Below are 72089 nucleotides of genomic sequence, written 5' to 3' on the forward strand. Positions count from 1 at the left end.
TTCTCTATCCTTTAATATTTTGCATCTCTTAGAGTATAAGGATGTGAGCTTTTCCTTTTGTTCAATCGAGGTGAAAAGTCCTCCCTGATTGTTTTCGAAGTCAGCAATCTCTGCTTCAGTATCCCTTAGGGTTTGGTCATCCTGTACTCTCTTGTTGTGTGCCCATATTTTAGAGAGTCAATTCCAGAAATCTGTGACCATGCAGGAATCAGGGGGGTGGGCCTTTCAGAAATATGTGACCATGCAGGCATAAGATGCATCCTTTAGCTAGGAAGAGCTGAATTTGAAAGGACCCTTAGGCTTATCAATCCCCCCTCTTATTTCAAAGTCTATAGGCAGATGATTTGATATTCCTCTCAATCCCACCCATTGTCTATAATTAAGACCCATGTTCAGAAGGCCTTCCTTGATAAGGAAATGGTCAAGTCTTCTGGCTAGGTTGTCTTCCCCAACTCTGTTGTTCCTCTAGGTGGGCTGCAACTTTGCTGAAGGGATGTCCAAAAGGCTGTGGGTTTCCAAGATGTTCTCAAAATATGCTGATAGGGGATCGATTTGAGCGCGATGTCCCCAAGATTCAGAGAGGCCTATGAAGAAGTTTAGATCCCCTCCAAGGATTAAGAGATCCTTTTGCAGTATATCAGAGCTCAGAAAATGATCCCAGAAATCTGGTCGATGATGGCAAGGCCCATACACATTAATAAGCCTGATCTCTATGCCCAGATCGGCTGAGTAGATGTTTGCCCCAATATGCCCAATGCCTCCCCAGCTATTACAAAGGTTGATGGATCGGGTGTTATACCCCAGTGCAATGCCACCCGATCGTCCATTTGCATCAAGTGCTAGAAAGGACCAACCCAGGAGCATCGATTCAAGCAGATGGGAGATGGATTCAACAGTACCCAAGGTTTCTTGTAGAAAGATAACATCGACTGATTCAGCAGAGATCAGTCTTCAAAGTGCTAGTTTTTTGTCAGGCCTAGATAGTCCTCTGTAATTGAATGAGAACAACTTCATGGAGGGGGGTTGGCCAGGGTGTTCAAAGCTCTAAGTGCCCTGTGGATGGTGTTTTGTTTCCCTGAAGCAATCTCTTCTTCGGCCTGCAACTTTGCTTTGGAGAGGGAGGAAGGACGTCCTCAGGGAGGTTTTGGTGGAATGGGGGTTGTATCCAGGTCGATACCAATATGGTCGAGGGCTTGAATTTTCACCTTGGATCGAGTCGGGTATTTGGGGGAAGGTGGTCCAGCCTCAAGAACATGAATTATGCTAGGGGGGAGTCCGGGAGGGAAGGTGGGGTGATAGAGAAAGTGGGGGGGGGGTATGGAGGGGGTAAGCTAGAGAAATGGGGGGCTGAGTGATGTAGACTGTGTCCTTATTAATAACAGAAGAAGAAAGAACGATACTTTCAGACGGAGCAAAATTATGAATAGAGCAAGGTAAAGAAGTATTCATACCCGAAGATAACGCAGCCCCGACAACCGCCCTTGCCCTGGTGAGTGGAGGAGAGGGAGGTCGATGAGGTGTTTTGTTGCGCTTATTTGGGGCCATCTTTGCAGGTGTCTCCTTATTTGCTTCAGGGTCAGCATGAATCTCTGCATCTCCAGAGGGGGGATGCTCCCCTTGTGCTTGTGGTTCCCTTGTCGGAATTGCCTTGCCGGACTCCCCTGCTCTTGCTTTGCTGTTAAGTGGGCAGTCCCGAAAGAGATGACCAACCTTATGGCATCTCCTGCACCTGAAGGGCACCCCTTCATAATCCAATATCTGCTACCTTGAGAAATTTCTCCATTGGAGGGTAATGTGCTCCTGTAAGCCCTCCCTGGTATCTAAGTGTACCAGTATCCTTGCGTAAGCCATCATGCCGGTCGAAAGGAAGGATTTGTCATGTTCCAGATATATACCTAAGGCATTCCTGATGTACCGAAAGATGTCTTCAGACCAGAACTATAGGGGTATTCCTGGTAGGTGGACCCAAAGGGGGCCAGCCCCAAGTTTCTCTCTCTGTGGATCAAAGAGGGGATTTCACCGATGCAGGAGGACCAGAACCTATTCAATATGGCAAATTGAAGACATGACCCAGTTTGTATGCTTGACTCTTGCAAATCTTAACGCGAACCAGCCCCTGACGAAGGTTTGGACAAAGGGAAGCTCGGCCAGGTGATGTCCCCATACTTCGGTCGTTCATTGTTTCAGTCGGGCCGCAATATAATTCTGTCCCTGTACTCTTCCAACCAGAACTTTGTCCGTAGTATCCATGGTGTCTCCCCACTATATATCCTCGCCCAAACTGAGTATGACGTCCTGTGCTTTAGATCTTACGCACCTTTGCTTCTTACTTGGCCTATGCCTTGCATTAGAGTGGGCCTGCTGAGAGCCTCTCGAAAGAGGGTTTGAAGGAGGGATAGGAGGATTTAAAATAGGCCTAGAGGGGAAGGCTTCAGAGATGGGAGGGACCTCGGTGAAACTGATTGATGGGGGGGTCGAAGAATTCACTACCGGATGAAGCCCAACTGAAGTGCCCAAGGGTTCACTGGATAGAGAAACAAAGGGATTGTGGGAACGGGCTGATGGAAGGAAGGATGTGTAGCCTGTGGAGGAGTCGGCTAGGTTAGGGTCTATGGAACGGGACACAAAATTTAGGGTGGATGGCAATGAAGGTGGATTTGTAAAGGCCGTCCAGGAGGGGGTGACTTCTGGGAGGGTAACGACCAAGCACAAGGGTCCTGAGATTAAGGGCAACGTCGCTATGGTGTCAGATAGCTCACAACTATAAGGGAACAAGCCTGTCGGGTTTGCATGGGGACATGTCCAGGTGGGGGTGCCCTCTAATGGGTCCTCCGAATAATCCACAAGGTCCTCCATAACCGCCCCGAAATTCCGGCGCCAGTTGTCGCCGTAAAAAAATTTGATCCCGTCGTTGTTGAAACTAGGAGCAGATAGAGTAGGTCGAGGAGAGGGCAGTGAAAAAATGGATGGGTAAAACCAAACCGCAACGAGGGACGGTTAAGGTGAAAACAGTGTCAGGCGTACGAAAACAGTGTGACCAGAACGGCATAGGCGCAAGCGCAGGGACGAACCACTTCAGGCTTCAGAACTCCAGCCCAAACCCTAACCCTTGTCCGGTCTCCACTTCCGTCTCCTCCTACTCATTTTTTCCTTAGTCCATTAAGAGTGTGCTTTTTAGCTTTCTATGTGGATTTCTAGCTTCATCATTTGTGTGTGTGTCCGACTATGAATCATAATACTTGAACCTTTGTCTAACACCCCAATAAGAGGAACCCATGGGTTTCTTATTATGGTTGTGTCTCTAGAATTTGATTGTGATGACCCATAATCAATTATATTATTAGGAAGCAGCTTGGAAGTAACATTGCCTTTATTTCAGTTGTAGCTGTAATGGTTTAGGGAAAATTTTCCCTTAAGGTTTCTTATATCCCGTCTAGGGCTTAACCATAGGACATGTTTAGGCATTCATATAATAGTCTGCACTGAGGTTAGACTTGTTTAACATACTCAAAAAATAATTGGGAAGAGAGATGACACGACTGCACCCGCTCTGCAATGACTCTAAGTTCGGGTAGGGTATTCAGGTTTGCAGTTTCTGGTTGAGGGCTTTGCCCTTGTGCTCTACACCAAGCGAGAGACTTGGGGAACTCTCTATTTCCCTCTTTTTCATCACCTTTTTTGGCATCTAGTGTTGGGTCTTCCACTTTCCCATCATGGTCTGTCGGCAGGTCGACGGATATGGAGGAAGATCTGGTTGACTATACGGATGACCCGTATGTATCTGTGCCCATCTAGAAAACTATGCTCCCTCCCTTGCCAGATGCATTGTTGTCTGATCCATCGATCTCCCATGTCAGTTACCCTAGGGCAGTTTCACTGATTTTTCCATCTTTCCCTAGCTCCTTGTGTTCGACTTTCTCGTCTCCTGCAGATTTAAATCCTTGGTCGGGTCCTAATTACCCTCCCCCTTCTTCGGCATCCCTACATTTCCTGGCTACTTGCTTTGACTCTACCTCTCCCTCTTACCCGTCAGGCTATTCACCTATTCCTCCTGCAGTTGATTTCCCTCACATTTCTCTATCAGAACTGACACCCTTCCCCCTGGTTCACCCCCTATACCTCCACCTCCTCATCTAAAAACCCTTACAAATTTTGCATATGATCCCCTCTCATATGGCTACTTTGACAGTCCCCCTATCGACTTAGATGATTGTGGCTCTGATCCTAGGGTTGATGACTCCTTGGACCCCCCTCCCGAATCCTCCTCCGGTCCACAGGCTAATAATCCCTCCAAACCAGTGAAGAAGTCCAAGTGTGTCAAAGCGAGGAACAAGGACATCTCCCTCAGATTTGGAGAAGGGATACAAATGGGGGAAGTTGTTGATACAGCGGATCGAGTTCTGGTCGGGCATGTCCGCGGGCGAACATACTCCACTGCAAGGCTACGACAATGGATTATTGATATTTGGGGACAGATCCTCTCTAAATTTCTGTCGGTTACCACTCTCTCACGTGGATGGTTTGCCCTCCATTTTTAGCGTTCAGACTACACTTCGTGGGTTTTTTTCAAAATAATGGCATATCAAACTTGCACTTGTCTTTCTCAAGCGATGGAGTCCCATGTTCGATCCAGAGTGGGAGAAATTGGGGGATGGTCCTATCTGGGTGCATTCACTTGGCTTTCCGTTACATTTTTGGTCAAAAGACATTTTTAATCACAGTGGCAATGCTCTTGGTACCTACCAAGATTATGACAAATCCTACATTGTCTCCGGAAATATGTCATTGGCTCGCATCCGGTTCATCTTGATACTAGAGAGGGTTTGGAGGAACAAATTACCCTACACTGGAAGCATTTCACCCGAACACAGATTCTTGACTACGAAGGGGTTCCCTTCAGATGCGGACATTGCCACAAGGTTGGACATTTATATAAGGAATGCCCCCTGGTACTATATGTTCTGGAATGCATCTAAGAATACTGGATTGGCAGACAATCCAGGTTCACAGGATTAACTGGCACCCACAACTCCTAGATATTAGTCTAAGACAAAGGCTCAGGAGAAGAAGCATGTCTCCATTCTGGTTCGCCCTCCCTCGCCTCCTCTTACTAGATCCCATGCGGCGGCAACTGCAATGCTGTTATTGGGTAACCCTCCTTCCTATTCTTTTGTTTCATCTCTTTCTCTTTTTGAATCATTTTTGTCATCCTCTTTATCACATTGCATCTCGTCATATGCATCTGCATCGCCCCCCCTGTCATGCCCCCTAGTACTACCCCCTCCTATTTTTTCCAATACGCCTTCTTCCTTCCTAGACCCCCCCCGACTATCCCTTCATCGGAGGCATCAAACTCTTCATGTCCATCCCACTCCTACAATCTACGCTCATTGGATAAATCCTCTACCATGGAGGTCTATGGCATTGGTATCATCCCTCCTCCCAAGCCCTCCAAACCATCTCGGGAAGACACTCCACCAACTCCAAAGCCATTCATTAAGTTGGTATTGACATAGTTGAAGGCCGAAAACTCTCTATTGATTAGGTGCTTAGAGCATAGAGAACCCTATCATCGTCTCCCCCATGAAGTGGTTATCCCTTAATTGTCATGGGTTGGCTAGCCCTGCCAAAAAACTAGCCTTCATGAGACTTATGGAAACTGAATGGGTGGATGTCCTATTTCTACAAGAAACCCTCAGCCTTATTGATTTGGTTATACTTGTGCTGGAATCACTTGTACCTGGGAGGAAATTTCATGCCCTTGATGTTCGAGGGAAATTTGAAGGCATTTCTTTTGGTTTTAATCCTAAAACTGCAAGACTATTAAATATTTGGGGTGGTAATGATTGTATTGGTGTTTATATACTCTCATCCGAATTGGGGATGGAACTTATACTGATTAACTTGTATGGACCCTATGACAACCGAATTGCATTCTGGGAACAAATCCTCAGTTCATCCCTTTTACAAGCTGACAATATCAATCTGGGTGGAGACCTCAACTTTCCATCGGACATGCAGAATCCTGGGGGCACAATGATCAGATTCATCCTTTATCTGATATCTTGGATTTCGTATTGGATACTCATCGGCTTATTGATATCCCCATGGCTCGGATCCAGCCTACCTAGAGGAACCGAACGACTGGAGTGGCCATGTTCGCTCAAAAGCTGGACTGTTTTCTCATCAAGGAACCACTTATTGGGGCCCTTTATAACTAGAGGAAGTGGGTTGGATCGGGGGGCATATCTGATCATTCTCCCATTTATCTTAATATCGTTAATCCTGCTCGCAAACCAAAAACTCCCTTTAAATTCAATGCCACATGGTTAAAGGACTTAGACTACATCCGATTAGTCTCAGACTTTTGGAAGGCTCACCCCCTGACTCTGGTCGATCTATCTCGGAAGGCTTCTCCAACAACCTTCTTAGACTTAAGAAATTAACCATTGATTGGTCCTATAACAAGAGAAATATGGATGATCTTAATATTCACAATCTTGATGTTGATCTGGCCAATCTTGAAGATTCTAATGGGTTGGGATATTCATCTACTGATGCCAAAACCCACCTCATTGGACTGGAGACCGAAAGGAATAGGATTCTAAAAGACAGAGAGGAAACTTGGTGACTCAAGAGTCGTGCCATCTAGCTAAAAGAGGGAGATGATAATACGAAGTTCTATCACCAATTTGCAAATGGGCGTCGAGCGATCAATACCATATGGAAAATGACCAATGAAGAAGGTCAGAGAGTCCACTCCTTCAATCAACTTGCATTGCTCAACACCTCTCACTTCAGATAGATTTACAAGGCCCCACAAGAAGCAACATTGGCTAAAATTATCAGGGTGGTTGGTCTCTTTCCTAGGTTTGTTGACCAGGAGGTTGTTGAGGATCTCAACAAGCCGGTATCTATGGGGGAGTTGGAGAGCACCTTAAAATGGTTTAAAAAGGACAAGAGCCCTGGCCTAGATGGATGACCGGTCGAATTCTATTTGGCTTTCTTTGAATTACTTGGGAAAGATCTGCTACAAATTATTGAAGACTGTAGAACCAATGGTCGAATGTATGAGGCTTTCAACTCGACCTTCATTGCTCTCATCCCTAAATCTGATTCCCCTGATACTTTCAATGACTTTTGACCCATCTCACTCTGCAACTGCATTTACAAAATCATTGCCAAGATCATCGCCAACCGTCTCAAACCCATCCTATCTGCTCATATATCACTTGAACAATTTGCATTTCTTAATCACTGTCAAATTCATGATGCTATTGGCACTGCACAAGAGGTTTTACATTCCATCAAGATTAAGAAGTTAAAAGGCATGATTCTCAAGATAGACCTTGCAAAGGCTTTTGATCGTACTAATTGGCTATACTTGAGAATGCTCCTAACCCATCTGGGTTTCCCCCTGGATTTCATCAACTGGATCATGTGTTGCATTACCAAGGTCTCCTACAATGTTCTTATAAATGGATTTGCCTCCCCTTTTTTTCATGCAGAACGTGGCCTTCGACAGGGCTGCCCCCTATCCCCCCTACTCTTTCTGCTTGTTATGGAAGGCCTGAGCCGACTCATTGTTGAAGAACGTAGACTTGGTCGTCTCCAAGGTATCAAGATCACCAACAACTGCATCCTTACACATCTTCTATTTTTCGATGATGTATTAATCTTCCTCAATGGGGGTATTGGTGATTCATCAACTTTTCTATCATTGTTGCAATTATTCTACCGAGCTACTGGTATGGAGTGTAATGCCCAGAAATCTACCATCTCCTCTGCAGGATGCTCGCCACATGAGATTCAATATGCTCATCAGAGATTTCCCTTTACACTTCTACCATTGGATGATGGACTTAAGTATCTTGGGTTCTGACTCAAACCTCTTCATTACAAGATAGCTGATTGGACCTGGCTTGTTGCCAAGATTGAAAGGAGACTTAATATTTGGCATCATAAATACCTCTCCAGAGTTGGACGACTTGTATTAATCAAATCAGTGTTGGAAGCCACTCCAGTCTACTAGATGTCCATGGCCTGGATTCCAAAAGGAATATTATCGAGAATTCAACAGTTGTGTTGCAAATTTCTATGGAAAGGGAAACAAGATGGTCACATATATGCATGGGTTCACTGGGACTTGATTGCACTACCCAAGAAATGGGGAGGATGGGGACTGAAAAACCTTGAATCCTTCTCTAAAGCACTAGCAACCAAGATGGGTTGGCAAATTCTCACTGCAAAAAGCTTATGGACTGAGGTGGTTTATTAGAAATATATCCAGCCCCTTTACACACTCAATTGGGTCAAACTCCCCACTTGGAATAGGTCGTGCATCTCAACCATTTGGTGTGTAGTCTTAAACTCCATATCTTACATTCGAGATGGAATGACTTGGAGAATTAGGTCTGGCTCCTCAGTTCGTGTTGGTATGGATCCATGGTCCAGATGTGGTAATGCATTCAGGCTCCCTCCTGATCTCATTCAATACTTATCTAATGTTGGTATTACCTATCTTGATCAAATTGCAGACCTAGAGAATTCTAATATTTTCACACAGGCTTGGAAATCTGTTATACATCTTGGCATCCCTAACAATTGGCATCCTGATTGGCTCAACTACACTAATGCTCTTACTGAATCACATGTTAGGATAATTAATGGAGAAGATGAACTCATTTGGGCACATGCCAAGCATGGTAATTATACTCCCAAGGATGGCTACCCTATTATATATTCAACACATAAGCCACTAGTTACAGACTGGTGGTGGAGTTTATTATGGAAATTGAAGGCCCCTCCACGTACTAGACTCTTCATGTGGACTGTCCTCCGCTACAAAGCTCCTACGGGAGAGAACTTAATGAAGTGATCCTTCCATGGCCCTACCTGGTGCATCCTATGCTGACAGGACTCTGAGTCTATTGAACATCTCTTCCTTCACTGCCCCACCATATTGGCTTTCTGGACTCAGATTCTCTCCTCCCTCTCTATCACCTTTCGATGGCAGGGGAACTCCATTCTTGAGGCTTGGAAAACATGGTGGACCTCGGCCCATCCTCCTAAAGTTAGGAATCTCCCTCTATTGGTTTGCTGGGCTATTTGGCTGATCCGCAATAAATCCATTTTCAAAGATATTGAACCTCACTGGACACAGGCCTCTGCACATGTATTATCCATTTACTCCAGCATTCCTGATGATGATCGACCTGCTCCCCTGCGAACCATCATTCCTGAAGCCATTGATAGAAACATACCTTGGGCCTATTTTGATGGATCAACCCAAGCACATGGCTGTGGGGGAGGGGCACTCTTACATCTATCAAATAATCATTTTTTTAAAATTCAGATGGGTTTGGGCAATGACACTAACAACTTTGCAGAATTGATCACACTCAGACATATTTTGCATTTTTCTTTAGAAAAAGAGTGTAGGCACATACAAATCTTTGGTGATTCTAAGATCATTATAAATTGGTTCAATAATACATCTATTTGTCATGCGCACACACTCAGGAATATACTGGATGATGCACTGCTTTTGAAATCCCACTTTGACTCCATCATTCGTCATCACATCTACAAGGAGCACAACCAGATTTCTAATCAGTTATCCAAGGAGGCCGCAATCCATCCTAGGGGCCTATGGTTGATACAGGAACAGAAAGGATCAAACTTCTATCAGTACTACCATCACCCATACATCGATAAGAGAATACAGGGGCTTGACAAGGCCTGATTTCATGAATTTTTTTAGTTATTGCTAGTACTTTTTCTCCAGAACAATTTTATGTATATATATTTTTTTAGACATGCAATTATGTAAATACTACTAGTATACCCTACAAGGGTTTTTGTACAAGAACCTCTGAAGGTGGTACACCACAACTTAAATCATATGCTTCTTTAAGCATCGACAATATGTAATTTTCAACATATTAATGGAAATTATGATTTTTCCTTGGGGAAAAAACATTGCTTTTATTTCTATCTATGAACACTTGTATCCAAACTTAACCATTAATAGCGGTGGAAGATTTTAAAACCTACTTAATTGAGGAAATAGGAAGAAAAGTTTAAGGAGATTCAACCTTGTCTAATAAGAGACAACCCCGAATCCAAGGGTATTGGATTTGACAATGGAAATTTGTCTTTGGTAAGTTTATTTTTATTTTTTTTTCCAAAGGAAACTCGAGGGATGCTTCCTATATTTTTGGATGGCATCCCTAATAAACCTGTTGGTGTAGACTCATGTGCCTAACCCGTGGGTATTTGAACTAGGCATCTACTGACATAAAAATTGCCAAATACCTAATAAAATTGGCAACAAGTAGTTGAGCTAATCCTTCAGACTATCTTCAATACACTATATGCCTAATAACCCAAAGAATAAATTTTACTCTAGCCTAGATGAAAATTTGCACATGGAAAGCTTCAAATAGGTTGACTTAATTACATACAAACTTATGAGAGTGAGGGTTGAGGAAACACTGGGGCCAATCACAAATGAATTTCCCAAAAGATTTAAAATTTGTTTGGAGGAAATTTTAAGTATTACATACGGAGGCCTAAGAATTCAACTAAGACATTAATATAAATTTGACTAATTTCATAGATAGATAAATTCTCGTATCATTAAATAAGACCATCAAGGTAGTATGAGACATCTAGGGGTCACATACGATCACCTCAAAGACATGGAACTTTTTATTGAAGCTAAACTAAAAGACCAATTTAGTTAGACTCCCAATAATCATGCACATCCAATTATAAGAAACCCTACCGGTAAAGTAACCTAACAAGGTTCATTATCCAAGGTTGTAAGACACAATAATATATTTATTTACAAGAATATCAACTCCAATTTCATTGGAAAGAATTTAAGTACTTCATGATAAACTTTCATAACAAATTTAGGGGGACCTTTAATGACAACATTTGGTTATTGCTTGCACCTTCAACAAAAACTGTGTAGAGTAGCTTAATAGACAATGTCAAGTGACAAGGTGGCAATTTGACCCGTGATAATCTCATGACAATCAAGCTTGGTTGTGTTAAGCAACTCATAATAGCCAAAATTGTTATATCTTGCCGTGAGTATGATTAGATGACCTATAAATGCAATCATAACACTTTACAATTGCTTAGGTTCACATCCACAATCACTCCCCAACAAACCCTAATAAGCCTCCCATCTTCAAGAAACAAGATTGAGATGGAAGTTATTTTAAATCTTGCATGGCTTTGAAATCTTTTTTGGAAGTTCAAGCCTGATTCATTGAGGTGGAAGACTTCACAAACCATAACATATAACTGCCTAACTTGAAAAATATAAGACAACATCGATTGTTGCTTGAACTAGTAAAGGGACAAATTTGGAACAAAACTTGGTTGGTAAATTATATGTTGTGCAACTTGGGCCATCTCATGATCTTACAAGATCCATTATCCATTTTTTTCCCAAGGAAAAAACTTAATTTTATTAGTGAAAACAAAATTACATGTTACATTTTCAAAGATTCATAGCAGCATCAAGTCCATGACTGATGATAGTCAAATACATACAGAAATAAAAAGCAAACTAATATACACTTGGGAAGAAAGCTAGGCTTTTCTCCCTTTCCTTTTTTCCACCTTGTGCCATTCCCCTTGGGATGGTGAAGAAGAGACAAGTGCAAGCTGGTTGCCAGGACCAGGTCCTACATTGTCCTTGTCTGAATCTGAATTGTCTGATGTATGGGTACGTTTATACCCACTGGTTTCCATAGCTTCTGGCATGTTTGTTGTTTGTACCTGATTGTCTTGTATTCCATTGGGTTCCTGAGAGAAATCCCCTGTTTTTCTGGTACTTGTGATGTCTGGTTGATCCCGGTTTGTGGGGATTCCTCCTCAGCTTCGTCTTCCTCCACATCCTGTTGGGGTGGAGGGAAATTCCATCCTTTTGGTTGCTTCCCATTCTTCTTCCTTCTGACAGTGTCTTTTTTGGCTTCAGGGCATATATTTTGAAGATGCCTTGTTTGTCTGTAGATTCTACATCTGAAGGCTGTGTTTTCATAGTCTAGAGTCTGAGTCCAGTTCATCTGCTTATGGATCAGTTGTATGCGGTCCGACAAACCTTTGTTGAGGTCTACATCCACACAAATCCGAGCATGTGTGTAGATCCTTTCATCCAATCTTTGGGAATTCGTCTTGATATATTTCCCAATGTTGTTCCCGATACCTGTAAGTATGCTCTCATCCTAGAAATGAAGAGGGAGATTGTACAATCGAATCCACACCGGCATTCTGGTGATGACCATGGTGTTTGCATCGAATGTTGGAAACCAAGGAGTGATGAAAAGTCCTGTCGTTCCCCATAACCATGGTCCCTCTTGCAAAAGCTTGTGATTCGAAAGTGGTACAATGCACATCTGCTTCTGTATCATCTATATTAAGTTCTGGGATTGAGTTCAGTAGCTCCACGATGTATGGGCTAGAGGATGAACCCTCCTGTTTTGTTGGTTCTGTCGTTGTTCTTTTCCCTTGCAGTATATTCTTAAAGGAGGGACCTCCGTTCATTTGGTTCCTATTAACTTCTGAGTTTTTTGAAGTAGTGCTCCTAAAGCCATTACTTACATTGAAAGGTTTTTTGGCAGACCCTATGCCCCCCCCCCCCTTAATCTCAGGTTGAGGGCAATGGTGGATGCAGATTGAATATGGTAATCCTGTAGAGACTAGATATCTTCTAATGCTCTGCCTCCATATATTAGATTTTGCATATGTGCAGGATATCCAACCCTCTGCATGATGGAATGCTTTAGGAAATTCACATTGTCTGCTTGACTAACCCAAATTGATAAGGAAAGCCCAGCTGGAGTTTTTATAAAAAAATTGAAAATGATAGGGGGTTACCATGAACCCGGAGCCATCCTCCCGCTTATTGCCCAAAAACCGCGCGACAAGGGGAAACCCATGAGCCACAGAGGGCCGAAATGAGCGATTGATGGTAAAAGAAAAAGCCAGGGCCATCGTATCGAAGGCCAAAACCAGCGCACGGGCCACTTACGACTTGGGGAGACTTGTGTTGAAGTGAAACAACAATGAAGTATGGCTTGAAAACAGTCTGTCCACTGCATCTATTTTTCCTGAAGCTAGAGAAGCCAGGAAAAAGGAATGACCGTTGCCCGAGTTGACAAGAAGCCGGAGAAAACAATGCGTTCGTCCTGCGCCCTCCTCCGTGCCAAAAAAACCTGGCGAGATCCCATAGCAAGACATTCGACAACGTGCCTTGTGCGATAATTGTCCCAAGTGCAAGATAGGGGCCGCCGTGGGACGCAACCCAAGATTGGCAGGCATCCAGAGTTCGGAGCAACGTGTGAAAAGTAGCCCACTCCAACCGCAGGGACGCCAAATCCGGCCGCTTCAACGGAAAACAGAGAGCCCACAGCGACCCAGCCGACCTGTGTGTACAGACCTCCAAAGGCCCTTGGAGCAAAGGAGGCCCAAGGAGGCAGGACAAGATCTTTAACATGTCTGGATACAAAACCCTCCAATGCTCCGATGAACCTTGTCCACCATTCGAGCCATCCAATGAACAGAGCTAGGCGACTGCTCCCAAAAACTCATTTTTGCGCAGAGAAACCCGAGCTCCAGTTTGTTCCATTTTCCCCTTAATTCTCTAATTGAATCAATTATGTTGTTCCTTTCCATTATCCAGTGTTTATTAACTTTATAGCTTTTGATTTAGATATTTAAATCGTGTAATTACCATTTTTGTGCCTTAATCCAAATCAACAACAATGTTAAGCAAAACATCTATTGTTTTTTTTGTTGATTGTGTTGAACATCATAAGCGAGCATGATGTTCAACCAAAAAAAGGAAAAGAAAATTATGTAGCAAAAGATTAATGAAGCTAACATGATGTTCAAAAGAGAATAAAAATAAATAAAAAAGTGATGTAGCAAAAGATTAATGCTTTTTAAGAACGAAAATAAGTTCCAACTTCTATATGTTTAATTATATTTGCAACTTTTTCTCAATATAAATTTCCATTTCTATTTGAAATAAAAATTGGAAAAAAAAAACAATGCACGTATAAGTTTGAAGTCGCAAGAGACCGGGCTTCGAAATTTAATATTGAAATGCCTTGTCCACAAACAAGTAATTTTATATGTCAATTTAATATTTATGGTTAAAAATAATTTAAAAAAACGCACAAAGGGAAGTCTGTGGCTATCCGTGTGATGGGAGGGGAGGATCGCGATCGCAGCCATCGATTAGGTGTGAAACGGACGGTGGAGACGTGTCGGCGCGAAATTGAAATTTGAAATCTTTAACGACACTTGTGCCGTGGTGACTATAAAAGGGAAAAGGGGCGGGAGGAAAAGAACACAGTCAGAGTTGAGAATTTTATTGGATTGAATTTATCTGGGCAGAGCAAAGGAAGAGAAAAAGAGATGGCGAGAACGAAACAGACTGCTCGTAAATCAACAGGCGGGAAGGCGCCAAGGAAGCAGTTGGCAACAAAGGCAGCTCGGAAGTCTGCCCCGGCGACGGGAGGAGTGAAGAAGCCTCACAGGTTCAGGCCCGGTACCGTGGCCCTTCGTGAGATCCGAAAGTACCAGAAGAGCACAGAGCTGCTGATAAGAAAGTTGCCATTCCAGCGCCTGGTAAGGGAGATCGCCCAGGACTTCAAGACAGATTTGAGGTTCCAGTCGTCAGCGGTGGCTGCACTGCAAGAAGCGGCGGAGGCATATCTGGTTGGGCTGTTTGAGGACACCAACCTGTGTGCCATCCATGCCAAGAGGGTGACTATCATGCCCAAAGATATCCAGCTCGCTCGCCGTATCCGTGGAGAGAGGGCATAAACTTTTTAGTTGCAGTTATAATAATTAATCATATCAATGGTGTGTTTTCACACCACCAGGATTCTCTGAATCAAATTTGTTCTACTGTCTTGGTACAAAATTTCACTTTTCGGTAAACCTTCCCTGAAATAATTAGCTCCAAAGGCGGTAAAATTTAGAATTTGTAATAAAGTCATGTTAATCTGCAGATGTTTTTGTATTGTTGTTTTTATACATTTTTGTTGCATGCAAATAATTAACTTTTATAGTATGTTAGCTTTGTAAGAATAATGTGCAGTACAATGCTATTTTTATTAGATTATTATAGGGATGTTTACATATATTCTATATAGGGATGTTTACATATGTTTGCATGTCATGATATATTTTACTTTTGTTGATTTATTCTATGGTTTTAAGAATTACGTTATGTTTGTTTTATGGCATGAATATCTCAATGTTATGTTTGTTGAACATGAGGTTAGTATTGGGTATTTTATGCAACATAAGCTATTGCTCAAAAGCTTTTCACTACTACCTCCAATGATAGGGTAAATTATAGACTATTATAGCTTTGCACTTTTGGCTTTGGGAAAGGGATTTGATGGGAAAGAGGGTCTAGAATATTGGTGGGATTTTAAAGTAATTTTTGCAATCTTATTTTTAGACTTATGCATAAAAGTATGAGTGTGTTGGTAGATGATTTAGTTTTGGTTTAGATTACTTTGTCTTTGTGCACTTGTGGAAATTGCATGTGTATAATGAAATTTGGCGGTATTCATCTATGGTAAATAACTATGTTGATAGGTGTTTTATAGCTTAGTATAATGTAGATGTGTATGTGTAATGTAAGTATGTAAACAATTTTAAATGTTGGCTTAATTATAAAATAATAAAAAGAAAACATATAGAGGATGAGCATGGACATTCAAATATTGGTTCAATTAATAATGAAATTAAAATTCAATTTGTTATATTTTGATTTTATTTTTAACTTGTCAATATATTTTGTTATAATATCATTGGCTAATACTTGACTTATCAATACTAGATACCCAAAAACCAAAACTTATTTCATAATCATTAAGTTTGCACATGGTAGTAATTCCTTATTTCCATTGATTTAATTTCTTATAATTTGATACCTTATTTTTGCTTAGGATTATGACAAGTTCAAAAGGCTAATAAATAAGTGGTGCTTGAGATGTTTATATGGATGTTTTGACATTATACAAATTTTTATTTGTCCTTTGTTGGAAAATGAGGAATAAGACCAAACTAGGGGTTAAGTTTGACTCCTTAAACTCTTAACTAGGGTTACAAAATTGACCCTTTTATAGTCTTCATCATGTTCATGTGTCTAGATCATTTTTCATAAGTAATGGGGGATGATGTGGCATCATGGTGGTCAATCATGATAAGTTAACTTATAGGAGGCACACCTTTTGTATTTGATCTCTAATTGACATAGTTCTTAGAATGTGAGAAGGGTATTTGTGTGTGGTGTTAATGTTTGTTGGTTTTGCCCATCACCAGTGATCAAATATGTTTTTATTAAGTTTTAGTAGGGGTTTCAAAGTCAAATTTTATCATGTCACTAGGTTTTTAGAATAAAATTTGGCCATTATTTGGTGTGTTTAGGTCTATTGTTGCTCCTTCAAAATTTCCATGTTCAATCATTGCTATCACTTAGTTGGATGTGCCATCATTGAATAAATGATCATTATTATGTCACTAATCACAATCATGATTTCATTCAATTGAGTGTCTCCATTAGGTCATTAGGGTTTCAAGGTCTTTAAAGCTCTCATTTCATGCATAAAATTTGGTAAAGGAATGGTAATAATCAAGTCTCTTTAGTAAATGTTGATATCAAATGTAATTTTATGTTTTTTTATATGTAATAAGTACTTCAAAGTTCCAAGTTCCAAAGGGTGCACTTTAGAGTTCTAAAAAAGATTCATTGTTTCAAGAAATCCATAAATAAAGTTTTAAATTTCAAAGGTCATAAAGTGTCAAGATTCCAAATTTAAGTTTAAAAGGGTAAGATGAGTTGTTTTTAACTCATTTGCACTCTTAAAATTTCAAGCATCTCTCAGTCATCATTGTGTAGGTGAAAACTTTGTGAAAATTGAGGGTTTTGTTGCATTTTGAGAGAAATGTGACCTTTTTGTGGAGAAATATGACCTTTTTGTGGAGAAATGCAACCTTTTTGTGGAGAAGTGCAACCCTTTTAAGAGAAATGTGCCTTTTTTGTAGAGAAGTGCAACCCTTATGGAGACACCTTGGGAGAATGAGTTTTTGGAGGCCTTCCCATGGGTCAATTTCAAAAATTCAAGATGTTTTGGAAACTAGAAAGACATGGCTAGTTTATTGTTCTTTCATATTTCAATTTTGATTGTAGGAAGGGAGATATAAATGGCCTCAAACTTGGCAATACACTTCTATAATTTTTTTGAGATTTTAATTAAAATTTTCATTGTGTAATTATTCAAAGTTTATAGTTTGACTTTTGTAGAAGTCAAAAGTTGAAAGTGGATGAATGTAAATGGTCAAATGTAAATGTAAATGGGTTACTATATGGGTAAATAGGTGTCTTATCCTCCATTTAATGCTTTGGATTAATGTCTTGTGATAGTTAGATAAAAGAGGAAATGGTTGATAGCAGTGATGAGATAGGTGCATGTATTTGACTTTTTTGTTGTTGGAAATTTGACCTCTTAGGGAGGATTTCGACTTCAAAGCCTATATGAGTCTTTTTGTAATCATTTTCAAGGGTTGGATGTAGTGGAATTAAGCTTTGAATGCTAGTGTAATTGAGAATTTGGCAAGAACTAATAGACAGAGTTTGCAGCCATTATATTGGGGTTCTTGTGATATGTGTTTTAGCAGTGTTTTTCCTTTTGTGATAATAAGTTTGAAAGTATTGTATCTTTCATTTCCGTTTCCATGTTTCATGTGCTTGTTTCCTAAGATAATAAACATGATTCATTCATGTAATGCTTTGTTTTGGAGAAGCTTTCACATTATTGTTCATTTTTCTTTTAATATAAGCAAATTCATGAGACCCATGCTCATTTAGAAACCTTACCTATCTCCCATATACATAATAACAACCCTAAAGTGCTAAAGTGTGTGCCTACTTTGCCCCATTACATCTTTGCAAATTTGATTCTCAAAGCTTAGACCTAACACCCTCTAACCTAGCTACTTGCTTTTTCTCCCTTATTGAGCAACAAAACCCTAAATCTTTCAAAACCCACTTGAGCTTAACTATCTAGCCTAAAATCCTTTATCATTCAGTCATCTCTTGGTTGTGATTCCATAGAGAGAGCCCTCTTTGGTTTGGTAGGGCTAGCTATCAGATTGAAAGATTGGTTTGTGTTTACCCTTGTCGATTTCCTCATTAGCCTGGGGCATTGTGGGGGATAACATTTTTGTACCGTTGCTGGGGAAATGAGAGATCATATCTTCCTTGGGAAAGAACGACAAAGATTAGATTTGATTGTTGATGTTGAATAATGATCAGACACATATGAAGGTTGAACCATTCACCTGGCAACTCCCACTTGATTTGAAGACTCCATTGGTAGTAGGATCCAGAAATTGAAATGATTTCTCAATCTAGAATGTATACTCCTATGCATTGAGATCATGTTCTAGGCTTTCCAAATCGTATGCCTTAGGTAGATTGGCAAACATACTTGCCAAAATTCAGAGATGGAAAAGGTGATGATGCTACACTTCATTTAATAAGATTTCATATGCATGTGCATAAGCTGAGGATTAATTTTCATGAAGATTTTTTAATGAAGATGTTCATGGTCACATTAGAAGAAAGAGCACGGTTTTGGTATGCAAGCTTGCCTCTTGCTTATATCTATTCTCTCAAGGATTTTCACTTAGTATTTTTTGAGAAGTATAAAGAAGCCTATCCTTCTTTGCTTTTTGATTGAGGAGCGTTGTGATAATTTTGAAAATTTTATTCAAGAGTTAGAAAGTGCTTATGGCGATGAAGAGTTTATGGAAGACCCTATTGTAAATTTGTTGCAACCATCTATGGAGATGGATTTTATTGTATTTATGGATCATGTACACATGTTCAATGCACACTTGGAGTGGCCTTTCTTTTGTTTGTTTTGTCTGCTTAAGGAAAGTACGAGCATAATTCAAATAAGTAGCCATTTGCTAGATTGGTTATAGTGGAGGGATCATTACACATGATTGTAGATACATCTTCAGTAGGTTGGCAGTTATCATCAGAAGTTTGAAGCCCGAGGAGAAGACTGTAAGGATTTTATGATCAACTGCCATTTTCTTTTTGTTAAAAAAGTTGTAAAGTTAGTTTTTCAGTCAATATGTTTTTTATAGTCAAGTCAGTCAGTTTGTCAGTTCGTTTTCAGTTTGAGTTTAGTCTTTGCATTTTGACTCCATGCCCAATGAATAAGGCTACTTGGTCTACGGTGTTCTTGACACCTCCAAGGAGCTGCCATCCCCAACTGGAGCCAATGTTAGTGTCAGTCTTTTCTGCCTGTCACCAGTGATCAAATATGCTTTTACCAAGTTTTAGTAGGCATATCAAAGTCAAATTTTATCATGTTACTAGGTTTTCAAAATAAAATTTGGCCACTGGCTAGTGTGTCTAGGTCTACTACTGCTCCTTCAAGATTTCCATGTCTGATCATTGCCATCACTCAGTTGGATGTGCCATCATTGAACAAATCATCATCATTATGTCAGTCATCACCATCATGATTTCATTCAGTTGAGTGTCTCCATTAGGTCATTAGGGTTTCAAGGTCACTAAAGCTCTCATTTCATGCATAAGATCTGGTAAAGGAGGAGTGGTAATAATCAAGTCTCTTCAATAAATTTTGATATAAAATGTAATTTTATGTTTTTATATGTAATAAGTAATTCAAAGTTCCAAGTTCCAAAGGGTGCACTTCAGAGTTCCAAAAAAAGATTCATTGTCTCAAGAAATCCATAAAGTTACAAAGTTTCAAATTTCAAAGGTCATAAAGTGTCAAGGTTCCAAATTTAGGTTTCATTATGCATGAGAAAACTTTGTGAAAATTGAGGGTTTTGTTGCATTTTGAGAGAAATGCGACCTTTCTGTGGAGAAATACGACCTTTCTGTAGAGAAGTGCGACCCTTTGGGAGACACCTTGGGAGAATGAGTTTTTGGAGGTCTTCCCATGGGTAATTTAAAAAAATTCAATATGTTCTGGAAACTAGACAGACAAGGCTAGTTTACCATTCTTTCAAATTTCAATTTTGACTTCAGGAAGACACCTAAAAATGGCCTCAAACTTGGTGTGACCCTTTTAGTTTTGGCGCGACCCTTATGGAGACACCTTGGGAGAATGAGGTTTTGGAGGCCTTCCCATGGGTAGTTTTAAAAAATTCAACATGTTCTAGAAACTAGACAGACAAGGCTAGTTTACCGTTCTTTCAGATTTCAATTTTGAATTCAGAAACGTACCTATAAATGGCCTTACACTTGGCGCTATGCTTCTGCACTTTTATGAGATTTTAATTAAATTTTCACTTTGTAATTATTCAAAGTTTCTAGTTTGGCTTTTGTAAAAGTCAAAAGGTGAAAGTTGATGAATGTAAATGGTCAATGTAAATGTAAATGGGTTATATATGGGTAAATAGGTGTCTTATCCTCCATTTAATGCTTTGGATAAATATCTTGTGATAGTTAGATAAAAGAGGAAATGGTTGAGTAACCTCCCTAGTATGTAGCAGTGATCAGATAGGTGCATGTATTTGACTTTCTTTGCTGGAAATTCGACCTCCTAGGGAGGATTTTGACTTCAAAGCCTATATGAGGCATTTTTTAATCATTTTCAAGGGTTGGATGTAGTGGAATTAAGCCTTGAATGCTAGTGTAATTGAGAATTTGGCAAGAACTAATAGACAAAGTTTGCAGCTATTATAGTGGGATTCCTGTGGTATGTGTTTTAGCAGTGTTTTTCCTTCTGTGATCATAAGTTTGAAAGTATGGTTCAACATCATAAAATTATCCCATACCAGCCCTAGGCCAACAGATTAGTGGAAGCATTTGAAAAAAATACTGGAGTGGGACCCTACAAAAATTGTATCAGCAAATACTAATGATTGGGATGAATGAGTTCTAGAAACATTGTGAGCCTACAGAACAACAGTGAAAAGAATACACAAACAAACACCATTTCAGCTGGTATATGGAAGAGAAGCAGTGGTCCCAGCAGAATTCATAGTACCAAGAATTTTTATCGCTCAAGCAACCAAAATGACAAATGATGCAACATTAAAAGAAAGAATGGATCAAATGATGGAATTGGATGAATCAAGATTCCTAGCTGAGTTCCACCAATCAATAGAGAAAAAGAGGCAAAAAGCTTGGCACGACAGACACATTTGAAGAATTCATTCTGAGTCGGAGATCATGCCCTGCTATATGACAGAAAACTCCAAAATTTCCCAGGGAAATTACAAATGCACTCGTTGGGCCCATTTATAGTTGCAGAGATTAAAGATTCTGGAGCGGTAAAGCTAGCACAACTGGACAACATAATGCTACCAGGATGGGTGAACAGTGCACACATAAATCCTTTCCACAAGCCCAAATCCACACAATCAAATTAAGGGGTCTCAGAGATGAGCCTGCAAGTAGGTTGTAGTCAATAATACATACTCAGTTGCGGAAACAATGCCATGACACCGCAACCCATTTGTGGTCGAGGGATAGTCACACGCTTTGTCAGTCTTTTCCGTTGTATGATTAGTTCTTTCCATAATAAGTAAATAATAATACAACTGTCAGACAGAGGCCCGTAAAATATTTTCCGTTAGGAACAAATTTAGCTAATAAGTACCCCCCATCACGAAAAATTTATTAACCATGCAGCCCACTCTGTTCTTCCCTGTTCTACGTCATAAATGTTAGTTACAGGTCAGCCGATGATGGCACGACATAATTAAGCTGCATGGGGAAATTTTTCGTAGTAATTAGTTACCAAGTCCAGTAAAAAAATGTTGTGTCAAGTTACATCTACTTAATTTTCATGACAATGCAGGAAACTACAAAATTTCAAATGCAGGTAGCAAAAGAACTCCAAATTTTCTCTGAGGAACAGCAGCAGTAGAGGTGTAGAATTTCGAGGCTTCTAGTAATATTTGTCTACCAGAGATGAAGATCAATGGAAAAAGGAATTATTTCAGTCACAGAGGATAGACTCGATGAGCGAATTATCATGTTGGTAAATCCGTATGGAAAATATGATAGATCAACCTTAGTGGACAATGATCTTATGGATTTCTTCAAATTTCCAGTGCTAAAGAGGGATACAAAGGAAATTCCAAAGGAAGATGGCATTATGATGACCAGGTTCAAAGAATATTTCATAGTTCTACAACGATCAACGTTAATCAATCTAAGGAGTCTACTGGTTTTCGGCACCCAGCTGGCTGCGATGCAATGCACGAAGATCCTCACCAGCAGAATGAATAGAGGGTCGATGTGGATTGATAAGGAGTATCCAATTCATGTGGATGATATCCATCATCTCACAGGACTTTCGGCAGGAGGAAATGTAGTAAATACAACGTTCCAAGCAGGGATGAAAAGATAAAAGAAGGAAGGAGACTATGACTATTACGAGAAATACGGGACAAAGCGTGGGGGCAGGGAAGCAAAGATTGATCTTATTAGAAAATTTGAGATAAAATTCGCTTGCTACATAATAGCATGCAAGACAATGAGGCATTTTGCAAGAAACGAGTGCACTCTGGATGCAATCTTGGTTGCGGAGCACTGCTATAAGGGAGAAGTACTCAATTGGTCAGCTTTTGTGCTAAATGAGCTTTTTGAGGCCTGTGAGGATATCTACAGGAGGAGTACTAATTTCATATTTGGATACATATTGATGAATTTAGCAATGTGGAAGTGGCCACCACCAAGAGGAATGGAGATGATGCAGATTAGTGAAGGCCATCTAGTAGCACTCAGGTATGAGCCATGGAAAGTTTTAGGAAACCCAAACAGCAAGGAAATCAATGAGGCGACCTTTTTCGAATGGTACGAGCTTATGCTGATCAAAATTAGGTCAACAAAAAGAATACCCAAATTGCTTCTGGATGAATTTTTGCAAGACATATGGTTTGGAGTCTCACATGGACACACACACCTCAGACCTAGATGTTTCCACCCTAAGACCTTTAAGATGAGGTCGCGAGAATTTGTTTATCCGAGGTAGCACTCCACAGTGAAATTGGGTCGTGGATGGGGGTTGCATGTGATATCACTGAAGGGAAATACTAGTATATATTTGAAGGACTGAGGCCATAGTTGCAAGCATGGGAAGCATGAGAGAGCTGTAGGAAGCGACAAGCTGAGGAGGACCTAGAGCCAATGGTTCTAAAAATGGAACAACGAATGTTTTCAATAAGGCAGACAATCGCAAGCTTCGACGAACCTTCAGGTGAGACAACCCAATCCATGCTTTTTCAAGGTGCTACTATGTTTACTCCAATAATCACAACCCTGCTAGCCGTGGCAATTCCTATTGTTGGCCCTAATGCTCAATCACAACCAACAATCTCGAAGCCCAGGAAGAAAAAAGTAATCAAAAAACCGGTGACCAAGAAGCTTAGAACTACCGAAGCAATTCACATTGTCAACCTCACTGATGAAGTCAGACAATCGATATCCGCATCGCCCATTGTCGAAGAAAACCCCAAAATTCATCTGTCATTCCACCACCGTCACAGGAATCTTCCCTGCACACAGCCTCCACCTTCGCAACCCTGTCGGAAACCATCCCCCTCCCCCTGATACATGGATAGTGACTGAAGAGATGGAAGTAGACTCAACCCAGTAGCCTAGAGGGGCCACCCATGGCAATGGTGCCCAAACGACATCGCTAGTGTCGTTACTTCTAGGGTTAGGCCCACTATAGGGGGAAGAACCAGTCATGTCCACTCCGGAGTTAATAGGAAATAAACAACACCACACATTGTTTCCTATAAATTTATCGTTGGTTCCCAACCCTAATACAGTTCCATCCACCCCCCAGTTCATCTCACCGTCACAGCCAGTAAACTCTCCCACCTCCCACCTCCCACTCTGAAAAATCCATTGCCAATGGCCTACCCATTCAAGCCAACTTTCCAGATCCCAACACAATGCAGACCAAGACCCTGCAACACTGGTCATCAACACAGTTATTTGCATTCATCCAACAAGCTGCCCAAAGAGATGAAAAGATACATGATGACCCGGTCCGGGAACATGAACAACAAAAGCAGTAGCTACAGGAGGTCACAGAGGAAAGATATCACCTAAGACAGGAAAATACCGATCTATAGGCACAGGTAGATCAGGTGACAAAAAAATTTCAATCACTTTGGCCAACGATAACAGAGGTTAACACAGAAGCCCCGAAGGATATTGCAACATGCACATTGGAAAATTATTGCATGCTCAAGTCTGGTGGCAACAAATGCTGACATGAAGAAAAATTTAGAGACAGACAGATCAACATTGCCAGATTCAGTGGAGACATATGCCCAGACAATAGTTGAAAAAATTCAGTGTGGTGGCAGCTAAGAAATAAGCACTCACTGAAGCACTGGCCGATGGATACACCCTAATGGATAAAGTTCATGACTAGCCGGGAAGCCTCGCAATAAAGAATCAACCAGTATATCCTATGATGGAACAGCTCCAAATCTTGTTTTCCAACAACAAGGAATGCATAGACTCTGACCAATTGAAAAATATCGATGAACAAATCACAGCTACTCAAGCACAAGTCACTTAGACAAAGGAAGAATCGATGGAAACTAAAAAGATCATCCGAGACATGAGACCTCCGATCCGACTACAAGTACTAGCCCTAAAGGAAGTCTACAATAATAGTGAGGAACAATGGAACCACCTGTAGAGCCAAAGACCAAGTGAACTAATGTCCAATGCAGCAGAAGACTTCACCCAACAGGCTGATTCAATCATAATTGCATGGGAAGCTTCCCTCCACAAATACAACGAATTCAGGTAGGAAACGACCATTGTTGTTCCTGAATTGGGGCCTTCGTTTGGGAAAGAAGGCCAACAGAGAGAAGAAGGAGTAGTCAGAGTAGGAACCACCCAGCCAATGACAGAGGAGACAACGGAAGCAGTAGCTCATCAGATGGAAGAACAAGAGTGGCCACCAACAGAAGTATCCATAGAAACAACAACAAGACCCACAACACTTGAGATATATTGACTCAGGGACGAGTCAAAGAACTGTGGTCGGGGCCTGTTGGGGCCTTCATTTTGAATTTTGAAAGGTTTTGAGGATATGAAGAAGGGAAAATAGGTGGCGGAAGCAACGGTCAAGTTGCGGAGAAGACGGATGGGAAGAGGAACGAGAACAGGCAGTTGCGAGACAATTGCGGCAAGGTGTCAGCAAAAAGCAGGGGCAGCCGAGCAAACAAGGCGAATGAGAGGTAGCCGAGGGAAGAGACAGTCAAATAGAACTGGCAGTACAAATAGAAGAGAAGCATACAAAAGGAGGAAACCACAAGGAGATAAGGGTTGAATAGTTTTGGTTAAGGACGAGTAGCAAGGAGGGTACGAGCTACCAGAGTATCCAACCTGAAGACTAGAGTAGTAGTAGGAAATCTAGAGTTGAGGTCTATTGGGATTCGTGATATTTCATGAGCCTAGTATTTTATGTATTTATCTATGGCTAAGGCTAGATGTATAATGTATTGAACCTTTTGTTGGATTAATATAAATGAGAAATCAGACTGGTTACTTGGTATTATGTGTGTATTTGGTTATGATTCATGGACCCACTAAAAGTTTTTTATATATTGCGAGTATATTCTCATGTTAGATTGATCATCATGTTGATATGTTGTTAGACTAAATATATGTCTTAGGCCATATATAGATTAATGGTCTTATACTAAACCCTTCTTAGTTTCAGTCACGACACGCCTCGGGTGAGACTCCTTATCCCTCGGGGTAAGGTGAAAATGTCGATGTTGTCCTAGACTACAATGAACCATTGTTGGCCCCTTGTGCCTGAACCCAGGGTCTTTCCCTGATGTCATTTTTGTGCCAACAGAAGGGGATGCAGATTCGTCACTCAAGAAATTTTTTGCCAGGTTTGAAGCATGTTGATTTGGATTTCTGTGAAAATTGTGTTTATGGAAAACAGAAGAGAGTCAGATTTATTAGAGTTGGGAAGGAAAAGAAGAGTGAAAAAATAAATCTTGTGCATACAGATGTATGGGGACCTGCTCAGGTATCATTGCTTGGTGTCTCTCGCTATTATGTTATGTTTATTGATGATGCAACTAGGAAAACTTAGATTTATTGTATTCAAAATAAATCTATTGTATTTGATACTTTCAATAAATGGAAAGATTTGGTTGAGAATGAGACAGGAAAGAAGTTGAAGTGTCTTAGATCATACAATGGAGGCGAACATTGCAGCAAATAGTTTGATAACTATTGTTCACAGCATGGAATTCACAAAGAGAAAACAGTTCCAGGAACACCACAGGAAAATCGTGTGTCAGAAAGGATGAACAAGACAATCATGGAGCGTGCAAGGTGCATGAGATTGCATGAAGGATTTCCCTTACAATTTTGGGAAGATGTTGTAAATATTGTTGTTTATCTAATAAACAGAGGGCCTTAAATTTCCTTGGATGGTGGTATTCCAGAGGAGGCATGGATAGGTAAAAATGTAAATTACTCATTTTTAAATACTTTTGGTTGTTAAGCCTTTGTCCACTTCAATAAAGAAAATAGAACAAAGCTTGAGGAAAAATCAAAGAAATGTACCTTTATTGGATATTATGTAAATGATTTTAGTTATCACTTGTATAATTATGAAAATCACAAAATAATTAGATGCGGAGATGTCATATTCAATGAAAAGTTATTGTATAAGGATCAAATGATGGGAAAGAAACGAGAAAAAGAAAACAAATAATAAGCAGTGCTTGATGAGATCACGTAAAAAGTAAAGGTGCATGAAAATCATAATGATCAACAGCCACAACAACAACAATAACCACAACAACAAAAGACACCTCGTACACCTGAAAGAGGTGTTAGAAGATCTACTAGGAGAAGTATACCCCCTGAACAATACACTCCTTCATTATATTATGTATTGTTGATTGATTCTAGTGAACCAGAAAGATATGAAGAAGCAATGCGGGTAGAAACCAGGAAGAAGTGGGAGGAAGCCATGGAAGAAGAGATGGACTCCTTGATGCATAACCAAACTTGGGACTTAGTTGAGTTTCCTGTAAGTAAAACAACATTGCAAAATAAATGGGTTTACAGGTTGAAGGAAGAATATGGAAGTAAACAGAGGTATAAGGCTAGACTTGTGGTGAAGGGTTTTGTGCAAAATAAAGGTATATACTTTGATGAAATTTTTTCTTTTGTTGTTAAAATGACTTCAATTAGAACTATTTTAAGTCTAGTGGTAGCAGAAGATTTTTATCTTCAACAATTAGATGTAAAAACAACCTTTCTCCGTGGGGAATTGGAGGAAGAAATATATATATATCAACCACAAGGGTATGAGGTTAATGGGAAGGAGAAATTAGTGTGCAAATTTAAGAAGAGATTTTATGGATTAAAATAAGCTCCAAGGCAGTGGTGTCTAAAACTTGATAGGTTTATGTCTGAACAAGGTTATACTAGATGCCACTCTGACCATTGTGTTTATCTTAAAAAGGAAATATTCTTATTGTATGTAGATTACATGCTTTTTGTAGGGTCTAACATGTGGGAAATAAATGTGCTCAAAGGAAAATTGGAAAATTCATTTGCAATGAAAGATTTGGGTGCTGCAAAACAAATCCTTGGTATGAGAATTCCTAGAGATAGGAAAAATCTCAAATTAACATTGTCTCAGATTGAGTACATAGAAAAGGTGTTGGAAATATTTAATATGCAGAATGAAAAACCGGTTAGTACACCTTTGGCTAGCCATTTAAAACTAAGGAGATGTGTCCCGAGGCTCATGAAGAGATGGATTATATGTGTAAAGTTCCATATGCATCAACAATTGGAAGCTTAATGTATGCAATGGTCTACACAAGGCCTAATATTGCACATGCAGTGGGAGTTGTAAGCAGGTCTATGAATAATCCAGGAAAAGAGCATTGGATGGAAGTAAAGTGGATTATCAGGTGTTTGAGAGGTACCACAAATCAAGCATTATGCTTTGGTGGTTCAAACGTTTCTCTACAGGGATATGTTGATTCAAATATGGAAGGTGATAGAGATAACAAGAGGAGCACCAAGGTGATAAAGAGAATAGGAGGAGCACCACAAGGTATGTGTTTACTATAGGTAGAATAGTTGTGAGTTGGATTTCAAAATTGCAAAATATTGTTGCACTTTCAACAACATAAGCAGAGTATGTTCCTGCTACAAAGCCTAGTAAAGAAATGATTTGGTTACAAAGGCTTATGGATGAATTAGGAAAGAAGTAGAGTATTAGGAGCATCCACCATTGTTGAAATTAAATCACTCTTACAAAAATTAAATTCACACATGTTAGAAATGAAAATCACTCTTACATAAATTAAATTCACACATGCTAGAAATTAAAATCACTCATTTAGGAATTGAAATCACACTACATAAATGAAAGTAACCCTTTGCAAAAAATGAAGTGGCATAACCTTTCCAAATTGTTAATATGATACTCAATTCATAACTAGACTAAGTGTGTTTCAAGGATTTTGTACCTGACCTCTGAAATCTTACAATTTGTAGAAATTATTGAAGAGAACATTATATATTCTTAATATGTTGTTTTCTAGGAAACTACTAAAGTAATTTTTTAACTAATATTTCATTAATTCTAAGAGAAATCTTATCTAAGCAAAGCAATCATAACAAATTGATTCAAAATACATTATTATAAAGGGAGTTTGTAACCTACAATTGCTAATTCTATGACTATAAAGAAAAATATAATTTCAGTAAACCTACTAAAATACAACAATACCTATCTTGGGAGGGGGGGAGTGGGGGGCAGGGGGGACTTCTTTGAATGAGGTACTAGAAGAGAAAATCTAGTACTGTCTAGTTAACCATCACACATATCAACAATACATTCCGTAAGAAACTACATAAGTCTTAATATTAGCAAGAATCAAATTATAAGATAGACTAATATAAAGTATTTTTCATTTTTCCCCAAGTTACATTCTCAAGAGATGGTGTGCTATCTATATAGAAACCCCTTAGCGACTAAGTTTGGACATCTAATTATAACACTAGTGGTTCTAATAAGAATCATTCATTAATATTCTGATGTAAGCCTATTCATATATGAATCAATTGGCATAAGGATATATGACTTTAGAATTTGGAGAGTCAGTTGTATGGATGCATGCTTTTGACATATTCAGGGATATCCCTATTTATACGACGTCACCTAGATTAGCAAGATTCACTCCTACATCATGATCTCCTTTCTCATCAAGCAATATTTGGAATGGTTGAAGTCGTGTCATCATTCCTATACAACTAGTGACAAATATTCCTCTCAAAATTTCCTCCACTATAGTTTCTAGTGCGCTATAGATCTCCTGCTGCTGGTTGGTACTCCAATTTTGGATGTGATGTATATCTCCTCCAGCAAGATGGTAGTCCGACTATGGATATTTTGTAGGTATCTTGCAACCCATTCATAATTCTACTCTAGGTCTCCTATATTTCAATAGAATTGTAGCAACTACCAACATATGGTAAGTATCAAAATGACTTTGATTACTACCTATTAGTGAACAAAATATGATAAAAAATAACCAATTAATCCCTTTTCCCAAAAGTCGTTTTGATAAAAAAAAATGAGGGGAAACATAGGAAGGAGGTAAAAAAAGAGGTTTGTTGAGGGGAGACAAAATGGTGAAACAATATGCCAAAACAAGGGCATGTTAGGTTCTAGGAGCGAATTTTGTGTTGCACAAGTATAGAAAATGGGGTAAAAACTGCATTGATTTTGAAATTGACTAGTGAAATAATGAGCTTGTTCCTAAGGAAAAAATGAAGGTTTTCAACTATAGAACTCCTCTAGAAATGGAATAAAAACAAACAAACAAAAAAATCCTCTATTTTCACTAATAATGAACGGGGTGGGGGGGATAAGACACACAACTACAACCAAGGAATAATAAATGGATATTGTCCCCAACAGACTCACCAATCTATTGTGTGTAATATGTGACAAAGATGTACAAATAACACTAACTTGATAGTTATGAATCAAGCATAGACAATAATGGATGTAAGAGTTACAAATTATTATGTCCCTAGAGCCCTATGTTAAGGCCCTAATAAGCATTCATTATTAGTTTATTTGTGATGGCTAGGTCAACCTAGTGGTGAGTTACAACATCTCACTTTATCTCCTATTTATAATAAAGGAGATACATTTACGTAAGCATCATATCTTGTATTTTGCATTAGATTCATTACAAAAGGAGGTATATACAGAAACCATAATTCAAATCTATATATACCATTCTAAAACTCACATTATTCATGATATAAATAGCACAAAGCTTGAAATTAAAATCCTAACATGAACAAGAGATTATAAATAATGAAATAATAACTTCACTACCAAATAAATATGGTAAAGATGACACATGTGAAGTATTCTTGTTGAATATTATGGGCTCCAAAGCTTCCTTGGCATATGTATGATCCCCTCCTCAATGTGTGAGAAAAATACCTAGACAAAAGTTGCACTAGCAAGAGGAAGGGTTTCATAATATTTTTGGTGTGATTTTGATAGCATAATCTTACTATGGATGTGTTGATAGCGTTGGATACCACCAACATATAGAGGGTCTCCCCGATGTGAAGTCCCAATTAAACCTCACACCATTTGGAGTAGGAGCCCCATCTAGGGTATCAACCTGGCAACCGTAACTGTAAGGTTCGTCTTGGTTTCAATGGATAACATAAGAGATTATTGTTGGGTGTGGAGCCTGAGAAATGCCACCCATTATTTGCGATGCAAGGGGGGTTCAAGGGGGGCAAAAATGATCTTTAGGAGCCCCCCCCCTAGTGAGGGATTGGGGACATCACCCCCAAAGCTAAAAATAGATGTAAAATTTCCTTGTAAAATGTTGTAATTTCATAGTCAATCTGGGTTGTTCATTAGGCAAAAATATGGGAGTAGAAGTTATGTTTAATTTAGGATTTTTTTTCCCTAGAAGGCAACTCCTCACTATATATGAGGGAATTGTATTGCGGCTATGTAGATGTGTATTCTGAGCAGAGAAAGAGATAGGAGATTGTGTGAGAGCGAAGAGGGAATTACAACGGATTTGTTGTAGGTTGTATCTCTTCATTTTGTTGGATAATATAAAAGGAAGGACTAGTTGTTTCTCTGTGGACATAGCCCAAATTGGGTGAACCACGTATATCTGTGTCTCTCTTGTTTTTATATGTTTTATTTGTTTATATTTCTTCAATATTTTATGTGTTCCATTGCTCTGTAATATATAATTTTCTAACAATTATATACATAAACTTTGAATAAGAAAGTAATTTTACATTATGAAACATCGATTGCAATGTGTAAAAGGAGACTTTCACGAGGGGGAGACAAAAAGTGAGCCTCTAGAAGGAAGTAATAGTATTAACCTAAGAGAGAGACACGAGATCGTAAAAAGGTTTGTTAGCAAAATAGTTCACATAATGAATATTAAGCGAATACAACACACATTCAACAATATCAGTACCAAAGCCACCAAAATAGTTCAATTTATTCAATACATTTGAACAAAACATATACCATAAAAATCCGAAGAATATTCCTAAAACATTCACGATACATGCATGAAAATTTGTTGGCTCATAGAGATTCAATATTAGGTGATATATCCAATTACACAATCTCAATAATGAGGCATTGGTTCCAATAGTGGAACATTAAGTCACTTATTGCTTCTCCAAAGAATATTTTTCTCTCCTATGCCAAGTAGAGAATCCAAGGCTATCTCTCCAAAACATAAGCCTCCAAAAGTCTTTTCCTTGAGTTATTAGGTTACTTTTATAACAAGGGGGATGACCTTTCATATCCCCATGACTCTTGCAGTTCTAATGTGTCCTTTGGACTTCTAAACAACCCTTGAAGTTCTAACGAATTTTGGACTTCTCCTAAAGACATTTTGTCCATATATGACTAAGTGATTTTTCATAATCCACATATGACTCTTAGACTTCCTAAGTGCAACAATTGAAATGACACATTACAACACTTAGAAACCAGGTTACGACAATTGTGGCCACTATGACCAAAAGGACTGCTAAGATGTAGGATTGTGCCTGACACGTGTTCCAATAAAATGTAAGACTGTAAAGTGCAGAAGTGTGCTAAAGCTAACTTTTGATTATGTGCAAAGGTGTGACACATTCAAGAGTGATAATGAAAAATCAACACCTGTGACATGAGGGAAACATAAGACTACACTTGTAAAATACAAACAACTATGAAAGTGACACATGCAAGAGTGGAGATAACATGAAAATGACACTTATTAAAGAAAAATCAAGTCAAAACAATAGTCACGAATGTGAAAGCAACACTTGTGAAAGCGAAAATGAGAAAAATACGACAATTGAGATAACTCACCAAAATAGAAGTACAAATGCAAAAAAGTGAGGGAAAATGTCACTAAAAGTGTGCATTGACTATCGACATGAGTTGAACATCACATAGGCACTATCTTGATGGATGGTGCTATGCATGTCCAAGCTTGCATAAAGGAAGTGTGTTCATGAACCCATTAGAGACTGAGCATGTGTGTGCAAGTGACTTGATAGTTTGAAACGAGGAAGAAGACTTAAACACTTTTCCAAAACATCAAACGAATATGGAGTAAACATAGAAAGATAGATTGTAAGATCCTCAGTAGGCTCAAAAATTCAAGTGTGAGAAAAATTTTGGAGGGTGTTGATCACAGTTACAACACTTGGTGACACACTAGTAGAACTCTAGCTTCTTTGTTTAGGTTTAATTCTCTAAGTGCAAAGTCTCAGTATTCTAGGATGTATTTATTCATCTTGTGGATTACCTTAGCTTCCATACTTAACCTGGTTAGAGATGCAGTCCCCTTCATTCCCTTACTCGATTAAACACGTATTAAGGCTTCCAAATCACAACTGTTTCAATATAGGAAAGGGTAACATGTGAGGCGAGTTTAAGATATTTAGAGTGTGAGTTTCATGTCTAGTGTTGCTTCGCTACCAACAAGACTAGATAGTACCCCGGTGGAGTCACAACAGGAGCACAAGCGTTTCTTCACTATCAGCGAGCTTGGATAGTACCCTCGTGAAGTCACTTACTTCACCTCCCTGCGTAGGAAGCATTTCTCTTCTTTTACCCTTCATTTATTTATCTAATGGGACTATGCTTTGGCACTTATTATTTTCAATGGGAAGAAGAGGGATCCTGACTTATTGAGAGCAGAGGATCTTGGTCCTTCAGAGAAGTATTTATATAACCTCTGATGTTCGTTTATTCACTTTAGGTTTTCACCTTATCCTTTATCTACTAGACTGGATCAACATGAAAAACATCATTTACTTACAATACCGAGTTGAGGAATGAGGATCCTAGAACAGATACAGGATTTATAGTTCAACTAAAGGCTTTCCATTTGAGTGGATGCCATTTTCCATTCAGACATAATTGACTTTGAAGATATGTAAACCCAAGATAAAGAAGAGATAATAGATTAGCCAAGAATTTTTCATCGTCATAATTTCCCTTTTCAAAATTTTCCACGTTGTCTTTTGATCCAACAGGAGCACATTTCATGCAAAGTTTTACTAAAAAAAAATGAAGGAACATACATGACAATACCAAAAAAACAAAACTTAAAAAAGAAAGAAAATGGAGGCAAAGAATAACATGCATAATATATAATAAGAAAAACAAACAAATTCAAAGACTCGATGGAGAGCAGAGTAGAGGGTGGATGTAATGTAAGGGAAATTAAATGTAGTTAAGCCTACTCCTAACCTAACCATCTAGAAGGTTAGGGCTAAGTGTAATGATATTTCTGGTGAAGCCATCGTAATTGGTCTTGACCCACAAACACAAATATAAGAGTAATCACAACCGATATAATAATGTGTAATAGAAAAAAATGAGAACTTTAATATCTTGCATAAAAAATAGAAGGTATTTCTTAAAGGGAGAAAGATGTGTCATACCACCTGACTTTACCCACCCTGCCACCTTACATTTTTTATAAGAACAAATATCATATAAACCTCTATAACTCATTTTTAAAGCACTTGCACATGTGTTGTTCTCCTTAGCAAACATCAAGAAAGGTATAAGTTTTTTTATTAGTGTAAGGGCTTGCTAGGTAAGATGCTTCTAGATGATGATAGATTGGATCTTCGAATTCAAAACAATCCTCTTGAATAACCCAAAATCCTTGGGAGAAAGAATTTTTAATTAATAGTGTGGAATCAAGATGAGAATATTGCGAGGGAAAATAAATCTAATCATATTAGAAAGCTTGCCAAGATAGTGAGGGCCTGACATAACCATTAGTGAAGGATGAAGTGCCTCAACTACTTGACAAGTATATAAATATTGAGATGATAAACCATAAATATCAGTTGATGTAAAACAACCATCATTATGTACACTAGTGGAAAAATGATCAACTAAATGATATTTGTTGGAACAAGAACCATGATCAGATGGGTTGGTTAAGGCATAAGATTTTCAACAAGATAGACCAATTTGAACATCTTTACAAATGCTTTGAATGAAAGAATCATCTTCCTCATATGTTGAATGTGACACACCATCTACTTGTGACTAGCTACAACATGGACTGAAATCATAATCATTAAAAAGGAATGCCAATATGGAAAGCGCATGAAACTAGTCGACACGTAGTGGATGAAAAAGAGGAACTTGATTCAACACATAACACAATCATTCATTGACACTGAACAGGCTAGCTGGTGCCATGAATAAAATGATCAGTATCATAATATTCATAAGAAGGATTAGGAGTTGATTACTTTCAAAAGTATGTGACAACTACGAATTTGTCAACCAAAGATAATCTTTAGCATGATCAACTTCACATCTACACCCATTCATGAAAGGTATACATTTCAAACTTGAGTTTGATATAAGATATTTGCATGAAGATGAACTAATTGAAACAAAATCTTCAATCCAACCGAAAAATAGATCTTGAAAGTTGAAAGATCCATATTCAAAATAAGAAATATCTTTCAAGAATGGATTTACATCTAGTGAAACCATGCAAAACAAAGAATCATGCAAGAAAAACCATATATAACTTAGCTTAGGGATCTTACTAGAGTTGTGAGAGAATAACATAACCATCAACGGAATTTGAAGTGCCTCGACTTCCTGATAATTCCTTCCTGATAATTCCTGTAACTTTCCAATATAATAGAATGAGGTATCAAAGATTGGATCAGATCATGCATGGTGTATAGACAACTACCATCAATAATTTCAACAAGATCACTATTATCCAAATTGCAGCCATCTACGTCATTGATTTGATCATAACTTAAATTTTTGACAAATAAATTACCCAAGTCAAAAGATTCTTCTAATTGTGCATCTAAAGATGGATAAATCGGACAAATTTCATGAGTAACGTGTTGGGTGTGTGTTATATTATTTCCACGACTAGTCGCACGTGCGGGGGGGTCATGGGGGGGCGATAGCACCCACTATTCATTGCGTCGGGTGTAGTAGGGGGCCATAGCCCCCCCTATCGGGGGGATTCGGGGGGGGGGGGGGGTAGCAACCCCTCTATACAGGGTCCTGGGCAGCACCCCCGAAAAAATAAAAAATAAAAAATATAAATAAAATAAATAAAATATAAAATATAAATAAAATAAAATAAAATTGGACCCTATATTAAGTGTGTGTACCTGCCTACTGTTTTGTGCATGGGTTTCGCACATGGTTTTGGGCATGATGGTTTTCTTCCCATGGTATTTTGTAGATCTGGTCAAGGGAACTATGGTTATGTTCTAATCTAGGGTTAATGGATTGGGTTTTATGAATGCTTCGACATGTATATATATGTATTGTAACATTGAAAGGGACATAATGAAAAATCAATCTTGTAGTCTGCATTTTGGGATCCAGGGGAAAATATTTAAGTATTTGTTTTGTGTTTCTCGCCATTGTATATTTTCTGTTTTTTAATAATTTTTTTGCATGTAATTTCTATATAGGGTTAAAACCTATATTTGGTATCAGACCAATTTCGGCTTCAAGGGGACTCTTTTTCTACTTAGGGGTTTTGCTTGGGTATGTGGTAGACCCTGTTCAGTGGGAGATATACAGGATCGATTATTGCGATGAAAGAAGATGGCAAGCAATGGAAAGATAGAGATTGATAAATTTAATGGTTTGAGTTTTGATTTGTGGAAGCTCAAGATGAAGGATCTGTTGGTGGATAAAGATCAGTGGATCACAGTAGATCCAGGTACTAAACCAACGACAAAGTCAACAGAAGGCAAGGAAAATTTGGATCAGAAGGCAAAGAGCACCATACGGTTGTGTATCTCAGATTCAATATTGTTGAATGTATCATGGGAAGCTACAGTGAAGGATTTGTGGGTCAAGTTAGGGAATTTGTACCAATCTAAGTCTCTGGTAAACAAATTGTTCCTGCAGAAAAAGTTGTATAACCCGAGGACGAACGATGGAGACTTGGTGACAAAGCATATAAACGCATTCAATATTGTGGTAAGCCAGTTTTTATCTATTCATATAAAAATGTCAAATGAAGATAAGTGCATCAGTTTGTTGTGTTCTCTACTAGATTTGTGTGATAGTCTGGTTGTTGCAATAGGTAACAATACAACTACCTTGAAGTTTGATGAAATAGTCTCATCCTTGTTGTCGAAGGAGATGAGACGGAAAAATATGGAGAGCTAGAATGGAGATGCCTTATCTGTACAAGGATGGTCCAAGAACAAAAACAAAAATAAGTCCTTGAGTGGGAGATCTAAATCTAGAGGGAGATCTAAATCTCCAGGAAAACCTGTAAAGGTATGTTGGAAATGCGGAAAGGAAGGGCACTACAAAAAGGACTGTAGATCTAAAGCTCCTGAGAAAGGAAAGGGATATGATGATGCTCCTTCTGCATAGGCGAAAACCACCTCAGATGAAGGTGGGGATGTGTACTTAGCTTCTTATTCAACTACACATGTAGATCATGAGGCATGGTTGATTGACTCAGATGCATCCTTTCACTTCACTCCCCATAGGGAATGGTTTTGTGAGTATGAGAAATATTATGGTGGTAATGTCTTCTTAGGGGGTGACAGGAAGACTAGAATCGTCGGACACAGAAAATTCAAGCTGAAGTTGCAAGGTGGAAGGATTAGAACACTTCTGGGTTTTCTACATATTCTTGCATTGGCCAGAAATCTAATTTCTATAAGCAAGATGGATGATGCAGGTGTAAAAACAATGTTCAAGAAAGATGCCTGCAAGATGGTTTGGGGAGCACTGTTATTGATACGGGGAGTTTGGATTAGAAATCTGTACAAGATTTTCGGTAGTACTATTATTGATGGGTGCAAAAATTTTGTAATGGTTAAGCCTTTGAATAATTCATGGTAATGGTATGGTAGAAGGTATATCTAATTTCTCTCTGGATTTCAATTTATGTGAACATTGTGTATATGGGAAGCAGAATTGGGTTATTTTCCCCTTTGTTGTTAAGAGGGTGAAAGGGATATTAGAACTTGTGTAGAGTGATGTGTTTGGACTTGTGTCGGTTCCATCAATGGGTAAGTTTGTTTACTATGTATCATTTATAGATGACTTCTCAAGGAATACATGGATATATTTCCTTAGGAATAAATCTGAAGTCTTTGATAGGTTTAAAGAATTTAAAGCTCTGGCGAAAAACCAGACAAAGAAGAAGGTAAAGGCATTGAGGACAGATAATGGTGGAGAGTTCTGTAAGAAGTGTGGTATAGCACGATAGAAGACTACTCCATACACACCTCATCAAAATGGAGTTGCAAAAAAAATGAACAGGAAGTTGATGGAAAAGGCAAGAAACATGCTCAATGGTGTCGAGTTAGGACAGGAATTCTGGGCAGAGGCATTGCAGACTGCATGCTACCTGTTTAATAGAGCACCTTCATCAGTGTTGCAGGGTAAGTCTCCACATGAGGTATGGATTGGTAATAAACCCCCTCTTTCACATTTGAGGGTATTTGGTTGTGATGCATATGTACATGTTCCAAAGGAGAAAATAACCAAGTTGGATAGTAAATTTGAAAGTTGCATATTTATTGGGTATAAGGATGGTTTAAAGATTATAAGCTTTGGAACCCAGAAACAAGGAAGGTTGTGTATAGCCGAGATGTGGTGTTTAAAGAGGTGAAATATTTTATTAAACATGAAGTCCTACCAAAAGAACTTGAGAAGATAGATTTTGAGCTAAAGGAGGAAGAATCATACTCTATAGTAGAACATGAATAAGAAGATAAAGAGCCAAAAACTCCAGTTGTGAGAGGATCGGTTCGAGAAAGAAGGCAGCCATAAAGGTATAGTCCATCTGCTTTCTGTTCAAATTTCCTTTATCTATTACTGATGATGATCCCAGAACCGTTAGGGAAGCAGTAGATTCAGAGGATGGTAAACTCTGGAAAGAGGCCATGGTTGATGAAATATCATCTTTGGACAAAAATGAGGCTTGGGATCTGGTGGAGTTGTCGGTTGGAAGGAAACACATTGGAAGCAAATGGTTTTTTAAGAAGAAGATGAATGTAGAAAGAAAGGTGGAGAAATACAAAGCTCGGTTGGTAGCAAAAGTTTATTCCCAGGTGTTGGGAATTGATTTTGGTGATATTTTTTCTCCTGTTGCCAAGGTAGCTTCTATTAGATTACTTTTGTCTTTTGTTGTTGCTTTTGATTTTGAGGTAGAAAAGATGGATGTGATGACAACATTTCTTCATGGGGATCTAGAAGAAGAGATTTACATGAAGCAACCTGAAGCCTTTGCAGTGAAGGGAAAGAAATAACTGGTATGCATGTTAAAAAAGTCTTTGTATGGGTTAAAAAATTCACCAAGGATGTGGTATCAGAAATTTGGTACATTTATATGGGGACTTGGCTTCACCAGAAGAAAAGCATATCACTATGTGTATTTTAAATTAATTGGTGACCGTGTTATTTATTTGGTCTTGTATGTGGATGATATGTTGATGATTGGAAATGACAAAGAAATTATCCATGATTTGAAGAGCCAATTGTCCTCCAAATTCGACATGAAGGATCTTAGTGTTGCAAACTATATTTTGGGCATGGAAATTAAATGAGATCGGGCAAAGAGGAAGCTCTGGTTAAACTAGAAGAAGTATGTTGAGACAATACTATAGAGGTTTAATACGCAAGATAGTAAACCGTGAAGGTTCCTATTCCTGTAGGTGTAAAGTTATCTGCTAAATAATGTCCCAAGACAAAAGAAGATGAAGAGGACATGTCCTGTGTTCCATATTCAAGTGAAGACACTAGCCTAATGTATTCAATGGTCTGTACTAGATGATACATTGCACATGTAGTGGGAGTATTGAGCAAGTTTGTGTCAAAACCAGGGAAGGAGCATTGGACAGTAGTGAAGCAGGTTTTTAGGTATTTGCATGGCATCAATGATTATCGTTTGTGCTACCAAGTAAGACCAGGATTGGACAAAGTTTTGGACATCCATGGCTTTGTTGATGCAGATTGGGCTAGAAATATAGATCGCAGAATATCTACAAGTGGGCATGTGTTTAACCTATTTGGAGGTGTAGTCAGTTGGATGAGTAAGAGACATTCTATAGTGTAACTTTGAACTATAGAGGCATAATACATGGAAGCCACTCATGCAAGAAAGGAAGCAGTTTGGTTGCAGAGATTGTGTTCAAATATGAGGTTAGTATAGCGATCTATAAGGATATACTGTTATAGCCAAAGTGCAATTTTCTTAGCAAAGAACCCTGTTTATCAGTCAAAGACAAAGCACAATGATATTTAGTACCACTTTGTGAAGGATATGGTTGAGGATAAAAAGGTGTTACTAGTAAAGGTGGACACTTTGAAGAATGATGCAAATGCATTGATGAAGTCTGTGAACACTGAGACTTTTTCTTGGTATAGAGAAACAATGGCCATTGGGGGGTTGTACCAATGAATAATCTTTCTTGTGACCCCCTATGTGGAAAAGAAAACAACAAGTGGGAGAATGTTGGGTATGTGTTATATTCTTTCCACGACTAGTCGCACGCGTGGGGGGTCATAGGGGGGTGGAAACACTCCTTGTTCGTTGCACCAAGTGCAGCGGGAGGGTTATAGGGGGGCGCAGCTCCCCTGTCAGGGGTTTCAGGAGGTAGTAGCCCCCTTGTACAAGGTCTATGGCAGCGCCTTAGGAATTTTTTTTTGGACCCTATATTAGGTGGGCGGACCTACCTATGGTTTTGTGCATGGGTTTCGCACATGGTTTTGGGCATGATGGTTTTCTGCCCATGGTATTTTGTAGATCCGGTCAAGGGAACTATGGTTATGCTCTAATCCAGGGTTAATGGATTGGGGTTTATGAATGCTTTGGCAGGCATATATATGTATTGTAACATTGAAATGAACATAATGAAAAATCAATCTGGTAGTCCCGATTTTGGGATTTATGGGAAAATATCTGTGTATTTTTTTGTGTTTCTCGCCATTGTATATTTTTTGTTTTTTAAAAATTCATTTGGAGGTAATTTCTATACAGGGTTAAAACCTACATAACCTAGATAGAAGAATTTTCTTCATGCAAATTTGGAAATGATAAGGAATGGAGAGGATACTTGATAATTTGCTTACCTTCTTCTTCATCATGGATGACCTCACTATCTTATGTCAATTCAAAATCAAACTCATTAGATGATGAACATAAAGAGCACAGAGTATCTTCTTCACAAGTTGATGCATTACAAAAATTAGAACACAAGGGGTAGTAAGGTGAAGAGGAGGTTTCTATAATAACATCTTCTTTAACCAAAATAGATTCAAGATCTAAATATTTAAAATCAAAATATTCTTGAGAAACTGGAATATTAAATGTTTCACTTGGGAATCATTACATGCAATAATGGAATCAAAATCAATAGAATGGAGGTTGTCCAAGACTTTAGACTGATTAAGAAAATTAATTTTATTTGATTCATCATCAAGATTACTAGATTCAAAATCAACCAAGGATGAAATAACAATATCTTGATATGGAGGATTTTGAAAAAGGGAAGAAAGATTGAAATAATCCTCACTTTCTTGCTCCTCTACCTATGAAGAGTGACTTCCTTGCACCTAATCATTGTTTGGATTAGAAAACTGAAAATGCACAGCAGAGGACTGATCAAGCAGATCAAGGGGAAAGGGATCATGGGAAAGAGATAATGGAGGATAATAGGAATTCAAATCAGATTCAAGACTGGAGTTATGAGTGCTAATATCATCTTGAGGAATAGGAGGATTAACCTTTACATGAGGCTCCATGAACCATTCCAAGGTTTCCTCCATTGGATTTGAATCATGGAAAGTGGGAGAAGGTTGGGAATATGGATTAGGAATTTGATTTCTAGATTTCCCAAATTCAACTTTATTACAGGGAGGCACCCAAATTAGTACTAGAAAAGGAGGAGGACAATGAATGAAAGGAATAGTAGGTTCCTCCTCTGAGATTAGAGGTGTCTCACATTTTACAAAAGTTGGGGAAATAAGAACATCTGGGGGTTTAGATTCACCCAGTGTAAAGAGATTCGAGACAAACTTTCAAACTTCCTTTTAAGGAAATCCCAATCCAAATTTTCTCTAGGAAACTCACAACATAAGTGAAGGAATCTATTAGAAAAATCCTCAATTGATTCATTAGGATTCATTCTAAGTTGATTGATTCTTTTGAGAACATCTTGGTAATCATACCTATCAAAATCTTGATGAAGCTCCTTGAGGAAATAATCAAAATAATGAATAGAGGTTGACGATAAGGTGTTACGCCATCAGCTAACACGACCTTCAAGAGTGAGGAGGAAAAACACAATATTTTCATCATCGATTTCATAATATTCACAAAATTTAAGAAAAATGGAAATGTGCTTGGCTATGGATGTTTCATCCTCAGCATCAAATTTAAACTGAGACAAGTCATAAAGAGGTTCGTCGGGGATTAAAACTTGACCACTAGGTAAATTGGGGAAATACCCTGAGAGTATGATTTGAGGATTAACCATTAAATATAAGATATTCCACATAGACACAACAAGCACAACTTGTCATCTGACCCTCTTTCTAGCACCAGAATGTTGTCGTTGTTGGATACCGCCAACATATAGGGGGTGTTGAACCTCAGAATTACCCTCTCCTTGACAGTTTTTCTCACCTCTTTCCCTTGCTTTTCCATAATATTATAGATCCCCATCAATAATAAATGATAGGTTTTGTCTTAAGGAAGGCATTAAATGATTGACATGTTATATTTTTATGTTTTTTCTATTTGAATAAATTTTTGAAAATTAGCTACAGAAAGCAGCCTATTCTACAGCTAACTATGTATTCCATAGCTACTTCCATGGGCTGGCAAGTTCTAGGTGTCAAATGAAGAATCCGGCCACATGGGCATCTCTAGAATCATCTCCACATGGATTCTATCATATTCACTCATCCCAGATTGACAACAAAGCAAGCTCAAGAGCGTAGTCAAAGGTGGAGTCAAACATATGATAACCGGAAGCAATAGGACTCTTCGTCTATTCTTTCATGGTTAATCCATAAATCTAACAGTTTTGTTGCAAGCATTAACTCAGATCAACCACCTGTGTTAACGGTTATGTTGCAAATGTCTCGCTCGAATTTAAGTCACCTGTAGCTAATCAGACGTTTACACAGTTCTGTTGTAATACGTATGAACCACTTGTAGCTAGTGTTCCTCAAAGACAGTTATGATTATTTCCTTTTAAACATTGGTTGTACAGAACTAAGGGGGGTGCGAATAACTTTATGTATTAGGTTCAGACTTGTAGCTCTGTATTTTGGGACTTCGTTCTTTTATATAATATAAGTCGTGTGTTGACCAATGATAGTTTAAGAGAGAATTTTCAATTAGTTAGCATCTCAACCCAGTCAGTTGCAGAGGGCCCCTGCACTGAAGGAGGTTTTCTTTCCATTCGTTTTACATTTAGTTTTAATTTCATTATTTGATTTTAGCAGTATTTCTAACTTAGGTTGATTTATTTTAGTTTTGATCAATTTCATAATGTTAAAACTAAATTGTGTAGTCTTGTTCTTCCAACACATTTCATGAAAGGAAACGATTTTGTTTCTAAACAGAGTAAGGTTGAAGTAATGAGAATGCATTGTTGTCTAGCTTACTCACTGTTTTGTTATTTATTTTCTAGAATAGATTTATCAATCCACTGCATTAATGAATGTTTTTGATCATTTCAAGTTGATACTCATCCTAAACTAAATGGTTAAACATTCACTCCATACAATGGTTGAAACCAATCAGTTACCTTTTGCATGTTTCATTTAGTTCTCTAGATCATAAAGTACATAAAGTTGCTTGTTTCCCATATCAAGAAGGTTATCATTCAAAATTGAAGGTTAGAATAACTAGAATTACTTCAGTTGATTTCATTCTCTGTATTTATTTCAACATGCATTACAACTTCACCCTTAATTTTAAGAATTAGATTCATGACTTAGGATTAATGACGAGAGAGTACAGATGCTCTGTTTTTCCTTGCTTTAAATTAGATTTTGACTAGTTTCAACTCTTGGTTCACCTTTAGGAAGTTTAGATTCAGTTTCTCATAGTTCAGATTGTACATCATTAGGAATCAGAGAATAGAAACCCCCAAAACAATATAAAAATACGAAACAATGAAGTAAGAAGGGTTAACTAAGCACATATAGTGCACTACACTTCATCAACTTACAAACCTCGGTTGATAATTTATGCAAGCAATTTAGGACACTGAATTGACTAAATAGGGGGTCTCCCCGATGTGAATTCCCAATTAGACCTCACACAGTTTGGAGTACGAACCCCATCCGGGGTATCGACCCAGCCACCGTAACTGTAAGGTTCGTCTTGGTTTTAACGAATAACATAAGTTAATATATACATAAACCTTGAATAAGCAACTAAATTAATATTGTGAAACACCGAATGCAATGTGTAAAAGGAGAATTTCATGAGGGGAAGACAAAAAGTGAACCTCTAGAAGGAAGTATTAGTACTAACCTAGGAGAGACACATGAGAGCATAAAAATATTTGTTAATGAAATAGTTCACATAACGATTTTTAAGAAAATACAACACACATTCAACAATATGAGTATCAAACCCACCAAAATAGTTCAATTTCTTCAATACATATGAACATAACATATACCGTAAGCACTCCAAGAATAGCACTAAAACATTTGTGATACATGCATGAAAATGTGTTGGCTCATAGAGCTTCAATATTAGGTGAAAGATCCAAGTATGCAGTTACAATAATGGGGCACTAGTTCCAATAGTGGACCATTAAGTCACTTCTTGCTTCTCCAAAGAATAGTTTTCTCTCCTATGCCAAGTAGAGAATCCAAGACTAGCTCTCCAAATCTTAAGCCTCCAAAATACTTTTCCTTGAGTTATGAGGTTACTTTTATAACAAGGGGGTGACCTTTGATATCCCCATGACTCTTGAATTACCCTCATAACTCTTGGACTTCTAATGTGTCATCTGGGCTTCTAAACAACCCTCGAATTTCTAATGACTTTGGGACTTCTCCTAAATACGTTTTGTCCATATATGATTAAGTGAATTTTCATATTCCACATATGACTCTTGGACTTCCACACATTACATTTTGTCCTTTTCTTGAGAATAAATCATTACATCCCACATGATGATGTGGCATGACACATGGACACATATTGACTATTATGATGAAACTGGTACAAATTACAACTTGACAATGATGACATGGACTTCATGATGAGGTGGAAATGCCAAGTTGTCTTCCTTGCTGCTTCATCTTGCATTCTTGATGATAAATTTGATTTATGCTTTGTCTTGTGAAGGATCTTCTTTTTTCTTCATTTTCATCCTCCAAAGGGTCTCAAATGAGATTTGGAATCGTCTGCTTCATCATGCAATGTCTTCCTTCTATTTCGGCCCATGATTTGCTTCATGTCACCATTATCTATTTCTTTTGTTCTTCTTCTTCTTCTTCGCAGGTGTTTCTTTATGTTTTCTCCTTGTTATCTACTTTTGAGAATCACCTTGTCATGCTAGGAAGTTTCTCCAGCCAATGAAAATAATTCATAATGAGGCAAAATCGTTCTAAAAACATCTATTTTATCACTACCTAGCTCATGGAATGTTTTGCTCATGATGGCCTGTGAAATGCTTAAAAGAAGAAAGCTTGATTAGGAGGGTGTAATCAAACTCATCAAGGCTCTCAAGAGGCATTCAATGTGCACTTGTGCACTCAAACAAGAGAGAGATAGAGCTTCAAGGGCACAAGGGCACACTCTGAAGAGATGAAGGAGCGAGGCTTCAGGCCTTCAGGGCTTTAAGGTGTGCTCATCTGCTCAAAGAGACTAAGAATGTGTAAGGGTGCACTCCTAAGAGACGAAGGATGAGGCTTCAAGCCTTCAAGGTGTGCTCATGCACTCGAGGACAAAGAGCACGCACTAGTGCATGCCGAAGAGATAAAGGGAAAGCATTCAAGCCTTTAAGGTGTGCTCATGTGCTCAACGACAAGGAGGGCGCACTAGCTCATGCTGAAGGGATGAAGGGAAAACATTCAAGCCTCTGAGGTGTGCTCATGTTCACAAATAGGATGTAGTTCTTCATGTTGAAGGAGTGCGCTCAAGCTTCAAGCTCCGTGCTTCATGATTGCGACATGCGCTTTAAGGCTTTGTGCTTCATGATTGCACCATGCACTTTAAGGCTCCATGCTTCATGAGTGAGTCATGCACTCATGGAGGGTGCAGTTCTTCTAGCTAAAGGCGTGTTCTCTTTGTCCAAAAGTGTGCTCGTTGCTTTGAAGTGCGCTTAAGATCTCAGAGTGCACTTTTGAAGTCAAGAAGGTCATTGTTTGTCCAGAGTGCGCTTTTTAGAGGAGAGAAGGTCCTTGTTCTTTTGAAGTGTGTTTTTTCACTTACCATTTGAAGTGTGTTTCATTGTTTTGAAGTGCACTCAAGATTGAAATGGCGTTGTTCTCTCCAACAGTGTCTACTTGTTCATCTGGAATGTGCTTTTCACATAGGGAGGTAGCACAAGACTAAGTGACTTATCCTTAGGAAGTACTAATGCATTGTGAGAGGGAGGAGACCTTATAAAAGACTTAGTGAACAAGTATGGGAGGAAATATATGTCCATGAGGCTCATGAATAAGTTGTGCTTATCACCTAGAAAGAGGGTTAATGTCTTTCAAACTTGTGTTGGACTGAAGGACCAAGAAAATATTTTACAATGTCTAAGTGTGGGACCAACAGAGTAGGAGAAAAAAATGCATCCTAACACGAATCAAACATAGGTCACACATAGGGCTCATGAACAATAGTCACACCTTGAAACAACATCAAAGCAATGCATATTCATAAGTGTGACACTTGAAACGACACATTACAACACTTAGCCTACCAAGTTACGCTAACTATGGCCACTATGACCAAAAGGTGTCATAAGCTATAAGATTGTGTCTGGAGAATGCTCCAATGATATGTAAGATTTTATAATGCATAAAAGTGTGTCAGAGCTAAATTTTGATGATGTGCAAAGATGTGACACATGCAGGAGTGAAAACGCAAAAGTGACACCTGTAAAATGAGGGAAACATAAGATGACACTTAAAAAATGCGAACGAATGTGAAAGTGCCACACACCAGAGCAAAGATAACATGAAAATGACACTTATTAAAGTAAAAGTAAGTCAAAATGATAGCCATGAATGTGAAAGCGACACTTGTGAAAGAAAAAATGTGCAAAAGATGATAGTTGAGAAAACTCACCAAAATAGAAGTACAAACTTAACAAAGTGAGGGGACCTGTCAATAAAATTTTGCACTAAATTTTGACATGATTTGAACATCACATAGGTACTATCTTGATGGATGGTGTTATGCGTGTCCAAGCTTGCATAAAGGAAGTGCGTTCATGAACCCATCGGAGATTGAGCATGTGCGTGCAAGGGACTTAATAGTTTGGAATGAGGAATAAGACAAAAAAATTTCTAAAACATTAAATGACCATGGAGTAACCATAGAACGACAAATAATTAGATCCTTAGTAGGATCCAAAATTCAAGTGTGACCAAAATTTTGGAGGGTGTTGATCGCAACAAAAACAGGATTGATGATGGGTGGAATTATATTAAAGGATTTATTTATAGGGAGCATAGTGGATAAAACCCCCATAACATGGTATTCAAAATGGTGGCTAAAGATGACCAAATCAAGGTTAGAAAATATAAATAGGATTTAAAATTATCTGCATATAATTAAATTCTCGTTTTTGCAGATTTTTCCTAGAGATAGATAAAATTGGTTATTTAGTAGAGTAGTGTAGCCTCTAGACATATTATCCCCACTAATGGTATAATTTTTAGGGGTCATAAATGTGTTGGTCTTTTTATTCAAAATCCAAACTTGACTCTATAGTTTCTAGTCAGTTAAAGGTCATACGACGATGGAAAAAGGAGTGGAGTGGAGACTAATCATGCAATTATTGGCGTACTTTAGTAATAAGGTCACAAGTGAACAATGTACTTAGTTGTGTATATATATGTTTCCTTTTTGAATGTTTAAGTTTGAAAAACATGTGAAGAATTTAATTATCATTAATTTATTATTAATAATGACGGATTATAAATATGTAATTATGATCTTTTTTTGTAAATAAACATATATGGAAAATTAATTTTAGAGTAGATGTGGCTAAAATATATGAGGCTACAAAATCAGTGGTGAATATTAATTACCCATCAATAAGTCCTAGGCATATAATATGGATGATTAGATTTATTGAAAAATTATGGAATTGACCAATTAATTGTTTCCCTAAAAGACAAGAGCTTGTCTTTGGGAGTGGGAAATAGAACCTTATTAATGAGCTCATAACTACTTGCCAACTGTTGGTGAGGTGGAGGTAGTTACCAGGTGAGGTGGAGGTAGTTACCAACCACCAATAGAGTGGTAGATGGGTAGGATAAGAGAGTCCTAGAAAATATCATTTATGTCTTCTGGCTGGAGAAAATTCTCAAGTTGTCTAGCATAGAAATTGTGATAATAGCAAGTGAAAAGGACAAACCAAAGATAATTTGCATACCTATTATGCTCGAGGTGATACTAGTTGGATGAAGTGTCAAGGTTGGGAGGAGCCAATTACTCAATTACTAATTTTCCAGATACACTTTTCAAGTCAATATCCTTGCCTTATAATTTTTTTAGTAAAATATTGAACTATGATATGTTTTCTATTCTGATTTTTTCATATATTGATAGAAAAAAATGTAAAAGAGAGAATTAGAATATTTGTTCCTTATTTTATTATGGTTATGGGTATCAAGAATTAGAAATGAAGAAAAAGGAAAAATGAAGAACTCTGATAAGTTTCCTAATATAATTTGCATCTTTGCTAAGGGCATTTACAAGATTTTGCAGTGGTTATAAAAGAAAAATAGTTATATGTTTGTTATAGGCCATATGCATGACCTTTCCAAAAGATTGAGTTTCTGGGTCTGACTCCTTCATGTTAGTGATTTTAAGGCCTAGCACACCCTAGCCCTTTAAGGACCTATGTTCAACAACAGGTTTCTCCATTCTACACTAGAATTGATAAACGGTAGGTTGTCCCTTGTTGGGGGTGTGTTGATTCTAGAAATTTGGGGAAAATAAAAAGAATCCTGAAGATTCCTCTTCCAGAAGCTTCCAGAAGTTGTTACAACCATTTACCTTGTATAAGAACTTTGAATTTTATTTGATCATACCTTGGATATTTCACCTCTTATCCCTTGATCTCATCCTCCCATCAAGAGTGGATCTCAAGCCTAGATTGGTAAATGGATAAGAATTCCTAAACTACCACACTCTCCTATAAATTTGCTGCCATCTACAAAATCAAGGTTGGCTTTTGGATACTGATCATGCCCTTATGTTGTTGCCTTGAATCTAAGAGAGTCATCATCTTCATGCATTAGGGTGACATTGAGGTGTGCTTTATGACAAGGAAGGAGAAGTCAATTTGAGGATATCTCTACAAGATCAGCTATTATTCTTGGTTGTAAACTCTGTCCTATTCATATTAATACAAATATTATAATGTTTTCCTATATGTGGTATGTTATGTTTACATTCATATATTTCAATGCTTTGCTGATCCATTGAATAGAGTGATTTGATAATGATACACAAATGTCGTAGATCTTTGGCTTGTGTTAATTATATGTGCAAGTTCTAATTATAGCAATCAGAGCTACAATTGAAGCTTACAAGTTGAAAGGAGAGAAGATCTTGTGACGAGTCACAAGTAAGAATCTTTCAATTCTACACTTTCTCTGAGAGGAACTTTATATTCTTTGCTTTTTGTTGTTGTAGACCAGGCCACTAGGTCTAGGGAAGATACTTTTGTCCGCAGTCATAAATTTTGAGTAACAAATTGGTGAATCCATTGGGGAATAGTAAAGAATATAAAATTCCCCTTACTTGTGATCCTACGCAAGATCTTCTCTCCATTCTCCAATTTCTCTAAGGGGAACTTTATATTCTTTTCTTTATGTTGTTCTAGACTAGGCCACTAGGTCGAGGGAAGATACTTCTATCTGTAATATACATGGTATATAGATACATTGTGATATAAAGGGAGCATTGTTATAGTAAATCATTCTCACTTAATATATGAATTTCAATCATCACCCACATACAACCACTCTAGATTTCATAAAACATATGAACGAACTAAGTGCTCATTATTTTTGGAGGGAATGAATTTTCAAGTCCAAGATTTTATTGTAACCTATGATTAATTCCAAATAAATTTGGGGGAGAAAGTGAAGATACAAGAGCATTGAAATTGCTACTAATCCCAACACACAAATGGGATGACATCAATATGGATTTTATAACAGTACTTCCAAGAGCAAGAAACAAATCCATGATCATGGTGTTGATCCATTGCCTCTCCAAATATGCTAATTTTTGTGTCTTATCACATCCTTGTTGATATTGGTAGCTTGGGAGGTACTCCAAGCCCTAGGGTTCGAGGTTTGGAGAAATAAGCACCACAAATTCGCTTTGTGGGCTTAGAAACCAAGCTTAAGGTTTTGTACCCAATGGTGTGGGGCCAAAACCATGAGGAGTTTTGTTGATTTGACTCTTGGGTATGGAAGAGGACTCTTAGAGAATAAAGAGGAAACTTCAAGCACCAAGATTGGAAATATACGAAGCAATATAATATTTTTTATGTGTTAGAGTGTGATTATGATTGTAAAAGTGACAAATCAACATATTGTAAGGAGTGCCCTTAAGGGCCAAGTGTCACACCACATAGACACATATAAATAAATTGAGTAATAGACCTCATTAGCCACATCCAAGAGCAACAAGGCATAGTTTTACATCAGTTGAAGCCAGTCGCAGAGCCTAGGAGTCAAATGGAGGAGAGGAGAAATTTTTTGGGTCTTTCTAAGACTATTTGGAGGGTGAAGCACAGGAGAAAACAGGCCAAGGCTTCAAGGGACGTATTTAGGCTGATTTGAGTTTGTTTTTATGTGGCATAATTCTCTATTGTATGGGCCGCAGAGTTCTATTATGATTCCAAGGAGGTCAATCCCTCTTTGGGTGGCCTTAAGGGAGGTCATGACCCCTATTTATGGATCAGACCATCCAGAATTATTAAGGAGGGAAGGCCACAATTGTTGGAGGCTTGTTTGGAGCATTTGAGAGGGCTAAATGGAGATTGTTAGAAACCCTAACTAGGTAGCCATAGCTACAGCAGTGTACACCAGTCCAGAAGCAAGGAAAAGAGGTATGTGTGTATGTGTTTAAGTTGTTTTGTTGCTAGAGGATAGAAGGTCCAGTTTGGAAAATTTATGGTTGGGTGTCTCAAGGATATTAGAGGGGAATGAGAAGGTGCTCAAAGGATCCCTAAGTGCAGTCTCTTGAAGGACAAAGAATAAATCTAAGAGAGGCATATTTTCGTAATCTTAGGACTAGTCCTTAAAGGACAAAGGAAGAAGATTAAGGGAGCATATTACATCATCCCAAGTTCATTGTTAGAGAAGGACATCTTGCAGTGATAGGTGGCATTCCTCCAGCCTAAAGTTTGTCTTCATTGGAGTAGCAAGGGAAATCATTAAAGGGAAGAAGTCCCAAAGGTGTTGAGGAGTAGCAGTGGGCATTTAAGAGTTGTTCACAAATGGAGTTGTGAATAACTCAATATGATTCCTTATGTGTTGATGTGTTGAAGTAATAACGATTAGTTAGAGAGCATTTGGAGTAGTTGAGTTCAGTGACCTAAAGGAGTAGGACTATTGATAGAGGCAGGAGTTGCAGATTAGGAGTAGAAGGACCAACAGTTGTGTTCAAGGTACGATAAGAAGAGTTGTGATTGTTCACTACATCAGCTAGACTATCAATATATCATGTTCTTGTATTCTTGTACCAGTGGACATATGAGGTCCATTATCCCTAGTATGGGAGCCATAGATAGTTGTATTATAGTTTGTTAATATAACAAAGTTGGGTTTTTGAAAATTGTAAGAAGTTGTCTATATTTGTGTACATGTTGATTTACTATTGTTTATATTCCATTGTACAAAGTAGTTTGTTGTGATATTTGGACTAGTAGTGTCAGTGATTCTAAGACCCTAAGCTAGATTCTAGTATCATGAAAAAACTACATGGTATCAGAGGTACTTTAAAGGGTCAGTGAATCAGATCGTGCACAATGAAGTATAGCTTAATAGGGAGTTAGTCACATTATGTTTGAAGGGCTCAAAACAATGTCGAAGTTGCAAGTTGGTCTACCATATGAGGACGGGTTGGAATGGTTGTACAAATATAGTACATGGAAGTTAAGGATCAAGTTGGTTTTGATGGTGAATAGGATTTTGGGCTCTGCTAAGAAAGCGATCAAGAAGCCAACTAACCCTCAGGATATGGAAGTGTACGAAGAGTTAGATACAAAGGCGAAGTTGATCATCCTAGATGATTTTAAGGATTCCTTAATACCTCATTTATATGGGAATAACATTTCCCACGATATGTGGGAAGCTCTTCAGAATCTATTTCAGAATGAGAATGGGAACAAGGTATTAGTATTACAGGATAAGTTTAAGGCCACCAAGATGATACAGGGTGAAGGGGTGACTTTGTATCTAATAAGGTTGTCTTAGGTTCATGATGAGCTTACCGCCATCGGTGAGACTGTTTCAGATTCTGAGATGGTGAGAATTCCCTTGAAGGGATTTACTCTAGAGTGGAAGTCGTTCATCAAGGGGATCGTTGCCAAGGACAAACTACCAAAATAGAACAGGTTTTGGGATGCCTTCATTCAGGAAGAATTGCGAGATGAGGATCTTAATCCGAACAAGAAGGCTTTTGATGATGACGTGGCTCTTGTAATGAAAATGAGGGGCAAGCAAAAGAATTACTTGAGTAAGATCAATGCTGTGAACTATGGAGATTTTGGTCATTATTCGATGACGTGCCCAAGGAAGAAGAAAGGAGATGATGAGAAGAAGAAGGGGAAGTAGGTTGGATGTGTCGCCACTTCTACCGAGATAAATGCTTTCTCTAGGAGATTGGAGAGTGAGGATTTTGCATTGATCTCTCATTTCTCTCAAGATACCATCAATGAGGTTGCATGGTACATGGACAGTGGTGCATTGAATCACATGACAGGTTCGGATGATGTGTTTGAGGCTTTAGCTTAGTGGGACTCGAAGTTGCACATGGTGTTGGGCGATAATAGTCAAAAATATATCAGGGGATCAGTTGTTGTGTCATTCAGGATGGAGTCAGATCAGTTGATGCAAGTTTAGGAAGTATTACTTATGCCAAGACTCAAACATAATGTAATGTTTGTCTCAATAATCGAGCAGAAGGGGTTTTACGTGTTGTTCCAGGGTGAGAAGGTGAGACTAGGGCCCAAAGGCTATAGCTCCATAGGTGTTGTGATTGGAGTTAGATATCATGGTCTATATAGGCTAACGGGCAAGCTTATAGATCATGAGAAGAAGAAGGAAGAGGAGGTCCAGGTTCTAGAGGTTCAGAGGGATCCAAGTTCTAGAGGGAGTTTGTAGGTTCAGAGAGAGAATGTGCATCCCAAGGAGAGTGTGTGGCTAGTGGGGAGCAAGGATACTTCTAAAACTTGCAAGAAGCAAACTTGGAATGGCTTGAAAGAATTTTAGGAGAAGAAGAAGAAGCAAGAGGCTTCCAATGACAGTGACACTTCCAAGAGGGGTGTAGTTGGGCTTTCCAGAGTTGTGGGTGCTAGGAGTTGTCTAGTGTCACCAGCAGTGACAGTGATGATGATTTACTTCCTAGTCTTGGAAGTACCTCCCTTGCTAAGAGGGAGTGTTGATATTGGTAGCTTGGGAGGTAATCCAAGCCCTAGGGTTCAGAGTTTGGAGGAATGAGCATCACAAATGTGATTTTTGGGCTTAGAACCCAAGCTTGGGGTTTTGTACCCAAAGGTGTGGGGTCAAAACTGATCTGAAAATGGAGGAGGTGTTCACTTTCCTCTTCTCCACAATCAAACAAAATAAAATAGGATTGTTATGACACTTTGCGAGGTAAAATGGGTCTTGTCACAAAACAGTTTTTTCCAATATCTCTTCAAGTCATGAGTTAATCTTCACATGTAAACCTATCATAAGCAACATAATAACACATAACTCATACAAACATAATGAAGAGCATAAAAAAATATTTGTTGATGGATTTCACCCCTCCTAGGCTACATCTTTGGGCCCGCCAACATAGCTATATCACTCCATCTATTCAGTATAAAATGGAGTATGTAAAGTTTGTTGATGGAAACATGTGGCTATTACCCCTACAAGGTAACGTTCTCCTGCAAAGAACTCTCACATAAATAAGCAACAGAAGTCATCTCCTACAAAGACTCCATACTCCAAATGAAATGATCTAAATGAGCATGTGATCACTTCAATTCCACATTGAAGAGAATAAACAAAAATTCCCTCAACATGACATATAGAGAAAAGTAAACCTAAGTTGAACCCTACAAGTAACAGTTGTTGCAGTAAACTTTTGAAGGTGAGAAAACCCATACAAGGCCTTCTCCATGATCAAACACCTTCTATAACTGCTTCAAAAACCTGATTGATCCATTCACCCTTGGTCTTCAACCTACAAAAACCCCTAGGTAAACTCTTATTGATCACAACTTGGTCAAAAACTCAAAAATATATTGCTCTCGTAGCTCTCCCATGAGTTTTACTATTAGTTGTCCTATAAATCGGACCAACAATCTAACTGTCTTACAAATCCACCCTGTTTTTCACTAACGGAGCGACATTTTCACCCTCCACCAGTGCATTTTGTAGGAAACTTGAATTAGCCAATAACTCTTAAGACCAAAAAATGTGGTCATATAGGCCACATAAGGTCATGGGCTAGGCCTTAATGCCTTCCCCCGTCAGCCTAGCCCTTAAACAACAAGCGTGTGTTTACGTAGGGTGTCACAGGATCAAGGGCTAGGCTAATCGCCTGAACTTCCCACTGAACCCCAAAAATTCCTAGCGTCGGGTCACATGGGTGTCATAAGGCTTAGGGCTAGTACCCTTTCATAAGCGACCTATAATTAGCGTCTTCCTCTATGCGCCTTTCTCTGGAGCCTATGGTCTCGTGGAGGGTCAAGTGACCAAGGGTCGGGCCCAAGGGTTAGCCCCCTCATATTCTGCATCAAAGGTCTTGTGGTAGAGAGGTGACTGAGGGTCGGGGTTCGAAGCCCAACCCCTCCTCCCAAAAATGTGCCATATAAACTTTAAATAGTAGTTTATCAACTACGTATGTTAAGACCCACCGATAGCAAATTTGTTAGGGACCTCCGTTGATGAAGTAGAGGTCAGGGGTTCGAACCTCCTAGATATTAGACTTGCCATGCCAAAATTTTAGCATCCCATCGGGGTGCCACATGGAAACCCATGACTGGGCCATGTGGCATGATCTCGTTGGACCACGCAAAAACACCACAACCAATCAAAATCAACCATCTACCAATGAATCAGAGGATGCCAAGTGTCATCTTATGGTTGGCTCGTACCCTTCACAGTCACCATGTTGACTCACCGTATGGTTAACCTAGTGAGTAGACCTATTAAAAGTTTAGTTGTTGGGTCAAATGGTCAGCACGAAATAACTTGAGAATATGGTGTCGGATTAAGGTAAAACGAACATCGTTGGATTCAAAATGACGAGCACTTCGACTTGAAATCGGTTTTAATACTTTCTGGGCACTTTAAGTTTTGAGCTAAAATTTGATCACTTGATCACACCTCCCCACTAGGAACTTTTGGAGTCCAAAAGTTTACTTCCCTAGTAAATATAATGAGGCTAAAACTCAAAATCACCTAAAAACTCAATCCAAAATGCTTAATTTTCAATTGGTTCCCTTCAAGCCCCAATCAAGGCACTTCACCTATCTTCTTCGTGAAGACCTATTGTCCTGTTAAGAATTGAGCCAACATTCTTATTGTTAATGTAAGAACAAAATACCGATCAGTGGAATCTGAAAATTCTCTTTAATCTCATCTTTTCACAACTAAAAAAATACTTCATCTTGAAGTTAAATTGTTGAAGACAAACTTGACTCCATATTGGAAATCAGAAGCAACATAAACTTGCTTTACCATCCTCAAGCTGAGCTTGTATATAAAAAGTACACTACTGTAAATTTTCAATGCTACAATTGGCCTTGCCTACAAAACATAGTCATCTTGTACAATCTTGAAACAAAGATTCTATTCACACAAGTTTCATCTTGAACACCTGCATCTATGAGTACATGACAAACTTTGAATGACAATCTTGTACATTCACAAAATTCCTTGAACATGTGAACATGTGAACTTGTAAACTAGCCAATACATACATCAATGAAAAAAACATACTTGTTGAACATAGTGACACTGATTTTTCACTTTACAAAAACACCTAAACAGATAAACAACAACAAGTAATTACAATTTTACAAAGCAAATTTACAAACAAGTCCACCCAAACTTTGCCTCTCCTAGGCTTATGGGTTATCTTTTTGCATCATCTTTGGCTTGAAGGTTGCTTAGGATTTCTATGAGTCCTCTTTGCCACCTCTAGCATCCTTCTCAATTCAATGTTCTCCATATGAAGAGCCAAAGTTTTCTCCTCTAGCCCTTGGATACTCTTTTTTCTACCCATTCTTGTAATTTGGTCAACCTAGGCTCTTATACCAACCTGATTTGAAAATGGAGGAGGTGTTCACTTTCCTCTTCTCCACAATCAAACCAAATAAAATAGGATTGTTCTGACGATTTGCAAGGTAAAATGGGTCTTGTCACAAAATAGGTTTTCCCAATGTCTCTTCAAGTCATTAGTTATTCTTCACATGTAAACTTATCATAAGCAACATAATAGCACATAACTCATACATGCATAATGAAGAGCATAACAAAAGATTTGTTGATGGAGTTCACCCCTCCTGGGCTACATCTTCGAGCCTGCCAACATAGCTAGATTGCTCCATATATTTAGTATAAAAGGGAGTACATAAAGTTTTCTGATGGAAACATGTGACTATTACCCCTACAAGGTAATGTTCTCCTGCAAAAAACTCTCGCATAAAGCAGCAACACAAGGCATCTCCTACAAAGACCCCATACTCCAACTGAAATGAGCTAAAATGAGCATGTGAGCACTTCAATTCCACATTGAAGAGCATGAATAAAAATTCCCTCAACATGACATAAAGAGTAAAGTAAACTTGATTTGAAACCTACAAGTAAAATTTGTTGCAGTAGATTTTTGAAGGTGAGAAAACCCCTACAAGGCCTTCTCCATGCTCAAACACCTTCCAGAATTGCTTCAAAAATCTGACTGATCCATACACCCTTGATCTTCAACCTACAAAATTACCCTTAGATGTGCTTATATTAGAAATTAGAGGTCACCATTGGATCTAGAATATCCAAAAACCCCTAGGTAGACTCTTCTTGAGCTCAATTTGGTCAAAAACTCAAAAATATATTGCTCTCCAAGTTCTCCCATGAGTTTTACTATTAATTGTCCTACAAATCGGACCAACAGTCTAACTGTCCTACAAATTTGCCCTATTTTTTGCTAACGGAGTGACATTTCCGCCCTTTGTCAGTGAATTTTGTAGGAAACTTAAATTAGCCAATAACCCCTTAAGACCAAAAAATGTGGTCATATAGGCCACATAAGGTCGTGGGTTGGGCCTTAACGCCTGCCCTCGCTGGCCTAGCCCTTAAACAATGGGTGTGTGGTCACGTAGGGTGCCACAGGATCAAGGGCTGGGCTAACCACCCTCCCTTCCCTCCATGCCCAAAAACTCCCTAGTGTCGGGTCACTTGGGTGTCATAAGGCCTAGGGTTGGTCCTCTTTCGTAAGCGACCTTCGATTAGCACCTTTCTCTATGAGCTTTTCTCTAGAGCCTGTGGTCTCATGGAGGGTCAAGTGACCAGGTTACAGGCCTAAGGGTTATGCCCCCCATCTTTTGTGTCAAATGTCATGTGGTAGAGCGGTGACCGGGGGTCAGGGCTGGAAACCCAACCCCTCCTCCCAAAAACGTGTCATATAAACTTTAAATAGTAGTTCTCAACTACGTATGTTAATACCCACCAATAGCAGAGTTGGTAGAGCGCTCCATTGATGAACTATAGGTCAGGCGTTCAAACCTCCCAAACCTCAGTGTTTCCATGCCAAAATTTTAACATGCCACCGAGGTGCCACTTGGCAACCCATGACTGGACCACATGGAACCATTTCATTGGTCCATGCAGAAACACCACAACCAATCGAAATCGACCAACTACTAACGAACGAGAGGATGCCAAATGTCAGCCTGTGGTTTGCTCCTACCCTACACAATCACCATGCTGATTCACCGTATGTTCAACCCAGTCAACTGTTAGTCAATAGACTTGCTAAAATTTTAGTTGTTGGGCCAAACGGTCTATGCGCGATAACTTGAGCATACGGTGTCGGATTGAGGTGAAACTAATGTTGTTGGATTCTTAACAATGAGAACTTCGACTTGACGCCAATTTCAAGACTTTCTGGGAACTTTAAGTTTTGAGCTAAAATTTGATCACATGGGTGGTCATAAGGCCTGGGGCTGGCCTCCTTTCATAAGCAACCTCTGATTAGCACCTTCCTTTATGCGCCTTGGTCTTGTGTTGTGGGATATGGACATGGGTAGAGGTCAAGGTTAATTCCTTCTCCACTAGCGCTTCGCTCGTGTACCCTAGTGGTCATGTGGGTGCAAAGTGACCAGGGGTCAGGCCCAAGGGTTAGCTCGCCCATCTTCTACATTGGAGGTCATGTGGTAGAGTGGTGACCAGGGGTCAGGGTGGGAAACCCAGCCCCTTCCTCCAAAAGGAGCCGAATGAAACTTTAAATAGCAGTTTCGGCCTTTGTATAACAAGACCCACCGTGTAGCTTGTTGGTAAAGCCCTGCGTTGATGTCCATGAGGTCAGGGGTTCGAAACTCCCATACCTCAGTCTACCATGCCAAAATTTTAACATGCCACCAGGGTTCCATGTGGCATCCCATGACTGGGCCATGTCGCACCATTTCATTGGTCTACATAGAAACACCACAACTAATCAACATCGACCAGCTAACAATGAACCAGAGGATGCCAAGTGTCATCATGTGGTTGGCTCGTACCCTGCACAGTCACCATGCTGACTCACCATACGGTCAACCTAATAAACTACCCAGTCAATATACTTGCTAAAATTTTAGTTGTTGGGCCAAATGGTTAGCATGCGATAACTTGAGCATACGGTGTCGAGTTGTTGAACATAGTGACAATGATTGTTCACTTTACAAAAGTACCTAAACAGGTAAACAACAACAAGTAATTACAAATTTACAAAGCAACTTTACAAATAATTCTACCCAATCTCTACCTCTCCTAGGCTTATGGGTTCTCTTCTGGCATCATCTTTGCCTTTAAGGTTGCTTAGGATTGCTACGAGTCCTCTTTGCCACCTCTAGCATCCTTCTCAACTCAATGTTCTCCATACAAAGAGCCAAATTCTGCTCCTCTAGCTCTTGGAGACTCTTTTTGCTGCCCATTCTTGCAACTTGGTCAAATGGTGCACTGATACCAACCTGATCTGAAAATGGAGGAGGTGTTCACTTTCCTCTTCTCCACAATCAAACAAAATAAAATAGGATTGTTTTGACGCTTTGAAAGGTAAAATGGGTCTTGCCACAAAACATGTTTTCACAATGTCTCTTTAATTCATGAGTTAGTCTTCACATGTAAACGTATAATAAGCAACATAATAGCACATAACTCATACAAGCATAATGACGGGCATAACAAAATATTTTTTTATGGAGTTCACCCCTCCTGGGCTACATCTTCGGGCACCAGGTTGGTATCAGAGCACTACAGAGGGGGGCATGTGGCACCATTTCATTGGTCCACGCAGAAACACCACAACAAATTAAAATTGACTAGCTACCAATGAACCGTGGGATGCCAAGTGTCAGCCTTTAGTTGGCTCGTACCCTGCACAATCACCATGCTGACTCACAGTACGATTAACCCAATCAACAAACCTTCTAAAATTTTAATTGTTGGGCCAAACAGTCAACACACGATAACTTGAGCATACAATGTCGAATTGAGGCGAAATGAATGTTGTTGGATTCAAATCAATGAGCACTTCAAATTAACACCAATTTCAAGACTTTCTGGGAACTTTCATTTTTGAGCTAAAATTTGATCTTCAACTGGCATATGGTGTGCTTCTTGAAGATGTTTGTGAAATGCACATGCATCATCTTCCTCATATGGTCCATAACCATTGTTTGAACCATGACCACATATTGGTTTCACTCTGGAGGTTTCTCTTGCTGGCACGGGAGTAGAACTTTTAGCAACTTGTTCTTCAAGCACATTCTGCAACTATAGGCACATTTACCTCTTCTCCTCTTCAATCATCTCTAGCATCCTTCTCAATTCAATTTTTTCCATATGAAGAGCCAAATTCTACTCCTCTAGTTCTTGGAGACTCTTTTTGCTACCCATTGAAGGACTAGTTGATAGCACATGGGTGTTCATAAGGCCTGGGGCTGGCCCCCTTTCGTAAGAAACCTCCGATTAGCACCTTCCTCTATGTGCCCTTTCGTAAGAAACCTCCGATTAGCACCTTCCTCTATGTGCCTCGGTCTTGTACTGTGGGATATGGCCATGGGCTAGGGCCAGGGTTAAGCCCTTCTCCACTAGCGCTCCACTCATGTACCTCGGTGGTCATGTGGGTGAAAAGTGACCAAGGTTTAGGCCCAAGGGTTGGCCCCCCCATATTATGCATCAAATGTCATGTCGTAGAGCAGTGACTGGGGGCCGAGGATGGTAGCCCGACCCCTTCCTCCAAAAGGCATCAAATGAAACTTTAAATAGTGGTTTTGACCTTTATATAAAAAGATCTACCGTGTATCCTGTTGGTAAATTCCTGTGTTGATGTCCATGAGGTCAGAGGTTTGAACCTCCCAGACCTCAGTCCTTCCAAGCCAAAATTTTAACATGCCATTGGGGTGCCACGTGGCACTATTTCATTGGTCCACACAGAAACACCACAACCAATCAAAACCGACCTCTAATCGATGAACCATAGAAGGACAAGTGTTATTAACTGGTTGTCTTGTGCCTGCATAGTCACCTTGCTGACTTAGTTGTACGGTCACCCAGTCAGCTGCCCTGTCAACAAACCTGCTAAAATTTTAGTTGTTGGGCCAAAGGGTCATCACTCGATAACTTGAGCATATGGTTTCAGATTGAGGTGAAACGAATGTCGTTGGATTCAAAATGAAAAGCACTTTGACTTGACATCTGTTTCAAGACATTCTTGGAACTTTCATTTTTGGAGTTAAAATTTGATCTCCTAATCACACCTCCCCACTAGGAACTTTTGGGCTCCAAAAGTTTACTTCCCTAGTCAATATAATGAGGTTGAAACTCAAAAACACCCAAAAACTCAATCCAAAATGTTACTTTTCAATTGGTTCCCTTCAAGCCCCAATCAAGGCACTTCACCTATCTTTTTCGTGAAGACCTACTGCCCTGTTAAGAATTGAGCCAACATTCTTATCATTGAAGTAGGAATGAGCATCAAAAAATGTGATTTGTGGGCTTAGATCTCAAGCTTGGGGTTTTTGTACCCAAATTTGTGAGGCCAAAACCATGAGGATTTTTGTTGATTTGACTCTTGTATATGGAAGAGGACTCTTAGAGAAGAAAGAGGCAATTTCAAGCACCAATATCGGAGGTTTGCAAAGCAAGATAATAATTTTTATGTGTTAGAGTGTGGCTATGATGGTAAAAGTGATAACTTGGCCTAATTTAAGGAGTGTCCTTTAGGGCTAAGTGTCACACCACATATAAGGGAGTGTAGACCTTATTAGTGACATCCAAGAGCAACAAGGCACAATAATACATCATTTAAAGCTAGACATCGGTCCTAGGAACCAAACAAAGGAGGCAATGAGCAAAGTTTTGGGTCTTTTTATGACTACTTGGAGGGCCAAGTGCAGGAGCAAGTGGGTCGAGGCTTCAAGGGATAGATATGGGCTGATTTGAGTGTGATTTTGTGTGGAATAATTAATTTTTTTATGGTCCGTAAGGTTATATTGTGACTTGTTTTGGGAAGTTTTAATGTCTACTGATAAACGCTTAAACCCCTAGACTAGTGGCTAAGTCTAGAACAATAGTGCAAAGCATTCTCTACTTTTTCTATGACCAATAGATTAGATAAGATAGTAAAGAAGCCTACCTGAAGCTTTTGCTTACTCCTTATCTCTCTTGACCAATTATGTCGCTCCTCTCCATACTTAATCCGCTTGAAAAGTACCTACACACAGACAGAAGACAAAAACCGATCAAAGCATATGATAATGATCTATTGATTAAACATAGCATGGAATCAAGTACATAATACACATATGAAAGCATCAATGGATAATACAAGCATATGGAAAAAGCTTTGAACACTTTATTAGTAAAAGGAAGAGTTACAATCCAATTTGCTTGATTCAGCATCACTCCTCCAGTTCAATCCCATCCTCTCCTCATAACAAGCAAGACATTTTGATATCATTACAATACTTGAAATCAACTCAAGTCTCATACTAACAACATCTCCCTATAATTCAATGATTTCCAACCAAGCCTACCCCTAATCACTTAGATGAGTGGTCTTTTTATAGGTGAATGAAAGACTTTATGCCATAAATGGTGATAATGAATGCCCTCCCAAACTTAGGATTTAGTTACATGGAGGAAGGGATAAAGGGATTGATGTTCCTTAACTCCTCCCTCATCCAATTTCAATCCCAAAGGAGTAGATAAACTTGGGAAGCTTCTAGATGCATCCAATGGATAAGAATATTCCCAAACCCCAATGAAATTTCGCTCCACCCTGGTAGTGTACTGGGCTGCACTACAGTGCACCTTGGTAGTGTACTAGGTTGCACTGCAACGCACCTTGGTAGTGTATCTACCTGCGCTGATCCTCTTAGAGACAATTTTTGGATGATTTCAGTCATAGAACTTCTTGGGAAGCAAGGCATTCTGATGGTTGACTTCTTTAAGGCATGTAGCAACTGAATTAGGGTTTGATGGGCCCTAATAGTACTGATTTGTAAGTCGGGGTTGATGTGCCCAAATGGATCTCTAACAGTTGCCCCCTAAAGCATGAAGCCGTAAATATTTATGTCAAGTGAAATGATTTATCATGTGGAGAGGATGTTTCGAAGCGGAAGGTGAGTTGCATCAATTACAATACATATATCATGATAATTTGATTTTTTTCTCATGAACTCGTTGAGGGAAGGCATACCCATGCTCAACTTATAAACTTTCATTACATGTACAAATATAGTCGTCTACAGATATAGACCCATGAATGGATGACCATGAATGTAAGACCATTGTACATTTGATTTAGTACTCCTGAAAATATCGCAGCCTGGATGGATGAAACTAGATACGAGGTCTTCAATCCTGTTCAATCTTTCACTCAAGTACAAGTCTAATCATGTGAATAGATGATCTGAAGTTGAACATGGGAAGACATCATCTGATTACCAACCAATGATGTAAGTTGTTAACAAACGCGAGAGGAATCATCGGTAATGATAATGACCCTCAAGGTACTACAGTACATTTCACATGGTGTGAATAAATGATTTGATGTCGAATACCATACAAAGTCTTTCGGTCGAAGGCCTGTGATGTCAACCTATCACCGGAAGCGAGAAACCTAACATTGATGTATGCAAGCCTCAAGGTACTGAAGGGGTGTTTCTAAGTCAACTTCTTGGATAATGTACTGATGTCGACAAGAAGCGACTCATCACAGGAGGGCCTTGATGTATCCCACATCAACAACACGAAACGAGGTAAATGATTTTGGAGATGAAAAATCGACTGATGACAGAAGGTTCAGGAATGGTGGTCATGAAAATGAAGGTTTACGGTATTGCAAAGGATGAAGTTTGACTAAATGACTTCTCTTGAACATGTTGGAGACACTAAGATGAATTGATAGCATTGACCCAAAACAAAGTAATGGATGGTATGATAGACCAACAGTGTGATAACCATCAAGCTAAATGACCCAACCCACATAGTCACGGTGATGAGGTGAAAGTGTCATGTTCAAGAGTGACTTGCTACCATAAAGTGTTTTCCCCTTTTTCCAATTTTCCCTAGTCATTGCTGACCAGTACCTCTTTATTTTTAATCAAGCTTGAGGAGGATAACATATGCTTGTTGTATAATTTCACCCTTCGAGTGAATCCATTGCTATTTGATGTTTTAACGAGTCTAGCGAAGGTGAAACTCGATCTTGTCTATATGGACAAGTTTGTTGCTATTTGATGTTTTTAACGAGTTTAACGACAAAGATAACTCGATCCTTTTCATGTTTAGAGAGTTTGAAAAGGGACGAAAAGGAAACTCCACAAGTTATTTTTTGTAAATTAATCTCTCAAGCCCGAAAAAGCGTAAAATAATACAAGAGAGATATCATTTCCAATCCATTAACGAGCTGGAAAGGACAAGCGCTCAACAATCTTTTCATGTTTAGAGAGTCTGAAAAGAGCTTAAAGAGGACTCCATTTTCAGAAACAAGTGGTGTCTAAGGTAGCAACTAGTTCCAGTGATGTTGGAAGTTCTCAAAACATGTTGATTTATTTGAAGAGGCTAGCTAATAAGACCACTCATTGCAGCTCTTCCTCAAAAAGGGTAAAACAACCAAGTGAAAACGTATGATCGGCCAAAGGGATGGTGATGATGGGATGAAAACAACCGAGGCTCATCTCATGGAAAAGGCTGATAGAATGGTAATCACGAGGGTTAAAAAAGGAAATGGGTTCGTTTTTACACAAGCTTGAACCATAAGGAACTATGCTTGGATTCAGTTTCATTTTTACACAAGCTTGAAACGAAAAACTATGCTTGAATTCAATTTCATTTTTACACAAGCTTGAAATGAAAAAATATTCTTGGAAATGGTTTACATGCCCCCAGCATGATGAAAGGGAGAGTCTCCTGTAACTAGATGGAAGTCACTATGGTGAAGCAGGACAGTTATCCAACACCTTTTTGGCTTCATCCAGATAGGGACAAAGGTGAATGGGGTGATTCCCTTCACATAACCTACAAGGGAACTTAACTTTACCACTAGGTGCATGCCCCCCAAGCTTCATTACATTCACCTAAGTAGACTACTCGTGGCTATCAGGTGGATGGAATGAAGGTTCGTTTACAAGATCAAGTGAAAGACTCAACTGGGATTTTACGAGATCTAATCAAAGACTTGACTTAGAACTTGGGACCTTGTTTCATATTTTAATGAGCTTGACACAAGACAAGGAACTCTGCTAAAATTCCTTGTTTCATTTTTTAACGAGGTTGACACAAGACAATGAATTGTCCTCGTGGACCTGTTTCGTTTTTTAACAAGGTTGACACAGTAAAAGAACTATCCTCATGAGGGTTGTTTCATTTTTTAGTGAGGTTGACACAGTAAAAGAACCATCGTCATTGGCTTGCTTCTTTTTTTAACGAGGTTGACACAGTAAAAGAACTATCCTCATGGACTTGTTTCATTTTTTATCGAGGTTAACACAGTAAAAGAACTATCCTCATATCCTCTGTTTCATTTTTTAACGAGGTTGACTCAAGACCAAGAACTATTCTCATATTCCTTGTTTCATTTTTTAATGAGGTTGACATAAGACCGAGAACTATCCTCAGACCTATTTCATTTTTTAATGAGGTTGACACAATAAAATAACTATCCTCATGGGGGCTATTTCATTTTTTAGTGAGGTTGACATAGTAAAAGAACTATCCTCATAGGGGTTGTTTCACAACTCATAAGAGGTCATGAAGGAGAGATCTGGTTCCAATGCCCCAGTACATCATGTACAACATCACTGAATTGATCGTTAGTTGATGTAGGTATGGAACAGGTTGCCACATAATTAACCCGTGGCGGGGATGATACCATTGGTACAAAAGGACCATTTAGGGAAGATGTTTGACTGGAGCCATATTTGGACCGAGAAATGAAAGCTAGTCAACAGTGACAATTCTGCCTTCATGCAGGAAACAAATCACTCCAAAGAGTGTTGAAACAATAGCTCCCATTTCATATACATAGTCGCACCCTAGAAGTAAATTGTAATCTAAGGCCTGGGACTACCATCACATTCAGGTAAATGACTTTTCCTCCCAAACTAATAGGTAACTGAGGGAGGATCCCTAATGGTTGACTGGTTCCTCTGTTAAAAGCCAACAGATTCTGGGTAATAGGCACAAGCGGCGGCGAACCAAGCGCTTTCCAAGCAGTTGAGGAAAGGATACTCACAGATGCATCTTCATCTATAATAGTTCCAGATACAATCATATTACAAACTTGTATTATGATCTAGAAAGGCACATAAGAAGGAAGACGAAATCCTGCCAATCGATTCCAATCAAAGGAAGTGACTAGACTACTTGGAGGGGGTACTGTAAGAATGGGAGAATTAACCACTTGAGTTACGACAGTGGGAGGATTTTCCTCCTGTCTTGATGGAACAGGGGGACTGCCCCTAAGCTCATTTGAATTTGAAGAAACAAAAAGAACTTGAGTGGTATCATATTCACTCTCTTCGAGAAAGGTACGATTAACTAAAGGTGAAATCGGGTCAACTGTTTCCTTGACCTGTTGATTTGGGTCAGGTATAGACTCATAGGATTCACTTTCAGACAAAGTGGGTTTGACCAACGGCTGATTTTGGTCAGTCAATTCATCAACTAGTGAAGGATTTAGGCAGAGTTTCTTGTAACTAGATGGAATTCACTGCGGTGAAGTAGGACGGTTATCCAACACATTTTTGGCTTCATCCAAATAGGTACAAAGGTGAATGGGGTGATTCCCTTCACATAAACTACAAGGAAACTTAACTTTACCCTTATTTCCTTGAACTTTACTACCACTAGTTGATGGTGTGTCACCAACATGATCTCGAGAAGTTGATGACGTAGGATGATGTGAACGAGAAGACCATTCTTCTAAGATTTGAGGAATATGAGGAAAATTTCGAAGAAGATGGTCTCCCGCACAAAGTTTGCATGGATACTAAACTTTGTGAGGCTTGATCGATGGTTTCTCATTAGATGTTGCATTCAAATCAATGGTTTCTTGGTTGCCTCTCTGTTGAATTTTCTTCTTCTTCTTCTTCTTCCCTTTCTTCTTCTTCTTATCCACCTGGTTACTAGTACCAATACTTTCACCAGGCGAAGAGGAAGAAGGGGAGGAAGAAACAACCGAGGAAGAAGGCAAAGGGTCAACTTTGGGATCAACTAGAGGTTGATTTTGTCCAGTTGGAGGTGTACTCGATTACAGAGAAATCATGACATAGTGAACCAAGGAGGTTGAAAACAACCATACTGGAAAGCCAATGATAAATCCCAGAAGGGACAATGTAGCCATATATGGAGCACCAATATTTCCAAAAGAAGGAAAAGGACTAGGATTACCATCAAAGGGAATTCCTTGATCAGTAGACTTCGGATTTGTCGCCATATGTTTCAACCTAAGATCAACTAAGGAGTGAACATGGAGGATGTTATCCACGATAAATTAATTTTATTTTAATCAAAGTAACATAACAAAACAAAAGAGGGATAATCTAGGCAAAAGGTTTACCAAGTAACTGTGAACTGCAGAATACCTCCTAGTGAACCAAGAAGTAAGGGTAGGCAATCTCCCCGAATGTTGTGTTCGGTGTATCACAATGTACAAGGCGGTCAACTCGGTTACCTAAGGATGGATAGCAACCTAGTGTTTTCCTCCCATATATACCCGAAGGTATGTGGAGGCCCAGTCCATATAAGCCATGTCTAATGCAAAACCACACAGTGAGAGCATTCCCATTTACTTTACGTACTATAACACTGCCCTATATACCCAAAGGTACATGGACGAGCTACGATATACTCACATACATGGAATGAGGTATCACACTCGGGATGTATTGCAGACAAGTTAGCGACAGCTGCTTTGTTTTACGACACAGGAACACATCTCTAGCCTAGACCTCTAAATGTTTTTCATTAGGCGACAATGCTCCATTAGGTAAATTCAGATAAATTTTAAGTTGATCTTCTTTAGAATTTTCCTTTCAAGGTTCACCATGTGATGTATGTTTGAAATTCCTAAAATGCAACTAATATGATAAGCATTCTTTTCATTCAATTTAACAATGAAAATCCTTAGCTAGTAGGGATAGAGCAATCAGATCTCTGACAAAGAGCAAAGAGCACATCTAATGCAATTTCCCTAGCTATTCCTTTCAAGCATTCACAAACTACAATATGAACGATGTAAAATGCATGTATTTCTTTTCGATTTCCCTTAATGTGAATGAACAAAAAGGAAAACTAAATGCACAATCGATCAATAAACTCTTTTCATAACAATGACGATTTTGTGACAATTTCTTTTCAAGGAAAGGAAGACTTTACGACACTTTTGTTTTCAAAGAAATGAGGAATTACGACACTTTCAACGAAAATACTAATCATATGCACACATCAACCAATCGATCATTCATGAATGAAGATTTTACGATAATACAATGTTCGAAGGAAAAGACGATTTTACGAAACTTTCTTTCGCTAAAGATCAATCGACCAAAAGCTAACTTTCAACTATAGATTGAAAATGAAAAAGTAAATACAATAGAAACATTTATCAATCCTAGTCTAAGTAGGGCTAGCTAAGGGGATGAAAACATATTTTCTGAAACATCACATCCATTTACAATCAGCAAACAAGAAATCAGAAGAATTTTGGCAAAAAATTTAAACCCAAGGATGGGAATCTGACCCTAGGTAGATCAGCATAGGCCAAAGAGGGAGTAACTGCACTGCAGTGCACTGTCTCTAACTGGAGGGTGCTTTGCAATGCACTGTCTCTAAGGCTAGCCTGCACTGATTCCTGTGAGGCCACTCAAGAGTCATCTAACCTCAAATTTTGACCAAAATTCAATGCAAAATGCTAAATTACAACAAGTAAAGTATGTCAAGGTGTCTAAGGAGGTGGATAAGCTACTAAGATGGATAATCGCTCCCCAGTGAAGTCGCTAATTTGTTTTGGGAAGTTTTAGTGTCTACGGATAAACGCTTAAACCCCTAAACTAGTAGCTAAGTCTAGAAAAACAGTGCAAAGCATTCTCTACTTTTTCTATGACCAATAGATTAAATAAGACAGTAAAGAAGCCTACCTGAAGCTTTCGCTTACTCCTTATCTCCCTTGACCAATTTTGTTGCTCCTCTCCATACTTAATCCGCTTGAAAAGTACCTGCACACAAACAGAAGACAAAAATCGATCAAAGCATATGATAATGATCTATTGATTAAACATAGCATGGAATCAAGTACATAATACACATGTTATGCTCTTAACCTGCAAAATAATACCCAGATACAGAATATGCGAAGAAAAGATACCCAGAACACAGAATATGCGAAGAAAAGATACCCAGAACACAGAATGGCAATGATTTTATTATTCAAAGAGCAATGTTCACATGCCTCTTCGAGGGGGAAACCTCCAATAGAGCAGAGCTCGATTACAAAATAAGACACGATGCTCCTCGCAGGGAGTCTCTATCCTTTATATATGACTCATACATGCAATACCACGGGTCAATACCGTGAGTTTTATTAATACCATCTATCTAATACTACGGCTACGGCCCATTTGCAACTAACTGTGGTCCCGTCATTAATTTCGGGTTAACCACTTACAAAATATATGGGCTTTATTGACTCTTTGACTATGACGTGATCCCAAGACATAAGTAAGGGGGTTAGGGTGGGACCCTAACATGCCCTCCCCCTTAAGACTAGCCTTGTCCTCAAGGCTGAAGCTGCGGAAACTGCTGAAGAATAGTAGCTGGTTCCCAAGTTGCATCTTCCGGAGAGGTGTCTTTCCATTTGATGAGGACTTCCTTAATCATGCGGCCGCGCAGGTGCTTGTCTCTTGTGGTGAGGACCTGTTCGGGTTGAACCCAGATTGACCCTTCGTCGTCCAGTTCCGGAAGACTGGTTTGAACTCGGCAATTGTTCCCAATTACTTTCTTGAGGCATGATACATGGAAAACTGGATGGATTTTTGTAGTAGGTGGCAAAGCCAACTTGTAAGCCACTTCTCCAATGCGCTGAAGTACTTGGTAGGGTCCGTATAATTTTGGAGATAGCTTCTGACACCCCTTTTCTTTGAGTGATGTTTGCTTATATGGTTGCAGCTTCAAAAAGACTTGGTCCCCTTCTTGAAACTGGCGCTCTGAGCGATGCTGGTCGACCTGTTGCTTCATGCGGTTCTGAGCTTGATGAAGATTCTCTCTAAGATGGGCGAGCATGGTGGCGCGGTGTTGTAGGAGTTGATCCACTGCTTGTACTTTGGAGCATCCCTGGAGATAAGAAATAGGGGAAGGCGGAAGTTGACCATATACTGCTTCATAAGGAGTCATTTTAGTAGAGGCATGATAGTTGGTGTTATACCACCATTCCGCCAGAGGTAACCACTGTACCCAAAGGTGTTGCTTTTCTGAAGTGAAACACCTGAGGTAGGTTTCTAGACATTTGTTGACTGCTTCAGTTTGACCATCCATTTGCAGATGATAGGAAGTGATGAGTTTTAGTTGAGTGCCCTGTAGCCTGAAGAGTTCTTGCCAAAAATTACTGGTGAAGATCGGGTCGCGATCATACACAATAGAAGTGGGCATGCCATGTAGTTTGAATATCTGATCCATGAAAGTTTGCGCAACCAAAGCTGGTGTAAACGGGTGGGGTAGGGCACAAAAATGAGCATACTTTGACAAGCGGTCCACCACCACCATGATGACTGACTTGTTCCCTGATTTTGGAAGACCTGTAATGAAATCCATGGAAACCTCCGTCCAAATTGATGTCGGAATGGGCAATGGTTGTAATGTGCCTGGTGTGTTGACAGTTTCTCCTTTGTGGTGTTGACAGACATCACATTCTGCGACAAAAGTAAGGATGTCCTTTTTCATGCCGGTCCAAAAAAATGATCTTCTAGTGTGAGCATAAGTTTTCTGAAAGCCCGAATGTCCTGCAATGGGGGATGAGTGCAATTCGGCCAATATGCGACTTTTGAGGGTTGATGTTGGTGATATTACTACTCTGTCCCGGTAGCGAAGAATGTCATCCTGCCAGGAGTAACCCTTCATGGAATTTGGATCGACCTGCAATTGAGAAATGAGTTGGGATAGCCTTGGGTGTGAAAACCATTCTCTGCGAGCTTCTTCAATCCATTCTGGAATGGGGAAGGAAATTGCTAGCAGAGTACTTTCCTCCTCAAATTGGCGAGATAATGCATCTGCTACCCTATTGTCTTTCCCTTTCTTGTAAATGATATCATAATCATATCCCAGCATTTTAGCTAGCCATTTATTTTTTTGTGGGGAAGATAGGCGTTGCTCCAGAAAATATTTAAGACTGTGATGATCTGTGCGGATTTGGAAACGTCGCCCCAATAAGTAAGGGCGCCAGGTGTCGACTGCATGTAAGATGGCCATCATTTCTTTTTCATAGGTAGATTAGCCCAGATTCTTCTCACTTAGTTGTTGGCTTGTGAAGGCCAAGGGTCGCCCTTCCTGTATTAAGACTGCCCCAATACCTGTCCCTGAAGCATCACATTCAATGACAAAAGATTTGTTGAAGTCAGGTAGTGCTAAGACTGGAGTGGAACACATGGCATTTTTGAGGGCTGTAAATGCCTGTTGGGCTTCCTCATTCCAGAAGAAGGAATTTTTCTTTAGGATTTGAGTGAGGGGCTTTGCTATGCGGCCATAGTTGCAAACAAATTTGCGATAATAGTCGGTGAGTCCGAAAAATCCTCTCAAGCTCTTCAAGGTCTTAGGTTGAGGCCATTCTTGCATTGCCTGGATCTTTTTGGGGTCCACCTTGACACCTTCCCGCCCCACAATGTGGCCCAAATGCTCAACTTCTTCCATGCCAAACGAACACTTGGACAATTTGACAAATAATTTATGTTGGCGGATCAGTTGCAAGAGTAGATCTACATGGTGAAGATGTGCAGCCCAAGTGCCACTATAGATGAGGATGTCATCGAAGAAGACCAAGACAAATTTCCTGAGATATGGTTTAAGAAGGTGATTCATAAGGCTCTGAAAAGTAGAAGGGGCATTACAAAGACCAAATGGCATGACCAGGAACTCATAATGGCCTTCATGAGTTCGGAACGCCGTCTTGGGAATGTCGACTTCCTTCATGTGAATTTGGTGGTAGCCTGAGCGAAGATCCAACTTAGTGAAGAATTGAGCCCCATTGAGTTCGTCCAG

At 39.1% G+C, this 72089-nt stretch overlaps 1 protein-coding gene across 1 annotated transcript; it reads left to right on the forward strand.

Moving 5' to 3' along the window:
• Positions 1-14391: 14391 nt before the first annotated feature.
• On the forward strand, positions 14392-14987 carry LOC149229481 (histone H3.2). The gene has a single exon (XM_089375844.1). It carries the CDS (start codon positions 14443-14445, stop codon positions 14851-14853), a length of 411 nt encoding a protein of 136 aa, XP_089231970.1. The 5' UTR covers positions 14392-14442; the 3' UTR covers positions 14854-14987.
• The last annotated feature ends 57102 nt before the right edge of the window (positions 14988-72089 follow it).

The sequence above is a fragment of the Pinus tabuliformis genome, chromosome J (assembly GCF_031772625.1).
Source record: "Pinus tabuliformis cultivar Carrire ecotype Pingquan chromosome J, CPIR1, whole genome shotgun sequence".
Classification (NCBI taxonomy): Eukaryota; Viridiplantae; Streptophyta; class Pinopsida; order Pinales; family Pinaceae; genus Pinus; species Pinus tabuliformis.

Coding starts and splice junctions, on each gene's coding strand:
- LOC149229481 (XM_089375844.1), top strand. CDS start 14,443: ATGGCGAGAACGAAACAGACTGCTCGTAAATCAACAGGCGGGAAGGCG.